The sequence below is a fragment of the Lycium ferocissimum genome, chromosome 2 (assembly GCF_029784015.1).
Source record: "Lycium ferocissimum isolate CSIRO_LF1 chromosome 2, AGI_CSIRO_Lferr_CH_V1, whole genome shotgun sequence".
NCBI lineage: Eukaryota > Viridiplantae > Streptophyta > Magnoliopsida > Solanales > Solanaceae > Lycium > Lycium ferocissimum.
This window is the reverse complement of record NC_081343.1, coordinates 44,469,953-44,542,041: the sequence shown is the minus strand read 5'-3', so window position 1 is coordinate 44,542,041 and position 72,089 is coordinate 44,469,953. Positions and strand designations below refer to the sequence as shown.

The 72,089-nt window shown below is 34.3% G+C and overlaps 3 protein-coding genes and 1 long non-coding RNA gene across 9 annotated transcripts; 1 reads left to right on the top strand and 3 right to left on the bottom strand.

The window, feature by feature from the left end:
• Positions 1-22,982: 22,982 nt before the first annotated feature.
• On the bottom strand, positions 22,983-24,979 carry LOC132048099 (uncharacterized). Its single transcript, XR_009412900.1, has 3 exons — positions 24,740-24,979; positions 23,826-24,655; positions 22,983-23,695 (listed from the first exon to the last, which is right to left on the bottom strand). It is a non-coding gene; the product is annotated as an uncharacterized LOC132048099 (long non-coding RNA).
• A 3,838-nt stretch (positions 24,980-28,817) lies between these two features.
• LOC132039418 (calcium permeable stress-gated cation channel 1-like) lies at positions 28,818-39,874 on the bottom strand. 3 transcript variants are annotated; one of them, XM_059429907.1, is made up of 13 exons: positions 39,483-39,873; positions 38,102-38,422; positions 36,668-36,814; positions 36,449-36,584; positions 35,468-35,569; positions 34,394-34,513; positions 34,160-34,240; positions 33,499-33,839; positions 32,567-32,812; positions 30,994-31,318; positions 29,545-29,778; positions 29,092-29,391; positions 28,818-29,059 (listed from the first exon to the last, which is right to left on the bottom strand). In XM_059429907.1, the coding sequence occupies exons 2-12, from the start codon at positions 38,413-38,415 to the stop codon at positions 29,134-29,136; spliced, it is 2,304 nt and encodes a 767-aa protein (XP_059285890.1). In that variant the 5' UTR covers positions 38,416-38,422; positions 39,483-39,873; the 3' UTR covers positions 28,818-29,059; positions 29,092-29,133. The 3 variants fall into 3 exon arrangements, with proteins under 3 accessions (XP_059285890.1, XP_059285895.1, XP_059285887.1); XM_059429912.1 differs by having other exon boundaries at positions 28,818-29,391; positions 39,456-39,874; XM_059429904.1 differs by having other exon boundaries at positions 28,818-29,391.
• A 13,175-nt stretch (positions 39,875-53,049) lies between these two features.
• On the bottom strand, positions 53,050-57,283 carry LOC132039411 (chitin elicitor receptor kinase 1-like). Its single transcript, XM_059429899.1, has 12 exons — positions 56,414-57,283; positions 56,047-56,086; positions 55,955-55,962; positions 55,680-55,844; positions 55,356-55,555; positions 55,068-55,157; positions 54,569-54,659; positions 54,322-54,473; positions 54,147-54,238; positions 53,920-54,058; positions 53,722-53,820; positions 53,050-53,372 (listed from the first exon to the last, which is right to left on the bottom strand). The coding sequence occupies exons 1-12, from the start codon at positions 57,039-57,041 to the stop codon at positions 53,238-53,240; spliced, it is 1,839 nt and encodes a 612-aa protein (XP_059285882.1). The 5' UTR covers positions 57,042-57,283; the 3' UTR covers positions 53,050-53,237.
• Positions 57,284-60,344: 3,061 nt separating this feature from the next.
• LOC132039392 (serine/threonine-protein phosphatase 5-like) lies at positions 60,345-65,364 on the top strand. 4 transcript variants are annotated; one of them, XR_009410377.1, is made up of 8 exons: positions 60,345-60,495; positions 60,576-60,632; positions 60,753-60,827; positions 61,135-61,304; positions 61,371-63,356; positions 63,497-63,593; positions 63,943-64,022; positions 65,257-65,364. XR_009410377.1 is itself a non-coding variant. In XM_059429880.1 (5 exons), the coding sequence occupies exons 2-5, from the start codon at positions 60,602-60,604 to the stop codon at positions 61,602-61,604; spliced, it is 456 nt and encodes a 151-aa protein (XP_059285863.1). In that variant the 5' UTR covers positions 60,348-60,495; positions 60,566-60,601; the 3' UTR covers positions 61,605-63,356. The 4 variants fall into 4 exon arrangements, 2 of the variants coding, with proteins under 2 accessions (XP_059285863.1, XP_059285870.1); XR_009410378.1 differs by lacking the exon at positions 60,576-60,632; XM_059429880.1 differs by lacking the exons at positions 63,497-63,593; positions 63,943-64,022; positions 65,257-65,364 and having other exon boundaries at positions 60,348-60,495; positions 60,566-60,632; positions 61,425-63,356.
• Positions 65,365-72,089: the final 6,725 nt, after the last annotated feature.

Below are 72,089 nucleotides of genomic sequence, written 5' to 3'. Positions count from 1 at the left end.
GAAAGCGGTGCTCAGCCTTTGCATAAACATCCAGAGGGCGGTGCTCAGCCCATGCAACATATAGTAAATAAAGCGGTGCCCCCATGCAAAGAGGCCTTTGCATAAACATCAAGAGGGCGGTGCTCAGCCCATGCAACATATAAAAGGCGGTGCTCAGCCTTTGCAGAAATATCAAGCGGGCGGTGCTCAGCCCATGCAACATATAAAAGGCGGTGCTCAGCCTTTTGCAGAAATTCCAAAGGGGCGGTGCTCAGCCCATGCAACATATAAAAGGCGGTGCTCGGCGTCATTCCATTCCATATGCAAATATATGGCGAATATGATAGATTTACATATCGTTTTCCTTGTTGATTTGAAGGATACGCGTTCAAATATCCGATTTCTTCCCTTCAAGCTCTTCATGGAGGTCAAGCTCGGATGCTGCACTTTTTTGAATCGGGTAGTGAATGGTTGAGCTTCGAGACATATCGGTGGCATTTGCGTGTTATGGTTAGCGGCGTGTGCCAATGGTATGTGTTGGGTTTTAGCTTTGGGTAAGTGGAGTAGTTGATTGAGCGGGATAGCTTGGCTAACTGAAGGTTGAGGAACATATGGAGTGGTGAAGGGTGGCGGATTGGTTTGTTGAAAGTTAACTTGTTGGGGGTTGGCTTGTTGCGGGTCATTTTTTTTGGTTTGTTGGTTGGTTTGTCGTAGAAGGCTTGGAATGGTTTGTTGTGGGGTAGCTTGGTGGAATGGCTTGTTGTAGACTGTTGTGAGATGGTTTGTTGCACGTTAGTTTTGTTGTGATTTGGTAGTATTTGGATGGACTGTGTTAAGTGGAGGGTTTGAGGAAAATGGTGGACGGGCGGGCGAGTCAACAGGTGAAAAAGATGGTGGAATTCGCATTTGTTCTTTGTTCGTGGTGAGGAGTATTGAGGGCGATGGATAGATTGGTAAGATTTCGCAGTCGCTCGATTTTAGTTTGCATATGGTATTTGTTGCATTAATTAGGCGATGAGTTCATCATTCCTTCCCTCCGAAGCTTCGGGTTCGTCTCTCGGAAGGGTGACAAGTCCCAAGCCATTCTGTTCGGATGCCCCTGAATCATTCATGTTGTCGGATGCTCGTGCTTTTGATCTTGTAAAGTACGGGTGATCCGCCAGTTCGCAGTCAACACGAATCAACCGTTGGGGGAAATAATCAAAATAAAAAGAAAACCTTAAAAATGAAGAAAACTGCGTTAGTATAGTGCGAATGACTGCTTAAAACAATGCAAACATTGAGCAACAACGTTGAAAGAAACACATATTGCATAGCAAACAAAGCACATATCGCATAACAAACAAAACACATACTGCATGGCAAACAAATCAAATAGTAAAAGGGAGATATAGCAAACACAACGCGACCTATTATGCACGGGACCTCCTTTGTGCCAGAGGTAGGCCTAACGTGGATTTGAAGGATAAAATATGCAATTAGATGTCATCCCAATGTGCTATTAATTGAAACCCCCAAAACATACAATGTTTAAAAATTTAAAAACCCCAATACAAAAGTAATTATTACAATTACTACTCGACTCTCATAAGCTAATTAAAATGAGGAAAGCCCTTCGTTACTCTTGAGCCCCTTATTTGCTTGGATTGAATGCCGATCTTTCGGCGATGCATGATATGGCCCGTAACTCCTCCCGTTTGATGTCTTCTTGACGTAAGTGTCTCTTGCTCGGCTAGTAGTGTATCTAATTCTTGCATGCTTTGCTCGTAATTAAATGCATCCTATAACCGACTCATGGGCACTGCGTATACAAGCGATTAGTTCTACCTAAATAGCACATGGTCCACATAACACGCATGTTTATCCTTCAAATCAATGCATATAACATGATAATCGTCGCTTGGGGTCATGGACCCACTCGGACATTTGGGCGAGTTTAACTAATGGACTTAATACACCTTGGGTATTAAGCCTCCTAGGCTTGTGCATGCTCTTAAAGAGGGTTTTGGTTTAGCTCTATCTTAGTTTTCTAAGATTTGGTTTCCTATGACACAAGGCTTCCCGAGTGGACAACTTGGGAGTGGAAAGTCCTACGCGATCGCACCGCCGATCGACTAAATCCACAAGATATCCAACTCTCCTAAAAAGGTGTTTTAGTAGTGCACGGCGCGCGAAACCGCTTTAAGTGTGTGAATATGTGTGAATTTCCGAGTGGAAGAAATATGAACGGAATGACAATTTAATAAAGCAAAAATACACATATTACATAGCAAAGGCAAATAAAGCACAAAACAATAATAAAACATTTAAAGAAAAGGCAACATAAAGAGAAACAAACAAAACATCCAAAGCAATATTAATTAACCTAAGTTATTATGGTTAGAACCTAAAATCCCAAATGAGTCGCTAAGTCGTTATACCCCATTTAAACGGGTTAAATTAGAGTACAACATATTGGAGATTCCTATTTTTTGCTTATTTTAAGAAGTCGCCACCTAATTGATTTTAAGGTGAATTAGGGCACCTATTTTATTAACTAAGGTAAAACTTAACTAAACCTCCGTTAATGGTCCGCTTAATCTTAATTCTAGGTAAGGGTTCTAGATTATCCTAAAGGGAAGGGGTTAGGCATCCTTTAGAATCCGTTAACTACGGTTATCCGGTCAAACTTAGGTTAATTAATTAAAGTTAAATAAGATGCTTAAATTTAAGAAAAATAACTTATAATATTACTAAAGTTTAAAGGAAAATATAGTAATGCTATTTTAGAATAAGACTTAAAAGTGTAAAAATGCTATTTTTCATCAAGACTTGGGGGATAATTTGCATAAAAGAGAGAGTTCAAATGCTATTTAAAGCAGCTATAAATATTGCTAAACTTTAATAAAAAGAAGCTTGCAAAAATGTAATGATTAGCCAATTTAAACTTGACATAAAATTATATTATGTGTAGAAAATCTAGACTTGATATAAAGAGATCAAAAGAAATAATGCAAATGAAACTTTAAAATCTATTGATTAGATGTGCTTTGTCTAATCTAAACTTCCTTTTTTATAAATAGAGTGCAAAGGGTGATGAATTTTGAAAGAAACAGCATTTATAAAATATATTTATATTATTATCTCCATATTAATGATGGTTCGAAATCTTTTAAGATAATCGATATGAATTATGATTCCCTATAGCTTAAATATATAACTAGGCCATTTTATAAATCAATCATTCTAAGAAATATAAATACTATAGGTATTATAAATAATCTTAATGTAATGCAAGAGAATGAGACTCGGGAATTAATTAGTAGTCTTCCTAACTACCCATTATTAAAACTAAACCCACTAATTTACTAAAATTCATTTAAGCTAAAGAAAACAAACAAAACAAAGAGTTAATTGCACAAAAATAAATGAAGAGCAGAAAATATAAATGGGTTCAGCCCATAAAAAAAAAAAAAGGCTATATGGGCTTTGGCCCGTAAAAATGGCTGTTGCCTCGTTGGGCTTCGGCCCAAGCGAATTTTCATTTTCTATTTTTTCTTTGTCAATGGATTTATTTTTTGGACACGAGAATATTATGTTGGGCTTTTAGCCCAACACCGAATGCGGGGAGGGACGAGTCCCTCGGACTCGTATGCGGTAATCATGCAAAAAAATGAAAGAAAAGGATTAGTATCTAATCAATGAAAGATCGAACATATAAAAATGTAAACTTAAGACAATTCACTAAATTATGTATATATATTGTATATTCAAGTATATCTCATGTATACACATCCATAGGGACATATAGAAGGTTAATATCGGAAAGCTTTCGCCCCGTCTTCCCGATGTTGCACAAGTTCCAAGGGATTTCAGGAATCCCAGGCATGACTAACACCGGGGAGGGTTTAAGCTTGATCCATAATGACCAATCTAACCTCCCCACCAATGTATTAACTAGAGAATACTCAAGATATACATATATATATAACCAGGATTCAGTATACTTGCAACATTTGAATTCATATAAATCCTAACCAAACATGTTGGCATATTCTTGCAGACACAAAACCAAATAAAGTATACTGACAACGTGCAAACATGTACAGATCTGAGGCAAGGCGAATTAGCAACATTAAGCACTTTGAGCATGTGAACAAAACAGGCATCAGTCATGGCATTGAATCATGCGAACAAGACTTTGGCATACTAACTAACATATTCTGTCAATAAAGAACTTCAAACACCATCATAAGACTCAACAAATAATTAATGTGGACTTCACATATACTAAACTAGGTTCAGCATGTCTTTAGTTCTTTCAGAAATACCATATGAGACTTATGACACTAAACTAACAATAAATCAGATGGTGCAAGCCTCGCAGTTGGAAAACAGAGCCATTAGGGCATAAAAAGTCTTGGTCTTTCTATAAAAATTAGATAAATGTCATTTTTTGTTTTAATGCAGATAGCTTCAAGTTTAGCAGGCATAAAGGTTCTATCCTAACGTCAGTTACATTCTTTGAAACAACTATGATTGGGAAACAAACTTAACATGTCCTGAGCAACCATTCTAGCACATCAAACACCATAGGTCATAAATAATTCTAGTCCTAAGCAGGCCAATATCAATCCCAAATCCAACAATGAACATATGCCGAGACTTCATAAGAATGGGTAAAAAACTTAAATAATAGCTCAATCAACACTTAAAGGGCCTTCGGGTTTAAGGCATTTTCACTTAAAATCATATAACCTCCAAATTAACACTTCAACAGCAACGCAATGCTATGTTGGTTATTCTGAACAATCAAGGCAGAACTTGACTCAATTCAAGTGTACATCAAGCTAAACCATTAATCTTTGATGGACTCCAAACACATGCTAAGGCAAGAATCATACTAAAAACTAACAGCTAAACACCGAATGGAACAGTAAACTTCATCATATAAGCATTTTAAGCATACCCTAATGACAATTAAACTAGACAACAGACTAAGCACATAAACACATAATATGCAAGAATAAAATTAAAAAAATGAAAGGAATGAAGTTCACTGACCTTCTTCGGGTGCAGCGAAGTGGGTATGGGTCTCCGATTCACAATCGAACACTCTCGAATCCGAGCTTGCGATGCTCGGATTCAAAGCAATACCAATGTAAACGAAAGCCGAAAAACTGATTTAGTGTTCTTAACTCGATATTCGGAACTATTGCGACTACCAAAACAAACTAATATTTTTAGGGAATTTTGGGTGACTGAAACTTATGCCTTATCTTTGCGGCTAAAAAAAAAGACTTGTTTCAATTTTTAGAAGAATTTCTTGACTAAAAAGAAGACTTCATGTTTTTAGGAGGGGTTTCTCCAAATCAAAAAAAAACCTCCCTCTTTCTGGCTCATAAGCAAACATTTATAGGAAGCCTCTAGGGTTTTCTCCGGTTTCAAAATTTTGGGCGGGGTTTTTGGTCAACAACGCCCCAACCCTGATACAAACGTTCGGATTCTGTCCCCCTTTCAGAAACTTGATCAGAAAAGAAAAGAAGTAGACAAAAACTCTTAAACCTTCGTACCCGAAAAGTAAAAAAAAAGGAACTGACAAGAGATTCGGGTTCATGAACAGACAAAAACCCATTAAGGCTTTCAGTTGCGAACAGAATAGGAAGAAGAAACAAACAAAATTTTAACCCCTTTTCATGGTTGAATCCGGACAGGGGGAGGGTACAGGGCATTAAATTCCTTCCGGAATTGGGCCACGCATGGTCTGGAAGAGACGAAAGGAGGCCTGCGGTTTGCCATTTTTGTTGAAGACGAGAGAGAAAGAGAGGGAGCGTGGGAGAGAGAAGGAGACGAAAGAGAGGAGAGAAGAGAGAGAAAGGGAGGGTGCGGCGGCTGATGAGTAAAGGAAAAAAAATGTGGTTCATTAGGTTTAGGGAATTAAAAGTGTGAGATGGGCCGGGTCGGGTCATTGGTTTAGTGGGTGTGGGCTGGGCGGATTAGAAATGGGCTGGGTATTAAAATGGGTTGGTTTTAATGATTTGGCTTTTAGCCCAAATGGTTTTAGGATTTAAAATGGACTGCATCAATATAAAATATGTAATTATTGATGCTTAGATAAAAAATGAAAATTATATTACGTCGCAATAGCCGTGCAATAATATTTTTAAAGTCAACAATAAATAAATGCTATTATTTGGTTGTACGAAAATACCTGCGATGCGTGTGCGTAATGCGGTAAAAATGATAAATGCGAATAATAATAATAATACCGCGATAATGATTATAATGCAAATTATGATAATAATAATAAAATAATAATAATAATAATAATAATAATAATAATAATAATCGTGGTAACAAAATAATAACAACTAGTGACGGCAACAAAATAATAAAACGCTGGCATTAATAGAAGCTAATAATTACAGTAAAAAATATAAATAATTATTTCTTAAATTGCTGAAAATACTAGAAATGTAAATAAGTATTTAGGGAAGGCGGGACAAAATTGGGTGTCAACAGGGACTAACATGTGTACATTTCAGAAGTTTAACATTAATACTACATCTTGTGTGTTTACATTTTAAATCCTCACGTTTCCGCAGTGTCTCAATTGTCCTTTAATTTCCTTCATTTGGTCTGCATTTTACTAGAAACGGAGTTTAAGAAATAAAGATAGACTATTGAATCTTGTGGTTCTAAATTAAAAATGTGTATAATATAGTAAAATATCCTTTGAATCTTTTAATTATAAACTTGACATGTAGGACATTTGAATTGTCAGCTTACTAAATATAAAAAGAGACGGACATAACCAAAATAAGATAAACTTTAACAACAACTGAGAAAAATAAGAGGAAAAAAATAAAATATGGAGGCTCACTAAGGAGAATCGCGGTATCCTTTGCAAAATATACAAACCATAAGGACTAATAGTCTGTTTGGCCAAGCTTATTTTCCCCTCAAAAATATTTATTTTTTCAATAAGTGCTTATTTTAAAAATAAAAATAAAAAGTGAGGTGTTTGGCCAAGCTTTCAAGAGAAATAAGTTTTTTTGGGAGTAGCAGAAGTAGTTTTTCAGAAGCTAAAAAAAAATAGTGTTTGCTCAAAAGCACTTTTTTGAAAAGTACTTTTGAGAAAAATACACATAGAAGCACTTTTTAAAAGCTTGGCCAAACACTAATTGTTGCTCAAAAGTACTTTTTAAATTAATTGGCCAAACACAAACTGCTTTTGGCCAAAAGTACTTTTTAAAATAAGTTATTTTTAGAAGCTTGACCAAACAGGCTATAACTAAAGTGAGTTATCAAATTAATTATGTCAGGCCCCGTGCATCGCACGGGCATAGTTTGCTAGTTTTTAATAAAAAGGAGTAAAAAATTCAACCTTTTTTTTTATAAAGTTTGTCCGGTACTAGATATGAGCTGATATCTGACGATGTACAATAATAGTAATTGCATCATATCTCCCTGATGTCCTTTGTGTGTGTAAATTTTTTTTTTTTTTTTTTTTTTTTGTGTTAAGAGTTACTACGACCTTGTTTCTCAATGTAAGGAAATATAAAATAGTAGCAATATTATCGATGAATTTATGTAATTCTAAGTCTTTTCTTTTCACCCATAATTTTGAATAGTTGAAGAGATAAAAAGAATTTATGTGAACATATATGACAGTAGTTGATAATGGTGGGCGATGACACCAACGATGAATGGATGAAATTGATGAACTATCATTTTGTAGAAATCTCTAAATAAACATCTTAATGATTTTCAAATTTTATTGCAAATCATTTAGGTCTGTTCAAACCCATTAAGTGGTTGAAACATAAAAAAACGTACTAATGATTAAGATTCAAATGTAAAAAACAAACAGACTTATAGCTTGTTTTGTCAAGCTTCTAAAATCAGTTTATTTTGAAAAGTGCTTTTCAAAAAAAGTACTTTTTGTGAGAAGCAGTCTATGTTTGGTTATGTCACACCCTAACCTTGGGGGTGTGGCCGGCACTCAGACACCGAAGTTGAAATGCAGCGGTCATTAAACCAATCGTGATATCATTCCAATTACGTAATATAAATCATAAGTTGACAAGGCCCAATAACATATATATGCATAACTGAGGCCGACAAGGCTAACAAAACACATCAACATTGATGCTCAAATATTCGATGATGCTTCAACTTTTTTCTCTCAAAAAGCCTCTAAGAGTACTTAAATGCAACAACTGGTCGGGACAGGGCCCCACTTTACCCAACACCATCTAAATATATGTATATACATGCATCCATCCTATTTGATGACTCTGACCAGCAACTCCGGAGAATGGAGTGCGAACATCCTCTTAGACCCGAACTGGGTACCCTGCAAGAGAAAGGTACACCAATCCGTCTACCTGTACCTGTGGGCATCATCACAACGTCCCCAAACAAAAGGACGTCAGTATGAATAAAGTACTGAGTATATAAGGCATGAATAACAACATAGTGAAAGTACGAAAGGAACATGAGATAGGAGTACATCTGATTGTCTTTTAAGGTGGATATCATGCATGCTTAGCTTTTAAAAAAAAACATTTTCCATACATATATAATATAAGTGTTAGTGTTGTGGAACGTGCACTAATTGATCATAATGTTAGTGCTGCGAAACGTGCAGCCCGATCCATATATCATACCATTCCGCGTCCGAGGCATCACCATAACCTGCCCATTGCAGCGATGTGCACAATAGGTGTCGTACCCGACCGACATCAAAAAAGCGTATTCGTAAAAATATTTGAAAAAAGAAGGGATATTGGGTAGCATTAAAGGCTTTTTTGCATCAAAAGAGAGATTTCAAGAAATGGCAGATCTATTCACTCTATCAATAACCGATCCGGATCTGGTGTATCATAAGGGATTTGCCTTTTCTATTGATTCCTGCGGATTGGATCAAAAACAATTCTTGAATGAGGCCAGGGATGAATCGAAAAAGAAATCTTTATTGGTTCTACCTCATACATATACACATATAGATATATGTATAGTACATACATATATATATAATATATATATATATATATATATATATATATATATATATATATATATATATATATATATATATATATATATATATATATATATATATATATATAGTTATATATGTATATATATACGTGCAAGACCGACCTCGAGAAGAGATATCATAACAAGAGTTGGAGTTATACACATTTCCTGAAGTCTCGAACCTTTACAACTGACTTCCTACAGGATTCGAACAATTCAAGATCAACTTTGAGCATATAGCCAATAAAAATCTTCATTCAGGCATTTTATCGGGCAATTTGTAGGCACGAGTTTGTAAGCTCTTTCGTAGTGTAGCTTCTTGTAAAATACTACCAAAAACCTACTTTTCTACTTCTCCTTACTACCATGATTCAATCCAAACCATCATAACTCCAAACAATACAACAAACCCAACACAAATAGCTCAATAAGTTAGCCATGTCCATAGAAGCTTCAAGTTTTAACCATAACTTATTCATATGGGATTTTCCCTCCAAATTTCTTAGATTAAATACTTGAATAATCATGAAGATATGATTAAGAGGATAAAACATACCTTAGATTCCCACAATCAATCCAAAATAGAAGTTGCTTCAAGATGACGTTTTCTTCCGAAAAGCGAATTTATGGAGAAATGAAGGTTTCGTGATTGCCACGGTTAAGATGGATTGATTAGCTCCTTGCTATGTTCATGGATCATGGAGGAATGTTTGAGAGGGTTTAGGAGGTGTCTTAGGGTTTGGTCTTGAGAGAAATGAGGTTGAAAATGATTTGGGGCTTTTTAATATATGTTGAGCTAGGCAGCCACTGACTTAGCACATTGTTCTCGTAGCAGTTTGCATTCCTGGACAGAAATGTGAATTTCTCTCTACTCCAACGTTGTATCGACGAATGGTAAAATACTGTGAAAACTAGACTCGTAGACTTTCAATTTGGTGGGTGGATCACCCAGTAAATCCAAGTAGATTGAGAGAAAAGCTCCGAGATATCTGACCCAAATTTCAGTGAAATTTACAAACTTAACTTGCGACGCCCTTTGTCAACTTTCATATAACAACTCGTTTGACTTCCAAACTTAACAAGAGACTATTATACGATTCAAATACTCCATATAATTACTTGCTTAGCATGTGAAGCACTCCTAATCTCACCTAAAAGTATAAGTTATTGTATTCCCAACTTGCCGACTTTTGATGAAACTCGTCCTTCTTTGATTCATTCACCCTTCAAACCTTCCGCCACTTACTAATATTATTTATAAACTCTTATAACCATTTATATTAATAGGCTCAATCCCTTTTAACCTCAAGATAATTTCTTTCGAACTTGCATCAACTAACACATGATGCGACTTTAGCGTGCGAAAATCCGGGGTGTAACAGGTCAATTAATCTCAAAAACACTTTTGAGTAGCAATTAGTGTTTGGCCAAACTTTTGAAAAGTACGTCTAAGTATATTTTCTCAAAAGTGTTTTTGGGAAAATGCTACTTTTTTTAACTTCTGAAAAACGGCTTCTGCGACTCCCCAGAAACACTTATTTTTCCCAAAAGCTTGACCAAACAGTTCATCTTTTGAAAGAGGAAAAAAAGCACTTTTGGCCTCCCTAAAGATTGGCCAAACAGGCTATTAATAACTGAGGTCCAAGTGATTAAAATTAAGACCTTCATTAAGTGCAACCAAATGAGATCTAGATGGGGAGGGAAAAAGGGAAAAATATAATGAAAAAGTAAACAAATTAATTGATTTGGGATGGGTATAATGTGGGAGGGTTAAAAAATAATGAAGAGAAGGGCTTTTGGGTACAAAAAGAATTTGGATCTAGTTATAACATGGGGCGGGTTAAAAACAAAGGTAATGGATTAAAATAGATGGAATGAATTGAATGATGTGGGAGTTTAATTAGATGACACACGACATATTTGGTATTTAAAAACCAAATAATTGACTTATAATATCCGGCGTGTGAACCTTTATTGATTAATGATATGAAAGGGCCAAAGGTATAATGGAAGGACAATCTTTATATTCAACTATTAACGAATGACATGGCTAGACCTTTTCTCATCATTCGAGCTTTTACCCCATTTTAAATACCACACACCAATGAGAACAAAAAAATTGATTCACCACATTGCCGCCCACCATTATCAACTATGTGTCACCACCTAGCAACAACAACCACCATCCTTAGCTACGATCACCATTACTGCTGATCACTATAGTTAACAATTGTCACAAGTCACCATTTAGAATCGTCATCAATCATCACTAACCATCATTACTATAACAACCACCAATCACCACTACTAGTCATTGTGTTATATATGGTCAATCACCGTCATTATTCACCATCACTGTTAGCTATCATTATCATCCACGACAACTGTCAACAGCCACCACCAACTACCACCATCAATCTCTACTGCTAACCATCAGCACCGCTAGCTGCTACTCATAACCCACCATTAGCCAATATCATCCCAATCGACATCAACAACCACAATTGTTAGCCATCATCATCATATAAGTTTTTGAAAAATGTTTTGTAGATATATATTGTATCAGAATAATTTAGTGTTTTATTAAATTTTATGTTTATCAAATTTTAAAAGACAATTTTTATACATTCAAGTGTTAAAAAAAATAAGACGTCTTAGTTATTTAATATTGAGATGTATATCTAAATTCAGATATCTAAATCTTAATACACATCTTAAATATTCAAATCTATATTCAGATTCAGACGTTTTAATTTTAACGAAAACAAATGAGGTCTTAGTCTCTTTCTTTTTATTGTTCAGGTTTTTATTCTTATTTTAATTTTTTTCTATTTTTATTCTCTTTATTCTTTTTCAACGTCACTTATTCTTCTCCTCGAGGGTCTTGCCAAAAAATTCCACTAGCGAAGAACCAAAGATATGGTTATTAGCGACTTTTCTTTGTCTTTACCCTTTTTTTGTTACAAAACTTTTTCCTATCGTCCTCAAAATCTTCATGGCTTTCTCTTTTCTCCTCTAAAACTTCTCTGCAAAATTCAAGAAAAACTTTGTTGATAGAAATTGTGAAGGAGAAGTAAAAGTGTGGTGGTAGTAATAGGATAGAAGCTGGTGATTGTCTGGATGTCATGGGTGGTAGAGGCGGGTCCAGAATTTTTTTTTTTTTTTTTTTTTTTTTAAGAAACCACTAAGTATCATTTAGTGGAGGGAATATTTATTAATTATTAATAATAAGTAGAAGTTCAACAGACCAAATAAAAAATAAAATACAAAAAACAAAACAAAGAAAACAAAGGACCCGGTTCATAGTTACCCAATCCAAATAAAAACACCAAAGAGATGTTGCAGCCGACAAATACTCCATTTTCACTACACAATTAGGAAAGTTCTTGAAAGTTGCCTTCACCAGAGCTAGGCCATCGCAAATCTCTCATGGTTCAAAATCTGGTGTTCTGGTATGGATTAGCGTCATCATCGCACCCTAATGCTCTCACCGGTCTTTGCAAACCCATAGCCAAGGAGTTTATTCTCAGATAAGCCAGATCTGTTCCTTCAGGTAAGAAATGCTTTCAATCTTCAATTTTCCTTCCTTGTAAGTGAAAGAATGAACGTTCTACCCTTGTCTTCTCGGACTGAACAATTTATGAGTTGAAGTGTTCTTGGAGAATGTAATATGTGAATCTGCTATGCTTATATGTTTGTTGAGCTGAAATTCATGCTTTAGCTAAGATGCGTGTAGTCCCAAGTTGCGATTGATGTTAACAATTGCTATTTAACTGTATAATTAACTAGGATGATGTTGTCCAAAATCTACCACTTAATCTCCTCCGTTTGACCCATAAATGGTTAATCTTCAGAGTATAAGGTAATAGATATGGGAAGTACAAAATATCCTAGTAAATTAAAGAGTTAAATACCTCCAGATGCATAACCAGTGTTCTACTCTAGCATTGAATGTACGTACTTGTGATTCTGCTTCTCTTCTATTGACTTAACTTCAACGGGATGAGCCAAGGCTAATACCACCATTAAAAGTTTTGTCAATATTTGAGTCGCAGAATCATATATGTACATCATTACTTGCTGTATTTTTTGCATTCCTGATCCGGAGATTAGGGACTTGCTATTTGTCTAGGTTGAGAATCCTCCTCCCTGCACTAGGCAACTCAGAAAATGAATTAAATCTTGATGTACCTGCAAAATCAAAAGCTAGGTTAGTTAAAAAGTCTGCCAAAGTGTTTCCTTCCCTATATATATGTTGTATTATCACATTAAATTCAGCCTTCATCCTCCTTATTCCCTCCACCTCTGCAATTATACACCATGGTATTTTCCAATCTCCATCAACCACTTTTTTCATCAATAAAGAATCTGTTTCTAATATCAATGGATGAAGCTCATGGTGCACACAGTATTTCAAACCTTCCATCATTGCTCTTGCCTCAGCCACAACATTAGAATTCTGCCCCAATTCCTTACACTCTGCATATTTCAAATCTCCATGCCAGTCCCTCACACAAAAACCATAAGAACTAGGACCAGGATTGCCCTTAGATGCTCCATCAGTGTTACATTTATACCATCTCTCAAAAGGAAGCCTCCAGTATACAGTCCTGGTGATCAAAATAGGAGTATACCCTTCTAGAAAAACAACCAGTTGAGGCCAAAGAAAAGGTATATTTTTGAGCCATGGGTACCTACTCCTTGTTAAGTAGTACAAGTTTCTATTGATCTCATGAATAACCCTATTGAAACTCACCTGTCCTCCATGTTTAATTGTATTTCTTCTCTTCCACAACTCCCAAGTAATCATAGCAGGCACAGCATATAGGATAGGTTTAAACTTCTCAGCACACTCTATCTTCCACCAAGTTCTGATAACTTGGTGTATCTGTATTAGATTCATTTGTATTCCAACCGCCTGTTTAAACACATTCCACACATCTGAAGCAAATTTACTTGTTAAGAACAAATGCTGCATAGTCTCCTATTGTGGTACAGTACAACAATAACATCTTGATACAATAGGTATCCTAATCCTCCTTAATGTATCATCAGTAGGTAAGATAGCTTTCCATAATCTCCATAGAAAGAAGGATATCTTAAAAGGCACCCCCCTAATCCACAACTGTTTGAAATCAGTTTTTTCATGTTCCCTTTGTCTGAGAATGTCCCATGCACTATTTACAGAAAAATTTCCTGTACTAGTAGGCATCCACCAAGGTCTATCCCAGTTTCCTTCCAGATCCCCTATATGAATTTCTGACTTGATGTGTTCCACTATGTCGGTTGGGAAAGATTGATTAAGCAGATGATCTTTCCAACATCCCCCATCAATAAGATCTGCCACATCCTCTAGATCTTCATTTAAGGGATATTCAATAGGAACTACATAGTGCAAAGCACCCAATTTGGTCCAATTTTCATACCAAACATTGGAAGTCCCTCCTTTGATTTCCCACCAAATTTCTTGCTCTATTTCTCCCCTTACTTGCAGCATTTTCTTCCATACTTGAGTTCCACCTTTCCATTGTACCAAAGTAGGTATTACTTTCTTACAATATTTGTTCCACATGTAATTTGCCCACACAGAGGAAGTGGTTCTGAATCTCCACCACAACTTAGCAAATAAAGCATTGGACAAATCAAACAGAGATTTAAACCCCAGACCACCCTCCACAGTTGGAAGACAAACATCCTTCCAAGAGACCCAATGTCTACTCCTCCCTTCTTCCTTACTACTCCAATAGAATCTGGCAAAAATCCTATGAAGCTCCTTAATTACACACTTAGGAGGTGCAATCACTGAAAGTAGATATATCGGCATACTTTGAAGAACACTATTAATCAGAACAGCTTTTCCTCCAAAGGACAGTATCTTCCCTTTCCAAGAATGTAATTTTCCTTTCAACTTCTTAAAAAGATCAGCATAGTATATCTTTTTCTTTCTAGAGTGACAGATGGGACATCCCAGATAAGTGAAAGGGAACAAACCCTTAGTAAAACTAGTTATACCCTCAACTGATTGAATCAAATCATTGCCCACCTTAGAGTACATGTAGAAAGAACTCTTAGATGCATTAATTAACTGCCCAGAAGTCTGTTCATATTTCTTGAGAACCTGCATGATTTTTCTTAGAGAATATGAATCAGCAGAAGCAAAAATAATTGTATCATCAGCATAAGCCAGATGATTCAATGGATTTGTCCACTTTGGCATCCCATACCCAACATACTTATCATCTTCAAATAAATTATTTAAAGCCCTTGATAATACCTCTGCTGAGAGTAGAAATAAAGCTGGAGATAGAGGGTCCCCTTGTTTCACACCTCTTGAAGAATGAAAAAATCCAGTAGCTTGCCCATTTAGTAACACAGAATACCAATTGTTCTCTATCAACCTTCTAATTAGATTAATAAGATGCTCAGCAAAACCCATCTTCCTTAACACATGCATTAGGTATTTCCATGATACTCTATCATAAGCCTTGGCCATATCCAGTTTTATAACAACATTTGCAGGCTTACCCCTTATTCTGATATCTGAGACTATCTCTTGAGTTAGTAAGATATTCTCAAATATACTCCTCCCTTTCACAAAGCCTGACTGATTTGAGGAAATTAGAGTAGGGAGAATACTTTCCAACCTGTCATGTAGAACCCTTGAAATCACCTTGTTGATGAAGTTAGATAAACTGATAGGCCTCATATCTGAGAAAGTATGTACTGTCTGTTTCTTAGGAATAAGAACCAGATTAGTATGGGTAATAGATTTAGGCAATTCTCTACCATCAAAAAAGGCTAAAACTACAGCATGAACATCATTTCCAACTATATCCCAACACTGCTGATAAAATAAGCCTGTAAACCCATCTGGACCACTAGCACTATCTCCACCCAATGCAAACACTGCCCTTTTGACTTCATTCTTGGAGGGATAAGAACAAAGGGCAATATTTTGTTCATGTGTAACCATGGATGGGACATGCTGAAGAAGCTCATAGTCCACTGTATCTCCTTCCTGAGTGAACTGTTTTGTGAAAAAATTCACTGCTTCCTCTGAGATTTGATCTATTGAATCCAACCATACACCATTGCAATCCTGAATTCTTTTTAGTTGTAACTTTTTCCTCTTGCCATTCACATGATTATGGAAAAAGTTAGTGTTTCTGTCTCCTTCAGTGAACCAGGAAAAACCAGCTTTCTGCCTCCAATATTGTTCTTCAATGTTTAGATACTTTTTCAACTCTGCTTGTGCCTTCTGAAGCACAATTCTGTTGATTATGCTAGGATCTTCTTCAAGTAGTTGTTCCTTCACCCTAACCACTTCCTCTCTGATAGATAATTGCTTGAAGATGTCCCCATAAGTGTCTCTACTCCATTTGGATAAAGCCCTCTTTAAATTCTTCAATCTCTGCTTGAAAGCCAAGAAAGGAGTCCCCACAAATTCTGTCTGCCAGTGCTGCTTCACCATATCCTGAAATGACTCATGTTGTGTCCAAAAATTCAAAAATCTAAAAGGTTTCTTAAGACTGACATCTTCTTCACCACATGATAATAACAGGGGGGAATGGTCTGACCCTGTTCTTGTCAAATGTTCCACTTCAATATGTGGAAGAATTTCCTGAAATAAGGAGTTTACCACAATTCTGTCCAATCTTTTAAAAATACAGTCCTCTGCTGCCCTACCATTCCACCATGTATATGGACTTCCTTTAAAACCCATGTCAAATAAATCACAAGAATTTACACAGTATGCAAAATCTTCACATTCAGCCAATGTGACAGGTAAGCCTCCCAATTTCTCCTCATCTGATAGAATAACATTAAAATCTCCCCCAACCATCCAAGGCAAATTCATAGAATTTGCTAATTGATACAGATTATCCCACAATACTAGCCTTTCTTCTTCATCACATTTAGCATAGACAAAAGTAGCAATAATGTCTTTCTCTATGTCTTGGTGATGGATCTTCAAAGTGATTTGTTGATCTTCATCCATTATTACTTCCCATTGGACTGTAGCATCCACAAAAACCCAAATCTTCCCATTCTTGTTAGAAATAGCAGCCTCCATGCCAAGTCTTCTTTTGTACTTTTGCAAGTGTCTACAATTCTGGAAAGGTTCCAATAGAGCAACTATGAAACACTTGTGTTGATTTTGTAAATTGATGAGTCTCTGAAATGCCTGTTGGGTATTAATAGACATAATATTCCAAATTAATGCCTTATTCATCATTTACACTTGGAGGAAGCTGTTCTCTTTGACACTCTCTTGGTTTGTGATATCTCCTGGACCTTGCGCTTTTAACCACTCTTAGCTAGAACCTTTGGTGACAACCCAGCTTATCTTGCTACTTTGTGAATGTTGTTGGCCTTGTCCTCCATTCCTTTATCCTCCTCTATTTGTTGAATCCCACCTGTAACTTCTTGAATCTATGCTTGAGATACTCTGTGTGCTACAATGTCTTGGAGATTAGCATTAGGGTTTGAGGCTTTGTGTTTAACGCTAGCGACTCGGCTTTGTATTTATATTTGCAGTGCACGATTCTTTCTCAAAGAAATCAATCGGCCGTTTGTGATCCAGTGGGGGATGAAGAGCTTTCTATCACCTTTTTAGTTAAGTCAAACCTCATATGCTCATTTACTTCATCATTTACTTGTGTATGTATTGCCTTTTCAGTGCATTGCTTGCTGGCAACTTCATCATTATTACAGGTATTATGAATGCCTTCTTTTTTATTGATATTTTGTAGATTAGTATCCATATTGCCAACATCACCTGTTCAATCAGCCTCTGAGTTACTATCATGAATCTCTATTTCATCATCTGGAGGTTTCTTTTGCAGTTGCAATGTGCTCAGTTGCCTTTACATTATTTATTTCTGCAGGCTGTACCTCTTTGCTTTCTGATTCTTTTGATGAAGATGCAAATGATGCTACATTATGTGGATTATTCACCCTATAGTGTTTGCTTCCAATTTTAGTCTCTATTGCCCGAGGTAAATCTCTAGTTCCTTTAGACTTGAAGAATCTTCTTATAAAATTGTTCCTTCAATTTGCTCTCTTTGAATCTGTACCTTCAGGCTCCTCTACCCTATCTCTCCATTTGGTTTGCTCTTCACCTGATTCTGAGATTGTTTCTATTTGAAGAACCTTGCCAAAAGCATTTTCAACCCATATTTTTGCACTTTCTATTCCTTTTCCTTGCCCTTGTTCCCCTTCCCTTTTGCTTTCATTAGTATTTGTAACATGTCCTTAATGGTTGGTGGTATGTCGAGCCTCTTCTTCTACTTCATCATTGTTTGTATCATGTTTTTCCTTATTCTCCTATGTGCCCTCATTAGACAAAGCATCAAACTTATTATGAGTTTGAATAATTTTTTCTATTTGTGATCCATTATTCTCATTGTCCTTCCCTTTCTTTCCTTCCTCAGCATTGGTTCTCTTGTCTTCCTTAGCATTCCAACTTTGTAAGTTACCAACCACTTTCCCACTTGCCAAGATTTTAATAGGCCTGTTATTGCGGGTCCAGAATTTCAAGGTTGCGGGTGCCACTATTTTATACATGCAAAAACCTACAACAGGCCACAAAGATTGAATAGGAAGGATGGATCGGGTCAGTTAATTTTCAATTGATTCGATTAGGTCTATTAGGTATTCTATTCATAAATAGACAAATAAGTTTCGTTTATTTTAGCTTTTTTTGCACTTGATTTAAATATTTAAATTTTAGTCAGCTGTAAGAAATTACAAAAAAAAAAAAAAAAATCATTAATTGAAAGAGCACATTCATTTAGATAGATTGATTAAAATGTAAATTTCTACATTTTTTTTTTTTGCTAGATTAATTTACCTTCAATATTTTTGAGTTAGTTTTTCTATCTTAATTATCAAATTTTATGACAATTATCTGCAAAACAAGAGCTTCACATTTTTAATCTATGAGCATCAACCAAAATGTCTAGTAAATAAACCATTTTGATCTCTCAAAAGTAAAAAATTTACTGCCAAATTATATTCCAATTTATATCTATATCACACCATCAAAAAGGGAGAAAAAGTATATATTAAATAACATAATTCAAATTACTTATCAAAGAAGTTTGCTTATGAAGTAAGATTGAATTGTAGAAACAAAATAATAATTGGTGTAAATAAATTAAAAAAGAAAAGATGATGATGAAGAAGGAGGAAAATGAGAGAAAAGACATGTTTTAACCCCTGAACTTGGCACGAAAACTCACTTTAGCAACTAAACTTAACTTCTATTTATTTACCCCCTTAACAACTTACGTTTCAATTGTTTTCCACCCCAAAAAAATAATACCACTCTCACAATGGGAGGTGTATTACACTCGCGCCACGTCACTGCCACGTCAATGCCACATCATTGCCACGTCGTTGCCACATCATTGCCATGTCAAAATTACCAACACATCATTTTTTGTTTTTCTTTTATTATTTTTTTTCTTTCTCTTTCTTCTTCTTTCTCCTCATCCTCACCCAACTTTTATCAACCACCATGCCGCCGCCGCCTCTCCGCCGCCGCCGACGTCGCCGCCGCAAAAATTGGACGAACTGCCCTTAAAAAAAAAATCATCACCATCATCTTTAACCCACATCCACACCCACCACCACCATCATCTCCCCACCAAATTTCATCAAATTCCTTAAAAGAAAAAAAATCACCACCACCATCTTTAACCCACATCCACAACCACCATTATTTCTAGCAAAACCATTTCTTCCACCACCATTATTAGTAAACCCATTTCTACCATAACTTTATTTTTGAAAGAAAATTAAAATACCCACATCCACAACCATCACCATTTCTAGCAAACCCATTTCTTCCACCACCATTATTAGCAAACCCATTTCTTCCGTAACTTTATTTTTGAAAGAAAATCAAAATCAAAATCAAAATCAAAAAATGGTGAAACATATTCTACTCACAAGCCTAAAAGATAACTAAAACATAATCGGAAGGAGAAGCACAACGGATGGCGGCTAATATTCCTCTTGTTGGAATTAGCTAATGATGTGCTTAATTCTAAAGTCAAAGCGAGTTCATGAAATTTTTTATAATTTCCATTCAATGAATTATTATCTTTTATGTACTTCTAAGTAAGCTTGGAATAACAACTTCACTAAAGAAATTGCACGGACGCCCTTCACTAAAGAAAAAAATTTCGTGGTGGTGGTGGTGGTGGAGGTGTGTGGTGGTGGGGAAGAGGACCGGGGGGGGGGGGGGGGTTTAGAAAAAGAGAAAAAGCAGGCATTTGGGGGGGGGGGGGGGGGGGGGGCGTGGAGTGGGAAGAAAAACAAATTGGGGCGGGGGCGGGGGGGGGGGGCGGCGGGGCTGTGGAGTGGGAAGAAGATGTTGGGTGGAGTTGTGGAGTGGGAGGGGGATTGTGAAGAAGATGGTGATGATTTTTATTTTTATTTTATTTTTTAATTGTATAATGTTATATATATTTTTATATATATATATATATATATATATATATATATATATATATATATATATATATATGAGCGGGCTCACTTTTTTTATTTTTCACTCTCTTAATTATTATTTTTTTAATTTTTTTTGCCACGTCAACATTTGGGGTGGAAAACAATTGAAACGTAAGTTGTTAAAGGGGGTAAATAAATAGGAGTTAAGTTTAGTTGCTAAAGTGAGTTTTTGTGCCAAGTTCAGGGGTTAAAACATGTCTTTTCCCTATTTTTTTTTTTTTAGCAGTAGTGGAGAAAGAAAAGAGGAAAATAAAAGGAAGAAAAAGGAGAAAAGCGAGGAGGAGACAAATCAATTGTCTTTAGAATTAGTTACCAAAAAATGCTTATACGCAGGATCGAACTCGGATGCTCAGTGAAAGAATCTCTGCGGCCTACATTAACCAGTGCCACCAAAGCGGCTTTGTGCATAGGTAGTGCCATTTAATGTATTCATAGGTTTTCTTACAAATATTTACATATACACACAAAAAATTTGTCGAAGTGTGCGGGTGGCGTGGCACTCCTATCTCATAAGGTAGATCCTCCCCTGATGGGTGGTGATGGAAAGATGGAGGTTATTATCAATGGCAGAAGTTGCCGCTGGTGATAGAAAAAAGAGAGAAGAAAGGAATTTAGGTCTGGTCATGATGTGAGGCGAGTTAAAAATAAACAGAATGAGTTAAAATAGATGGAATGGATTAAATGATGAGGGAGTTTAATTGGATGACAAGCGGCATATTTGATATTTAAAAATCAAGAAATTGGCTCGTAATACAGAGTGTGAGACCCATTAGTGGTTAATGACACAAAAGGGCCAAAGGTGTGACAACAACAATGTTTTTATGCCTTACTATTAACGAGTGGTATGAATAGGTTATTTTCATAGTTCGTTGACATATTTAAGTTTTTTCTCTTCAAACTATCTTTTAACAGAAAATATTTATCTTAATTTTTTTAAGTGACAGTTAATTTTCATGTTACATTTTATTTTTATTGAGTTTGAAAGTCAATAATGTATGAAATAATAGAAGATGTAGGTTACAAGGAGGTGGTAGATAGTTTGTCCATAATTTAAAGTATCACATGTTAGTAATAAGTTATTCATATTAATTGATTTTCGTGATAAATGATTGGATCCTGTAAATTAGAAATGTTTCCTTTTTTTTTTTTTTGCTAAAGAAACAGATTACTTAACCTATTTTCATATCGCTGTCTTCACTCGGACATTCATTTCAAATGCATATCTCGTTTTTGCACGACGTCTCTCCCAGGCAGAGGCGGATCTAGGATTTAAATTTTAGGGGTTGAACATCTTAAATTTTTAGCACTAAACCATTATGTTTCTAAGGTTATGGGTTCATATCTATCATTTATTGTAATTTTAGTAAGCTTTTACACACAAATTTATACCCCGGATTAAAAGTTTGGGGTTCAATTGAACCTAAGTTATAGTGTTCCATCCGCCTCTGCTCCCAGGGTTAACATTCCCTCATATGAGATTTGTAGGAAAAAGGATCAAGTTGGTCCTTACGAACAGCTTAGTGCACTATCTTCCTTCAACCCTTTGAATGAAATGTGATTTATTAACGCAGAATTTGGTTCGTGTAGACCTTTTTAGGAAATTAGCAACTATATACAGTCAAACCTCTCTATAATTGGCATTCGTTGTAACAACATTTCACTATAACGGTCTAATTTTCTTGAGAACCAATTTTTCATGCTATAATTTACTTCTCAGCATTCTACCTATAACAAGGTGACATTCATTATAGCAGTACACTCTTTATAAAATTGCCTCTTTATAATAGCCTTACTTAATATTGTGTAATGATATTTTGTAAGAAATATATTATCTATAAAAATAAAATATTAAAATATTTATGGTAATCATCATTAATGTCATGCACATAGTAAATTTCAAGTATGAATATATCAAAATCTTCAACTATACTATTACGCTCTCAGATAGCCTCCAAGGGAAAGCTATTAAATTCCCTTCTGCTGAAAGTTTGGACAAAAATCTTCGTCGGTTCAAGCGTTATATTATCACTAAGAGACTGAAATTTACGAAACAACCTATGATTGTAGAATTCTTACGTTAAACTTGAAATATTTAAATTTTCAATTCATTTTGAATGCACAGGTTCTTTAGATTTTAATTCTTTATCGGTATGGTACAACTAGTTATGGATTTCTTTGTAATTTATTAGTCTTCTCAATTTTTAATTAATGAAATTTGTAAATCAATTGAGATTTTAAAATTAACAACTATTTTGGTTTCATTTATAACATAAAAGGTACAAAAAAATAATTTGTTTGCGTACTTTTGTTTATAACAGCTAAATGAGATCTAAACATCAAATGTCAGTATACATACATAATAACACCTCATTATAATAGCCATAAATTTTTAGGACAAATGCTGCCATCATAGAGAGGTTTGACAGTAATCACTTTTCGAACTGTGTGTGTGTCACCCTAATGTTATATAATAAAATACAAGGTAACTATTTAAGTGCGTCTGTAGCTGCAATTACTACAATGCAATTTTGGAAAATAAATTCAATAATCTGTCCTAACTTTTAGGGGAAATTTCAGGAACATACAATTGGCTGACTTACATTGCAAAAATATAGCCCATAACTTATATTGTAAAGCTTTGGCTAAAAACAATAGGTTTAAATTAAACCCCGTTAGAGAAAAAATCAAGCTTCTTGTCCTCTCCTTGAAGAAGAAGAAGAAGAAGTCCACACAAGAACATTGTATCAATCTTGTATAATAGTGTATAAGAGATGTTTATACTCTACACCCATATACGCTGCCACGTTGGTATACAATATAATACAAAAGCTGACTTCGTCTTCTTTGTTGAATTCAAGCACCAAGTTCATCCAAAATACCTCAAATGCTACATCAAATCACACCCTAAAATTCAGATTTAGGCTCCTCAATACATACCCGGTCTTTTGCAACAATACCCACTCAAAATGGAGCTTATTTGCAGAAACCCGATTTTCAAACTTTGAAACATCGAGCTACAACAATGGCCGTTCTATGGAGTTTCTGCTTGCTGTTCACTTTCTCAGCCTTAAATCAATGGATAGCCATGTTTTTTCAGCTTCAAACAACATTCTCCTACAGATTATATTCAACAATTCGAATTGAATGCGAGTAAGGGACAATGGAGATATACCTGGACAAAAAACAAACAAAAATATTAATACTATAACCACGACGAAAAAATGAGGCAAAAGATGATAGTAGATGAACAAAAAAGAAAAACATAAAATCAAATGAGAAGGTAATGGACAATGGAGATATACCTGTTGAAGTTGAAATCAGACAAGAAGAAAAAACAAAGGAATTGTAATGTGAGCGATGAAAATGTTGAAGTCTTACGTGGGTTAACGGATGCAAAGTAATTTTAACTTTACATAGACAGTAGGCCATTTTAAGAAAGAACCTCAAATATAGGCCCAACTTGGTTGTAACTGGGCCCAAATTGATATATAGGGTAATCAAAGGGAAATTTCATGAACATACAATTGGCTGACTTACATTACAAAAATATAGCCCATAACTTACATTGCAAAGATTTGTCCAAAAACAATAAGTTTAAATTAAACCCCGTTAGAGAGAAAATCTAGCTTCTTCTTGTCCTCTCCTTGAACATTGACAACACCATAGAAGTAGTAGTAGTAGTAGTGAGAAATCCACCAAATACATGTCAACATTGTATCAATATTGTATAATAGTGTATAAGAGGTGTTTATACACCCATATACGCTAGTATACAATATTATACAAAAGCTGATTTCGTCTTCTTTGTTGAATCCAAGCACCAAATTCATCCAAAATGCCTAAAATGCTACATCAAATAACACCCTAAAATTCAGATGTAGGCTCCTCAATACGTATTCGATCTTTTGCAACAATACTCACTCAAAACGGAGCTTATTTGCAGAAACCCGACTTTCAAATTTTGAAACATCGAGCTTCAACAATGGCCGTTCTATGGAGTTTCTGCTTCCAGTTCATATTCCCAGCCTTAAATCAATAGACAGCCACGTTTTTCAGCTTCAAACAACATTCTCCTACATATTCTATTCAACAAATTCAAATTGAATGCGGGTGAGGGACAATGGAGATATACCTAGGCGAAAAAAGAAAAAAAATCAAACAAAATAATACTATAACCACTGCGAAAAAATGAGGGAAGAGATGATAGTAGATATACCTAAACGAAAAATGAAAACATAAAACCAAATGGGGAGGTACTGGACAATGGAGATATACCTGTTGAAGTTGAAATTAGAGAAGAAGAAAGAATAAAGGAATTGTACTGTGAGCAATGAAAACGTTGAAGTTTTAATTTGGGTTAACGGCTGCAAAGTAATTTTAACTCTACATAGACAGTAGGCCATTTTAAGAAAGAACCTCAAAATATGAGCCCAATTTGGTTGTAATTGGGCCCAAAATGATATACAATGTAATCAAGTCTAACTTTTATCTTATATACAAATAACATTTAATTATTCTTATTAATTAATAATAGATTATTGATCATTAAACCCAAGTCTTGGTTAATCCAATAATTAGTATTTTATTTGCTGCATGTGTCCCATTATCCATCCACCTATCAACACATTGCAACAAACTAACAATGGAAATTTCATCTTCTGAGGAAACGCCATAGTCCTAACTTTTATCTTATTATAAAATTTTCTTTTCACTTGTCTGTTTTATCAAATCAATTTTTTTTTTCTCCGGATACTACGCTTATCATTTGATAACTACATCAAATACTAGTAGTCAAATTTAAATTTTGAAAGCATAATAATAAGGTTAATTTAGTCAAATGAACCCGATAATAATTTCTTAAGGGGAGTGTCAAATGACACCGCATAATCTCTTCATCCTTAATTCGAGTCCTCAAAATGTTAACTGGAAATGGTTTCTCCTTAAGGAACCTTATGCGGCGTCCAAATTAATCGGAACCTTTAAGGTGTGAAAGCATGGGAAGCAAACATGATTAAATACCCTGATAGTTTGTCACGCCCCAAATCTGGGGAGCGAGACCGGCACCTGGTGCCTTACTTGACCCCTAGCGTACCATCAGTAACTCATGCTCTAGACATACATACAACAATCTGAGCCAACAAGGCCGACTGCAAATAAAACATAACATCTCAGGCTGACAAGGCCGAACTCTAGAATCTGTAAATGATGAGCCTCTCTCCAAATGGGATCATCTCAATATATATACATATCTGAACGGGCCGATAAGGCCACTATGTATATCTGTAAACAGCAAAAGCCAAAACAAGATACAGACAAGGGCCGAGAAGGCCACTATTTTGATATACTGAATGTACAGGATACAAGCCTCTAAGAAGATCAAATTGTACTGTGGTCGAAACAGGGCGCCGACCTACCCATTATCTCCATATACACAAAGCAATACTAACTATAGACCTGGTAACTTCGGATGAAGTGGAGCTTACCAATCAAGTTGATACTCTGCATTATCTACTGGGGAGGTCTCTCTGTCGTCTATATCGTGTGCATCAAATGCAATGCCCCTGTAAAAGGAAGCCATTTAATAATATACCGAGTATGTAAGGCAACTGAATAACTAAAACTGATATATGAAATCAACTAAGAATCAACGATACTCTGGAATTACACTTACCTGCTCTAACCCATCTCTTATATAATATAACAACATAGCTATCTCTGTATGGCCTTATGAGGCTGTGTATATCTCTGTGTAATAATAGTATATCTCTCTAACTCATAGGTTGGGCATATATAATATATATCTCCGGCTCATAGGCTGGGCATATATATATATCTCTCTGACTCATAGGCCGGGCATATATATGGTGTATCTCTCCGACTCATAGGCCGAGCATATCTCTCCGACTCATAGGTCGGGCATATCTTTCCAACTCATAGGCCGGGCATATATATAGTAAATATCTCCGACTCATAGGCCGGGCATATCTCTGTAGCTCATAGGCCGGACACATCTCTCTAGCTCATAGGCCGGGCAGATGTAATATATAATAGTAGTACTGTATATCTGTCTCTATGTATATGTATAATCTCTCTATCCCTTCTACTGATGCTAAACCAGTAAGAACTGGATATGAATTCTGATAAGGACCGATCTAATACAACTGACACATGATAACGATAACAAAAGGCTCTATAAACAACTCTTCTTTTATATAAACTATTAATATGAGAACTCTATGTTATACTCTTTCCTTGTACGTTTAATGGACTCTTTCTTAGTAGCATTCATGCCAATGATAGGAAGGGAATAGCCTTTGCATGCCTTGCGAAATAATCTGCCCAACAACCACGATAAGCTCAACTCGCTGTACCTTAATCTACAACAATAAAAACGATGCTATCATCACACTAAAAATAATACTACTATAGTAATTCGAACGATAAACTTATTTTATAACAAAATACACAGCATCTCCCCTGTTTATTCCACATTCCTCAAGTTCATAAGAGTCACAACAACAACCCAAACAACCAGCAACTCTATAATAAGCTTGCAACTCAAAACAATGATACAACGAGTGGCAAGCTCGGTTTATGACTAATAAAACTATAATTTCAAACCCTTTCTTCTTTCAAATACATGTCAACAACAATATACTAAGGTTATACCATTAATTTCCAGTCATAAAATACCACAAGAACAACCTTAAAACAGTTCAACAAGCAACAGCAACACAACTACAATTTCCAACTTTTATCTCACGGGTTCTCAATCATACAAGCTAGCTATGACTTCTACAAGCTCAAATACATAAAGGAGGAGTGCAATCTTACCTTATTACACTTAGAACAACTCTCCACATGAGCTTGAACAAGTCCAAAATCAGCAAACACAAGAAGAATAAGAAACTCAGTAGCACCACGGGATTTTCGGCTTTTGATTTGAGTTGTTTACCTTTGATTTTGCTCTTGGGTGATATGAAACATTTTGGAGAGAATTCTGGGATGCATAGGATCTGAAATGAGTGAGAAATGACGAAAGGATCAAGTCCCACCGCTTTATACACTTTTAGAAAGTTCCACCACCTAAAGTGGGTCCCAAAGGGGCTGCATGCGCAGTCTCGCTAAAATGTGAATATCTCTCTACTCCGATATGGTATCGACGAATGGTATAACGCGTTGGAAACTAGACTCATAGACCTTCAATATGGTGCGTGGATCACTCCATTTCTCCAAGCATATTGGGAGAAAAGCTCAGTGACATCTGACCCAAATTTTCGGTAAACTTATGAACGTAACTTGTGACAACTTTTGCCGACTTTTGTTTTACAACTCGCTTGACTTCAAAACATAACATATGACTATTAATCATTTCAAACACCATAAAAAATGACCTCCTTAGCATATTAAGCACTCCTTGTTTTTACCGCGAAAGTACGGGTTATAACATCTTCGATTCGTTCAAACTCCAACCCTCACGATTCTTTCTTAACATTTGTTTTAACATATCGTTATCTTTGTAAAGGCCCTTAACCTCTCCGGCTCATATTGATTCACTTACGGCACATTCTAACATGAAAGTACGGGGTGTAATATAGTCCTAGCCGCAAACGATGAGTGTTCGCCCTTGTTCTACGCGGGTTTGTCAATGCTTGAACCGATTGATCTGAGTGAGCTACGAGGTTAGTCTTTTAGGATCCACTTGCTTCAAAGTGCCCATTAATCATTTGTTAATTTCAGGAATGAATACCGAATCTCGAGTGAGATTTCAAAAGCAATATATTGGTCAGGTAAATGAATGGCCGCTATGGGTTCATCTACCTGGGTTACGACTCCATTGGTTTCACATATTTAATTGTGATGAAGACATGGAGGAAGAAAATTTGGTGAGTGCTTGAATGCGACCTAAATTCAAACACAATCATAAACGTTAGAGCATTTTTTAACCTATTCCGTTCTTTAATAGATGTTCAAGTGGCTTTTAAAACTGAAGACAATGAAGAACAGAAGACATAAAATAGTCTTTTCTTTTAGATTATTTTATACTCACATATTTATTTAAGGAGGATATTTGTCTCCTTTATTTTATGTTTAGTGAAGTTAGGTTAATCCCCTACTTCACTTTTGTTTCACAAAATTGTAACACATTAAAAAGAACTTGGTTTTAGTGTCGCGTATTTTATTTTATCTCTGACGCAAATCTTGTTTATTTTGATTGAATCATTGACGGTTACAATGATTTCACATACATAGATAGTTCAAATGAAATAAACAGACCAAACAAGAAATCCGACTTTCTTCTTAACAGAGATCGATAAATACCTTTCCTACAAAGCTTGTCTACAAGATATATCCTCGAATCCACAACCATCAACTGCTAAAAATCTCAACATCCTTAAAGTGAGCAAAACTTCTAATGCTATTACAACTATAGAAACATGAGTTCTTTACAGTGTTTTGTATTTTCAGCGAACTGGTGCAGCCAGCTCATATATGCCGTGTTAAAGTGCTCTCTGTACCATTGCTAATGTTGAAGCTCCATGATCGAACTCTCTTCCATGATCGAACTCTCATGCACAAAGGAGGTGAAATATTCCCATACTAAGCTCTTTAATGTTCATGACCAACTGCATCAGGAAGCGACGGAGACGAGCCAGCACTGATTTTGCTGGGTACTGGTGTATTCATTCTTGATTGGCGTTTGGTGGGGACAAGCACGCTATCATTCTCCAGTTTCATCATGAAGTCCTCATCTTCATCCTCATCTTCGTCTTTGAAAATAGGATGCACATAAGAATTTTGAAGGTAGCCCTTCAGATTAAGGTTCGGTTCCCTTGCTTGTTCCAGAGTATCTCTCCTCCTTGCTTCCTGTAATCAAGAAGAAGATAGCAACAGTGTAGAGAAATAGAAGCCTTTGGAGAAAAACAAAATGGGAAACACTGCCAATGTTTTAAAAAAACTGAGCTAAAACTACTACTATAACAGCGAAAATTCTTATTTGCAAGATGTGCTTCTACACACCTGTATCGGATATCTGGTGAAAGCCGGCTCATAACGACCTTTGCAGTATAAGTGAAATGAGATGGTCAGCACTGGAAGGGCAATCAGGAAAGGTGCTGACTGAGCAGCATGTTTTGTACTTAGCAAGCCCAGTAGAGATAACTGAGAGAAGCACAGAGCGAAAATTATACGTCCATGAACATCTGGCCAGAATGCTGCTGCACTTTCGTACTCCTGATTATATACATTAATAATCTGCAAAGTCTCATGAAAAGAATCCATCAGAAAAAAGCTAATTGTAACATGCAAACATATGTCCAGATAGTAGTGTATGCAAATAGCAGACTGAAAATAAGATTTACTAGGAGATGTGAAATCGGTCATGGAAAAGTTTTATCAAGCATCAGAGAATTCATCTACAATCCGATATATTAAATCTCCTCCTTTTTCATTCAGAACAATTGCCAATACAAGTTAAGTACACAAACAATGTACACAAACAATCCATAGAAGTATTAAATGAATAGAAGACACTACCATAATAATAGAGCTGCTGTGTAGACTTGTTAATTACATTATTCACAATGAACAACTAAAGGGTCATTATATGTTATACTCCCTCCGTTTCAATTTATGTGAACCCATTTGTGACTGGGCACGGAGTTTAAGAAAGAAGAGAAGACTTTTAAACTTGTGGTGTCAAATGAGTCAACATATATTTTGTGTGGCTATAAATCATTGCATAAAGGGGTCATTCTTTTTGGCACAGACTAATAAGGAAATAGGTTCACATAAATTGAAACAGAGGGAGTATCAAGGATAGTTGTACAGCTCAATCCTACATGCATCTCCAGCAGTACAAGTTTCCATATTTCCTTCGTCTGAATAAATTATGGGAAAGACTAACCAGTTAACAAATATCCCAGTTATTAATATAGTGTTGCATGTGGAAAGACTAACCATATCCCAGTTATTAATATAGTGTTGCATGTTCATATAAAACGCAATATGGGAAAGACTAACCAGTTAACAAACATCCCAGTTATTAATATAGTGTTGCATGTGTCCAAGATACAACATTAAAACGGCTTTCATATGAACACAACATATCAAGAATCCCATGAAATTAGATATCTGATCCAACATCAAAGCTAAGGTAATCCCTAGCATCTCACTTAAGTAGGTGTAGGGCATACAAAACTACTTCAAAGGACATCAATTTCGTCTTGACGCAATATTCGTTACAAGTAAAATAAAGTGTCTCATCTTTTTTTTGAAACTGGTAAATTAAAATAAAGTGTCTTTATCATATATACTTGTTATGAGTAGACTCTCAAGTGCACATGAAGTTCTTGCAATATCAGCAAGTTTGTAGTACTTATAAACAATATGATGTAATAAAGCACCACATGTTCTAAAAACTAAAGGAAGTGGAAGATATAAAAATAAAAAGAAAAAGAGAAGACGAACCTGATGACGATATACTACATATGCCAGGCCAAAGAAGACCAATATGAACGGAAGCAGAAATGGTGTGACCACAGCATAGACAAGCCCCAATAAGAAATATAATTGTATCTGTGGTTCTCCTGTGTTGAAACCAACGCTTCCAGGATCCATTGCCTCTTCTCTATCTTTTTCAGTTTTTACCAAGAAAAAATTCTTCAAGTGGTAAAATATTAGTGGCTTCAGTCTTAGGATCTCTCCAGCAATACCAGCCCACCCATCCACCATTATATAGGTTATGAAGAAGGATGCTTTCATAGGGACTGCAACACCAATTGTTTTAGGGATTCTGCAGAAAATGTAGGAAATTTTATCGCAAAATGCTCTTAGGTAATAGGATATGGACTATCAAAGAATGGAAAGCTTTTATTATCACCTAATAGAAACATAATATAATACTCTGCAATACGAATGTACTAGCAGAATCAGCACATAAAGAACCAACCATCTATTGGCTGGACTCAATAAGACAACTCCTAGTCAAGCTGACAAGACAAGACATTATGTAACATGCTACAATTAAGTCTCTCTAAGATATAGGGAACTTAGCTATCCTCTCAAGTGCGAAGAAAACCTTCTAGAAACTAAAGGGACTTGTCAAACACATACCAGTATTCAACACTCATACTTAAGTCCCATGTAACATACTTCTGGAGCTAGAAATTTAGATTGATTACAGGCATGGCATGCTGAACAGGAACAATCTCGTAATTAGAGTGGGTTTTAGGATAGTAAAAGAGCATAAATACATGATGGCATGCATGATCTACATGAGCGTTTTCACAAATAGGATGAGGCCACTTGTCACGAGGAAGCCTAGCCTATATGAATTGTTTCCTTCTCTTTTTCTTCTAGTAGGGGTCACATATCTATTGTTTTCTTTTAACACCCAACTTCACCAGGACTACAAAACTGGTCCCCCACATAAACATTTCTCCAAGTCCCTAGAGAACTGAGCTTCCCAGACACTGATATGCCTCTGGTAGAGGAACCACGTCCTTCCAAAGTGGCCATCAGTTCTGATCCCCTGCGCTATAAAACTAGGTCTTTTGTTTGTGTACTCTAATTTGATTCAGTGGAGTGGACATTCTGGAAAGCTACATTTGACCTAGGAGATTGCCAAGTTTAGGATCAATACGAGAATGACTGTGCCCGGTCGTTTCTCTATAGTTATAGACATCTCTCAGGGTATGTGAAAACAAGGTCTCAGTGGCATCAGGCTTAACTCCATGTGTCTGTCCAAAGACGTTGCTTTACTATTCTGAATAACTGATTAGAGCAGAAATGAAAGACTATATCTCTATGTGGACATTGCTATACCTGCATCAGATAGAACAATGTCCAGGTAGAGACACATCGTTATACCTGCATCAGATAGAACAATGACCACGTAGAGACACACTCTTTACGTGGCCATTGTTCTACCTTCAACAGAAGCAGACTCTAACTGCATTCCAAACTTTCCCCATTGATTCACAAGTTAAAGAAATAAAGGCTGAGGCAAATCTAGTAACATATTTTCATTAAAACAACGTACTGGTTTGGTGATTGGTTGAGAAAGGAATTTAGTTGTTCAAATGCAGCTCCTGCAATTATGTTCCCGAGGAACACATTCACAATAGTGAAGATGTAGAATTTAGATGCAGATTTCCTCTCTAGAGCTGATATGCTTAGCCATCCCTCAAATTTGGACATTATCATCAATATAGTAGGCAGAAATATGAGAAAGATCTTCAAAGCAATCCCAGGTAGAAAACCTTGGATGAATGACTTGATGAAAGGTCTGCATGATAGATCAGCAGAATTATTAGCGAAAGAGTAACCACAAAATATAAAAATCAAATGAGCTACATTTGAGATAAGCTGGTGCACAACTTCTACGATCAATGATTGGCACAAATACCAACTCAGACGACAGCCCATTTCTTAGTGCAAAGACCAATAGGATAAAGCAAGAAAAGAACTCGGAAGAACCATTAGCAGAGTTAATACAGCATATAAAGTAGTGTTTCATTGCTGAGTATGACTTGTCATGTCAATTCAGCATCACGAAGAAATAAAAAAATTCATGGAATACCCAACAATTGTTATTCCAGTTTTGTAGTTCTGCCAATAATCATAGATAGCATTACCAAGGAAATAGCTAATAGCATTTTTAGGTTGCATTCTTTTGTCAAGCATCTCTTTGCGAGTGATGACATAACGATAAAAGCGATTATCTCAGGGAATGACATGACACAAATCATACAAAGCTAAACTAACTGTGCACTATTCACACAATTATCAAACAAGTTCCAGTAAGTACTCACAAATATTAAACCACTAGATTTTGTTTTTGAAATTGTTGTCACGAAGAGACTTTTGAAATAGATGAACTAGGTATATCACCATCAAGGATCATGAGTACAACAAATACTAAAAACGAGAGATGGTGCTGACTTCAGAACAAATATATAATGTGGTACTCACACGTCAATGATAACTTTTAGAAATGGTGCTCTCTTTGTAATCCCCTCAATGCTGGCAAGGGTTTGGACAAATGCAATTGGGATCATGAAGAAGAATGTCAGAAAAAAGAAGATAACAGCAATTATGAGCTTCCTAATTGTCAAGGAAACATAGGGGATCGCCAGGTTTTTCCAAAATATATCACGCGGCTCTGGAGCCCATTCTGTTAACCACAAGGTTGGATTTCTGGATTGCTGTGTTTGTGCACAAACAGCGGCACCCCACCGGCTTTTGAAGGAGACAAACGCTGCAGGCATGATACACTTTGGGTCTTTTCGTACCCTTTGTTTCTCTTCAGCTATCTACAATTTAAGTCAGAACCAAGGCATTAGTAGAATTAGAGCTGATTTAGAGCAAGGTCAGGTAAATGGTTGATGAAAAGGTAAGTTATGTCCAATAGGATATCTTTTTCTAGTAAATAGGAGAATCTTTTTTTCTAGTGGAGATTCTTTCTATTCCCAATATAAATAAAGAGACACCTATCAGTGTTCAGTACTGGTGAAAGTAATTCATTCAGTATTATCCATGACACACTCTACCTCTGATCTAACAAGGATAGGTCAATAACATGCCGATTGAAAATCTTTCAACTTATTTAGGGAGATGCAAGTGTGGTATTTACCTCTTTTGACAATCTTTCAATTTCAGCAGTCTGATGGTCAATTGCATCGACTTTTTCTCCAAAGCAGCCAAGGAAACCAGTCTGCAAATTTGGAAAAAGAATGCACTGAAACAACTTATCCCTTTTAAGGTAGACAAAACTTTTGTCAAAAAGGTACTAATTGAGCCTCAGAACATATTTTATAATATTAAAAGTTAGAAATAACAATCTGTAGAATTAGGGACACATCCATACCTTCATCATAGGCCGTTTTGATTGATCCCTGGAGTACTTAAGCTGGTAATAGTCGAGCCAATTTTGCTTACTCTTCTTCTCCTTCACCAATTTTGCTAGTTTGTTGGCATCATACACGCCCTATAGTAGAATCCAACTATGTGAATAAAGATGAAATAGTATATCAACATAAAACATAAAGCATACATTAAAAATATGCATATAATAAGAAAATTTTAATCCATCCTATTGAAATATTCAACATGCCAGTGACTTCTCTCACATAGGGATACTAAATTTTAAGACCATCATATCAGCACGAACTGACCATAATTATTCTACAAGGGAGAATAGGCAGATAACTGCCTTGTAAAGAAGCATTAGGGATGAGAAGGATAATAACGAACAAAGTTACAGAATTTTGTTCATTGAATTTTCAGTTACAAAAATAGATCATAGCTTTTAAGATGACAAAACTTTCAGAAGGTTTCACACATAAAAATCCTTAGTGGATGATTCAAACTTCTATTCCTTGCCTATAAGTTATATTCAGATCTTTACGTTCTACCATGTTATTTTGTATATATCAAAGATCATTTTACGTTCTGGTTGTCACAAATGGCACAGAGATCTTTGCGTTCTATTCCTTGCCTATAAGTTATATTCAGATCTTTGCGTTCTACCATGTTATTTTGTCACATCATAACTTATTAAAAACCTCTATTTCAGGTCCTAATGCCTCTGGTTGTCACAAATAGCATACAGAGCAAAATTTCTTCAATAGCACCCATAGCACAACCTCTTCTTCCCCTGCAGAACTAGTTTATGCTAGGACATAAGTCCTTAATCTCTTCCCTTCCTACTGCAGTAATAAGTAACAACTATGAAAATTTTCACATTTGGGTGAATGGGTGTGCTCAATGTAAGAGAATTCTCCAACTAGCCCAAAGCTCTGGGGGCTTCAACAAGGAGCATATTTTCAACAATGAAAAATATATCACTTTCTCAAATGTTTAAACACCAAAACAGTATGAGATACTTGTCTTTTTTATCAGTAGAATAGCATGAGATACTTGTATTCCAGCAGGTTCAAACCTGTTGCATGAGATAATGATCTTGATGGTTAACCAGGAAAAAGTGCTCCACACATTCACTAACTGATTCATCGGCATCAGGCGGAACATTCCTAACAAGGACCTGTAACAATCAAATTTTAGCGCACGAAGTAATGTAGATAAAAGTTGCAGTCATTGTTCAAGATAGTAGGCACAAAGAATCCAAATGACAACAGCAAATAAGGTCTACTCATTCTACGTACACTTGGTCAATTGTTTACCCATAATGAGAATGTAGATATGTTCCTCAACGAAAGTTCTCAGGAGGACCATTTATGTGTCAAAATCTAAGAATACTACTATGATTAGCTATCTCAAAAAAAAAAAAAAAAAAAAAAAAAAATAGGTATACACAAGTAATCAATGCAAATACACATTTTCTATATGCAAAGCAAAACTTGAAAAACCCATGCAAATACACTTACTCTATACTCCCTTCTAACAAATTACCCCAACGTCATCAACTCTCTTAATATGAATTGACTAACATATGAACAAAATGCATCACAAAGCCGCATAATTAACACCATCAAGGGGAAGGAATGCAAATTATGAGATCCTCAACTATTGAGCTGCCTTTCTACTGCTTAATCAAATGGCTCATATACATAAAGGAGTAATTGTTATGAATATCATTGCAAAAAATGCACCGACATGTTTCGCTCCACCTGATAATTCAATGAGGTAAAAGTAAACTTTTGTCTTCTGTAAACTGCTTTCAGAAAGCTCAGAAGATAATTTCAAAAATAAACAAGAAAGCTGAAACTTTGATTACTCTCTTAAGTTTGAACAGTTAAGGAGAAATACCATGTCAGCATCAATCTATGTATATTAACTTTCTGAAAACATTATCCATTGGTAGACAACATATGCTTCAATGATTATACACTCCTTCCCAGAGATTAAATTTTTTAACACTGAAGAATTTAGATGTTCAATTTCAAAAATTAAGGTGACATACTGTATATTGGTCAGGGCGACGTTTTTCAGAAGCGACAAACTGCAGCCTCATGGCTGCAACATTTTCATACTCAGTTTTTAGGACATAGCAGGTCCAAAATGTGAAGGCATAGGCCATAACAATATGCGTCCAAAACCTGCGAAAATCCAGGTCAAGATGAATTACAACCATGGAGTTTAAAAGGTATTGCCATTTTACTGGTTGACAACATCTCCAAACCTGAGTGACCCAAGTGGAACATTTGAAACGGAAAGCTTATCAATGTCGCTATAAGTAAAGTCGGATTTTGTCAGAGTGCTATTTGTCCAATTTACAGGTACCAGGATAGCCCATGCAAGCAATGTTATAGGAACAAAGATTTTCAGCCTGCAGAAATCAAGAAGCAGCAGTAATCATCATAGACCGCCCAGTTTCTCACAATAGACACAAAGGCAATACACTTTAGCAGGAAAACAAAGTCGCTATCATGCTGATTCTTTTTCCTGTTTCTGTAGCAACCTCAAATGGGACTGAGGCATACTTGACTGATTGAATGTTACACCTAAATCCCCTTTTCTTATAGGGTTCTTTAAAGATAACGATAAAGATCCTATTTTAAAAACGTGACTCACCTATTTATCTTGATTTTATAGTATAAACCAACAGTCTGATAAAAAAGAGGGAAAAGGGTCAAAAATGTCCCTCTACTTGGCGAAAAGGGCTAAAAATATCCTCTGTTACAAATTTGGGTCAAAAATACCCCTCCCGTCATTAAAGTTTTCATATATACCCCCTCTTACCGAAATTCCCAAAATAACCCGATTTCATTTTTAAACCCGACCTAATTACATAAAGAACTCATCTGCGACCAACTTATTCCCGAGTCCTATATCTGGAGCCACTGGGCACAGGAGTGGGTAACCCATATGGGTTTTTTATTTAGTTGGGTCGGGTTTAAATGGAGCGGGTTTAAAAATGAAATCGGGTTATTTTGGGAATTTCCGTTAAGAGGGGTATATTTGAAAACTTTAATGAGGGGAGGGTATTTTTTATCCAAATTTGTAATGGAGGATATTTTTAGCCCTTTTCCTAAAGTAGAGGGGTATTTTTGACCCTTTTCCCTAAAAAAGATGAGATAATCCAGTATGTTCGGTTTTTTTTTTTTTTTTTAACAGTTAACATTTCTATTAGCATGTTCTGATTTTTTCCTGCTGTTATCTCCATGTTTGGTCTTGTTACAACAACAAATATGTGGTTTTTCGTTTTATGATTACTGTTTGAAGTGAATCCTATTACTGATACAATCAAATGAGAAGTCACATATCCTTAATAGAAATACAGCCAGTCACCTTTTTTTTTTAAACAAAAAAAGTTTGCAGCCACATTAACTTAAAATAAAAAGATAAACAATGACTAATCCTTCAAATATCAGTTCGTTTCATAGAGTCAATTCTGTTATTTCCATATGGATGCACCATGCATCATCCTTATCTGAAATGAATCCTTTTAACATGACAAAGCGAAATAAAAAGCTAATAACACAATATTGTAACATGTTAATCAATATGGTTGACCAAAGAAAAATACCGGAAGATTGACAGTGTGGTTACTATAGCAATCGCACAGATATTCTTTATGACTCCAAAAGTGGTATCAACAATTAAAAAGACATACCCTAGCAAGTATATCCGCAAATAAACAGCAGAGTCCAACCCCGCATGGTCAATAAGCTCAGGTTCAGGCATTTTCAGTGCATCCGGTATCCAGTTCAGAAACCTTATATATGCCCTCCAATCAACATTAACAAATTTCGTGACTAACGCCCCAGAGTGGGTGGGACTGTGCCTCAACCCCTTAAGATACCATTTGGGGAAATAAACTCTGTCATTGAATGGTTGAAGCCGCAGAATTGCAAATGCCACAAGAAAGATTAAAGCAGATATAATATTTATCGCTGCTGAAAGGCCTATATCTCCAAGTGTCGCCATCTAGTACCTGTAAAGAGAAGGTCAATATCTTGCTTGGATCAGCATGTTAAAATACATGGAAAAATACACTTCCGGGCCTTATTAAGCCCCACAAGAGAGAATAATCAGATTAAATATAAGCTGTGCAAGTTTTAACATCTCAAACTGGGAACCTCACACTATGAAACACAATCGCTGAGGGTTCTGCTTGTATACACAGTAACACCAAACAAATTTTATAGGATCAACATTTATGGACAAAGATAAATACTTCCTTTCCACTTTTTGTTACAATATGAACTTCTATAACAATACTCAGATGCTGTATACCAACTTACTGTTTTAAAGGACAATCAGAGTACATATAAGATGCTGCAAGTTTTAACATATCAAACAGGGAACCTCACACAATGAAACACAATTGCTGAAGGTTCTGCTTGTCTACACATTAACACCAAACAAATTTATAGTATCAACATCAATGGACAAAGATAAATACTTCCTCTCCACTTTTTGTTATAATATGAACTCTTTTAACATAATTCAGATGCTGTTTACCAACTTACTGTTTTATAGGAAGTTTCAGTTGGATTACTTTGACTTCAAAATTACCAGCATGCTCGAGAAGACGAGCTTCTCAAGGATGCAGTCAATTGCGAAGCAAACAATAGACTATACATGCATATATACATCAGGGCCAAAAAATACCATATAGTAATTGATAAGACAATTTAAGGGAAAATACAACTGATCATCTCTATTTCTTTAACTCATAAAATCATGGTAAAAAGGCAATTTAAAGAACACGAATAAGAAAATCAGCTCACTAAAAAAAAAAAAAGGTCTTTTTAACAGTCAGAATTCACAAAAGATCAACAAAATTCAGAGCTTAGCAAACACATGAAAGCTCATACAACATTCAGAAAACTACTTATTTCTTCATTGGAATTAAACAAGATTTTAAGCAAAAGTAAAACCCCAAATAAGCACTTAGATTCATCAACTAAAACCCCTTTCAAGCACAAAAACATAAAAAGCAAAACAGAAAAAGAAGATCATACTATTGTAAAGTGAGTTGTTTCAATTACCAAAACCAGCAAGAAAGAGAAGCAAAGTAACAATTTCCCAATCTGAAGAGGTAAAATCACTTCAAAGCTCCATCAAAGCAAAGAGTAGTCCCTTTTTCTCCTACTTTAACTAAACTCCAAGCCAAATAAACCAAAACCAACCACAATTATGTAATGTACTTCTTTTTCTTCCACTATCTTGGGTAATAAGTGAATATAATTACCATACTAGGAAAATTATGCAAGAAAAGGAAAGGGCAAGTAGCCAATATATATAATGAAGATTTTTTTCTTGTACTGTTTTGGATAATAAAGTAAACAAGATCAATATGCAAGAAAAATGAAGCTTTTTTTTTGCCAAGAAGTCTAAACTGTTCTAACACGGAGATGCTTTTAAGGGATGTGATGTTAACGTTTTTATTTTCAGTGGAAACCAAATCGATCATTTTCAATTGTATATATGGAGTAAGTAAAAATAAATATTTAATACTAGAATTAATTATTTTATATTTATTGAGAAGTTTTCTTACTTAATCTGTCGGCAAAATGACCACGTGGGTAGTATAACGGCTACTTGCCTGGACAACTGTATGTCTTATATTCAGTTGAGCCCCTAATGTTTTGAAAATTACATAAAATGACTTCTTCTATTGTATGGTAGAAAAATGTATCACACGCCTCTCATGTAGACTTTTAAATATTCCACTATATATTTGTATTTTGTGTAACAAGTTAAATGCTGCGTTGTAATTTTACATTTGATGGACAGATTTAACTATTTTGTAGAAATTACCTTTGTTTAAAAAATAATAAAGGGATTTCGAGGCTGATCGTTAAATATTTTAATTTCTTTTGGTCTCAAGCCGCTATCAATATTAATCATTTAAAGTAAATTTACATAACTATAAATTTGATCAAGAGTTCTACAAGTTTTAATATGTTAAAGTTGAAAAAAATTAAGAAAATATATGAAAAAATTGCGATTAAAGTAAAGGCTAGCTATTTAACTTTTGAAATAGTAATTAATCATAAAAAGTGTTTATAAAGTGTAAGAAGAGAGAGCATATATTTTCTCTAAGTTTATATTATTTTTAACATCAATATAGGGATATATTTAGTATTTTTATTATTATTACTAAGTTTATTTAAAAAAACAATAGCAAAGATATTATTTATCCCATGCTATTAGATCTCTTAACTTTGATACTAGAAATAAGATATTTGATCTTGTTAGGTCCTCCTTTTTCTTCTGTTTGTCCTTAACCTCCTCCCACTTTCCCTTTCTTGCAGCGGTAAAAGTTGTTTTTCATTAATTATTTACCTTCATTCTTTTTTGTTTTTTATATTTTTCTTCATCCTTGGAAGTTGGAAGTCTAATTATTATTATTTAAAACGCGAATATAATGGCAGTGCTAGATGCATGATCTAACTGAATAAGAGAGTGCATTTTTTCTAGTCTGTTTATTTGCAGATTACGATATTTTTTAATATAAAACTTGAAATAAGAGCTTATGCGTGTGTTTTATGGCAATGTAGAGGATGCTTATGTGATTTTTTTTTTTTTTTTTGGCGGGTCAACTGTCAAGCATACGTGATATGTTAAACCTCAAAAAAGTACGATGTATTTAACCCTAAAAAAATCACATAATGAGCCTCCGTTCTTTGTACGTGGTCAAACTTCAAGATTGGATATTTACCTGAAAACAGCAAAGTTTTCTTTCTTTTTTTTTTTTTTGGTGTACTTGATATGCTTCCCATAAACTACATTATTTAATTATGTACACCAAATTAACTTTTTCCCTAGTAGCTCAACCGTGTTAAAATGGACTAATTAATTACCAAATAAAAACTTGACTAACCATTATCCAGTACCGCTACCAGTCAAGTATTCAGCACTAAAACGTCTAATGAATCAATGGTATGGAAAACTATTTGGAATTCAAAGAGCTTCCGATAAATATTGGCAACTTGGCAGAAGTTGGTGGGATTATCTCACATTATAATTTGTTTTGTAGTAAACAAAATAATGATAAGGCAGAGACGAGATTTTTGCAGTCTTCTTGGGCGTGCCGACATGTCACACCGTTTCTATTACTTAAATTAATAATAATACAGCCGTTTATGTTGGTTAGCATATTTTTTTTTTCTTAGAGCCTGTTTGGATTGGCTTATAAGTTGCTTATAATTTGTTTTATTTTTTTTTGAGTGTTTGGGTATTTAAAAAAATTTTGTCTTAAAAAATCGAAAAAATTAATTGAGCGTTTGATTTATCTAAGCGAGCTTTTTATAAGCGAAAATAACTTATAAGCCAAAAAAAATAAGTTGGCCCTACCCAATTTATTTTGTTTTGGACTTATAATTTCTTTTTTAGCCCCATCCAAACAGGCTCTTACTCAATAATCATCCAAAACACATGAAAATAGTTTCATTATTTCGAGTTTAAAATATATATTTAGGACTCACTAAAGAAAAAAAATTCATAGGAACTTTTGCATTTCCAAAACTCAAATACTAATCTCATCCATCTCAATATATACTCTTTTTAGGACCAGGTTAAGGTTGTAAGAATATCAAATTTTAAGATCTCAAAAAAAAAAAAATCAAGTTTCAAGTCCCTTAAGCAAGAGAAAAAGTCGGATGAGATCACGTTAATTTTTTTAATTATTATTTTACTATCTCCATCCCAAAAAATTGAAACTTTTAGCTTAACGAGAGTCAAACTTCTTAATTTTGATTGTGTGTTTGAACATATTTTTTTAAAATAAAATTTACATATTTAAAAACTAAGTAAAAAGTATTATAAGGCACCATAATTAATAATTTAAAATATTTAAAAGACATATAAAAAATACGATCAAAGAACAACTTATTTGATTCTTGAAAAGTAAAAGATGTTAATTTTTTTGGGACGGAGGAAGTATTTTTACATTTACATTTTAATAAGAGACTGTTCCACCGTTTCCGTAACTAAAAGTGGATTGATGAGATTGATTGACAAATAAAATATATTAAACAATTGCAGTTGCAGATATACTATGCTTTGGATTCTAGTTGGTGAACGGTGTGGCAGTTGGTGTTTTGACAACTATGTAATTTATTATTTTTTTATACAAAAAAGATAAATAAAGCGACAGACAGAACCATGGCTCTCTCGCGTAAATTCAGTGTTGTATACCCCGTGGTTAGTCATAAAAGAAGATGCCAACAATGAAAAGTTGAAATTATTCTACCTTTTTCTCTAAAAAAAAATATTCCACTACTTAGACGCGGTAATATGACGGCTTCTTAAATTAACTGGTTGTTCCCATTATTAAATAATAAAACTAACAAATTTAAGAATCTATTTTGCATTTTTTTAATCGTAAGTTTAAGAATCACGTTTGTAATCTAAATATGACTTTTTAAGTTTAAAAAAATGTGTGACAACATAAATTTTACGAGTATATTAAGATTAAGTGGTTAAATATTGACTATTGAGGATTCACATAGTAGATCTGGATTTTCATTTGGGTTTTTTGCTCTAGTAAGTAATTTTCTTTAGAAAATAGTCGAAACAAATGAAAGTAAGAGAAGATAAATTTTTGAAAGATTCAAAATTTGTATATGAGTCCTTGAGTTGCTCCATGTGTGTTTTTCTGAGTGAGGCCATGTGTATTTTCTCTTTTGATATTGTTGCCACTAATTAATTAAAAGGGGCAATATTCTATAAAATAATTAAGTCAGTTGCCCCAAAATTTGTTGACATTCAATTTAGAGCAAATGTAATGAGAAATTAGGCATAACATCATTGACCTCAATCGAATCTTAGTTCTTCATTAGCCTCGTGTCCAAGACATGTCATTGATTGAATTTAGAATTTTGTTTTTGTTCTCCTTTTCCTTTTCCTTTTTTTTTTGGTTTATTATATTGGCCTCTTTATAACGGTATCGCGTATAACGATATCTTTTTTATAATAACTAAGTTTTTTCGTAACCGATTTTTTATATTATATTTTACTTCTCTATAATAATATTTTACCTATAACAATAACAACCAACTTTATAACAGCACGCTCTTTATAAAATTCCCCGCATATAACAACTATCTTCTTTCTTTGGTAATATAATAATGAACTATCTTTATAAAAATAGAAAATCTATTATTACCAATAATAGGTGCAGAAAATTTGACCAAAATTAAAAGTTGATACGGTACTACTTTAATATACAATTACAGAATATTACATATTAATACATATTTATAATATAAAAATAACATTATCTTCTATTTTTTATTATAAATAATTTTCAAAAAGGAAACAATGTGAATAAGAAGTATGAATCATATTCTTTAGAGCAAGCAGATAGACATATCTTTGATTCCTTCTAATCTTTTTAAAACGGAATCTACGACACAAGCTACCATTATAAATTTCTTCCATCAATTTTGAAAGAATTTAATATTCAAGTAGATTAAAATGCGTGACTTAGAGCTTAAAACTTTATACATTCAGTTATCAGTTTATTGAAATTTTATTAACTTTCTTTAATATTTAGGTAGTGAAGTATGCATATCTTTGAGATTTAAAATTTAAATAATTTTGTTATTTTTTAATAACATTAAAAATTATATTTTATGCATCTTTGTTACCTATAACAGCCAACAATTATTTAAATGACAAATGTCGTTATAGGTGTATAATAGTTATTCTCTATAACGGTCAAAAAATTTCAAACCCAACAATGTTGTTATAGATAGGTTCGACTGTATATAATAACTGTGGTCCTTCTAAAATAAGGATAATAACTGATTAATATTGCTTTAAGTTAAAGACAGACATTCTTGCGGCTAATGAATATTCAACGGGAAATTGGGGATTAAGCAACAAGCATGCATGGTCAGCAAAATCATTATGGTCTTCACCATCATGTTTCCACTGATTTCTTCAATTTAATTATAACTTTATTGCAATTTGTAAAAAAAACAAACAGAGAAAAAGGAAATACAGTGTCAAATATTGGACAACTCCAACTTAATCCTTCTGTATTGCCTTCCCTTTTCTCATTAAAAATGGAATTAATAAATCTTTTCCAATTAATTTTTTTTTTTTAAAAATTCTTGAAGAGACAACTTGAAGGAGAAGGCAGGTGGAACTTTTAACTACTTTAAGCATCCACAAAAGTAGTATTCCCCTCGTAGATCTCCTACTTTTTCCATCCTTTGTTTTCATTCACATTACTTTACACTCTACTATTAATAGGAGGGAATGAGAGGGGCTTCCCGTTGATGGGAAGTGACCATCTCACCCTTCTGCTTGTGTCAGCTAAGTTTAACACATGGAGCAGCTTTATTGGTTGAAATGGTGGTTTACTGTAGCTCCCTCTAGACATTTAGACTGAATTGACTTTTTTGCCCCAACTGCATAAACTTGATGGTTCCCACGAATGCTAAAGTGTAGAAGTATTAAAGAGGTAGGACATTTTCGTAATGCTTATTTTACATAGGTTCAGTTATTTCTTACTGTACTCACTTTGTTACATATTTTATTTTGGGATAATTACGGGACGTAACTAACTATTACTCTCTAATTATATTTAATAGTTATAGTTTCAATTAATCATATTCCATAGCTAATAGTTATATCTTAATGACACTTAATAATTAGTAAAGTAAAATAAAGTTAAAAAGAAAATAAACCCACTAACGTACTGTATTCCAATTCTCTACATTTTCAAACCCCTTTCCTCTGTGATTTTCTCCATTTTGATTCCACAGGATCATCTACTGATTTTGTTACCCTAAATAATAGTTGTGCACAAATTGGTAAGTTTTTTTAGCTGTCTTTTATGTGTATTTTGTTGAATATCTTCTTCCATTTTTTTTTATTTTAACAAAAAATGTTTATGACATTGTTAGGGTTTTGAACAAGCTTCGATTTCGTTTTAATGGTGAAGTTGTAAGCCACCGTCGACTCCTACTGTCTTTGTCGATGGCGGCAGTGGCTTCCTCTTTCCCGTCGCCATCTCTCTCTCTTTTTTCGATGGCGGAGTTGTTGGTGATGATGATGATGAAGGATAACAACGGCAGTTGTTGGTGACGGCGGTATTTTTATAGATCTGGTGGCGTCGGTGTCAAATCTAGACGGAAATAGGCAGATCTTGCCGGAAGTTATTGTATTCACTTTTTTGAGCTTTTTTTGTTAAATTTTTCGATTGTATTCATTTTTTTTAGGGTGTATTTGTTAGCATAAGGATTGTTGTTGTTGTAGTGAAATTTTTGACAGATCTGGCTGGAAATCGTCGGTAGATCTGGCCGGAACTAGTGGTTGGTGTTGTTATATTCATGAATAAGACGATTGTATTCACTTTTTTGAGCTTTTTTTTGTTAATATTTTAGATTGTATTCATTTTTTTAGGGTGTATTTGTTAATTTTGGAGTATCTATGTTTTTATGTATTCAGTTTTACTCGTTGTATTCATGAATACAACGAGCCCGTTTATGAATACAGATAGTCATTTCATGAATACAGTGAAAAAAGAAAAAGAAAAAAAAAACCGTCTTATTCATGAATACAGCGGGAAAAAAATGTAAACAGCAAAAAAAAATAAAAAATGAATACAACGAAAAAAAAAAAAAACTCCATGTAAATATTGAAAAATAAAAAAACGATTTTACAACAAAAAAATTATTGTCATTTATGTAAAAATATCTGAAAATGGCCTTTGGGTTCCGTCATTTAAAATGGTGGGCCACTGGATTTTCAATTTGACACACATGATGTAATTTCAATATATGTCATATATATTTATATGTAAAGTTTTATATTCCCTTTTATATACAAAACATGCTTTATATTTAAAAAAAAAAAAAAATTAAATTATTTTTTATTTTTTAAAAATCATTTTTTTTAAAAATATTTTTTATTTTTTTTAAAAAAATATTTTTTTTTAAATTTATTTTTATTTTTTAAAAAAATTAATATTTTTTTTTTGGCCTTATGTATGAAAGTTGTTGAAATGGTTCCTTAAAAAAGTCAAAATTTATGTATGAAAAATGGTGGGCCACTGGATTTTCAATTTGACACATATGACACAACACCTGTTAGGTTTTCAAATGCTTCTATAAGAACAACAAGAAATTTCTCATTGAAAATATTTACTTACTTTTTTAATTAGAAATATGAGTAATTTTTTATGAGCAAAAAAAAAAAAAAAAAATTAATATTTAAAAAATATATATAAAAATTATTTTTTAAAAAAATATATAAAAAAATATTTTTTTATAAAAAATATATATAGCTGGAAAAAAAAAAATAAAAAAAGAAAAATATATGAAAATCCTTGTTTTTGTAATATATTGTTTTGTAAATAAGGATCACGTTAAGTAAATATTTTACTAACATGTATATATACGTAGTTTTACTAAATTTTTGAATTAGGAGCCTTCTTTAAATTTTTTAATTCGAACTATGGGTATGAAAAAAAAAATCATATAACCATCACAACCAACTATAACTATTTAGTTATCATCTCACGACCATCATCATTGTCCGTTGACCAGCTATTTTTAAAGTCCATCATAATATAATTTTTTTACTGATAACATAAAATGCAATAACACTAAATTAAATTTACATTGCGATCATTTATAGATATTTTAATTCTAATTGCTCGAACCAAACTTCACGGGAGAAAAAAGAAACTTTACAATAATTGGGTCCGGGCTCAGCCCCAGCTTATTCCAACTAGTATTGAATACGATAAATTGGTTCTTATATCTATGTTTTATTCGTCACATGTTTTGAAAGTGACCAATGCATGATTTTCGCATTCTATGAATCTCAAAATTTTGTTACGTTACAAATTACAAAAAAGACAGAGCAAGTAGAATTTGTTTTTCTATCAAAATATTTTATAAACATAAACTTCAAAAATTGTCGACAAATTAGGAGATATTAACTCTCAGAAGAGTAGAGTGACCAACAAGGGATGGGGCTCGGGTTAGAGTTCTGGGTATGGAAAAATTCCTGGTATGGAGTAGGGGTGTACATGGATCGGGTTGGTTAGGGTTTTTCAAATACCAAACCAAACCAATTGTGTCGGGTTTTTAAATCTATAAACCAAACCAAACCAACAAAAGTCGAGTTTTTCAACCTCAAATTTTCTTGGGTCTTCTGATTTTTTCGAGGTTTTTTTCCAGAAAAGTCTTCGTACAAAATATATAAGTTTTACTTCAAATATTTCTTTAGTCCTAGTAAGATACAACTATATATTAAGGTGTTTCTTAGGAAAATAACATAAAATGTGAGATGAGTGATGACACTGTAATAAAATATTCAACAAAAAAATTATGAAACTGGATTAAATAAATATTGCTAGTCATAAGCCATAATGAAGATGATAATAATCTAAAAATACTAACTCATGCTAAAATAAGTACGGCTAATAAGGACTAGGATAAATAGCACTTTTAGTCCCTGTGTTTTACGTTATTCCTGTTTTAGACCTTGTGATATGTAACTAAGCACATCTAACCTCCAATTAAGTAATGTGTGTGATTTCAGTCCTTACACTGACAGAACCCAAAAAAATCAACAGACGTTTAAATATTAACGAGGGCAATTATGTAATTACATTAATTTCAATATGGACCCCAAACTTTTATACCTTCTTCCTCCTTCAAACGGCTCAATCTCTGCAAAAATGTTGGAAAAAGTAAAGAGAACCCCCCCCCCCCACCCCACCCAATAAAACAGGCAAAATGATTCAGAAAAGAGAAACTTTCTTTTGCTTCATTCTTTCCTTTGTTTTTCCCCTTTACTGTAGTGATGTTGTGTTAGTCATTGCTCATATTTCTCTTCTATCTTCCCTCTTCATTTGCCATCTATTTTTCTCATTTTTTCCCTCTTTTGTGAAAATTTCATAATCAAGCTGACGCCTTTATTTCTCTCTTTTTCTCTTACTCATCTTTTTATGTTTTGGTTTTGTTTTCATCTCTGTTAATTGCACTGACGCTTCAGCAGGGATTCAAAAAAGTTCTTTTGAATTTAGCTAGTGTGTTTGGGATTTTTGATGATGAATTTGAGGTTCATATTTGCATGATCCATATTTAGGGTTTGGAATTTCGTTATTTGGTACATTGGGTTGTTGGAGGTTGTGTGTGTGGTGGGGGGGGGGGGGCCGGGGGGGTGGGGAAGGGGTTAAGGCATCATTTTTCCTTTTGCTTTCTGGGTTCAATTAGATTGAGAGCCCGTTTGGATTGGCTTATAAAAGCTTTATAAGTTGTTTTGAACTTTTTTTTGGTGTTTGAATTGGGCTGACAAGTATCTTTGTCTTAAAATAAGCTCAAAAAAATAATTGGGGTAATTTGATTTTTTTTATTAAATTTTTTTTTAAGTTGAAAAAGGCCCATAAGCAAAAAAAAATTGACCAACTTATTTTTTTTTAATTATAAGTTATTTAACATTAGGATGCTTAAAATAAGCCCATCCAATCAGGCTCTGAATCCTATTTTAAGTGCACAGGTTAACCCGTTTAAAGGAGGAAGAAATATAAAAGTTGGGGTCCACATTAAAATTAATAGTGTAATTATGGAATTGCCCTCTTTAATATTTAACATCCGCTGATTTACTTGTTTTCTGTTAGTGTAAGGACTAAAAGCACACACATTATATAATTGAAGGTTAGATGTGCTTAGTTACATATCACAAGGACTAAAACAGGAATAATGTAATAACACAGGGACTACAAGTGTTATTTGCTCTAAGTATTAATTACATGACAAAGAAAAAAATAAAATTAAGTTATGTCTTTTAACCATCTAAACCAATGTAAAACTAAAGAATAGTTACCTAATATTGTTGTCATTGCTAGTGTTAGAATTGAATTTCTTTTGTTAGCATTAGTATTTATTTAGTTGGTTTTGATTTCAGACTTTATTTGAGTTACTACATTTATGGGTTATAAAACTTATTGGCAATTCTAAGTCTAAGCTTGAAATAATATGCTAAAAGACCGAAAACTATAAAAAGTTTTAAGAAATATTTATAAATTACATTACAAATAAATATTTTTATGTTTAAAATGTTTTTAAAAAGTGTATATATGTAATGTCGGGTTGTCCATCTATGACTTTTTTAGTTAAAACCAAAACCAAATCAATTATGTAATTTTTTTCAATACTAAATTAAGTAAGCCAAACAATTAGTTAAATTTTTTTTCTCTCGATTTGGTGTCGTTTGATTTCTTTGTACACCTCTAATAGGAGATCGCACTTCCCTCATAAAATCATGACACGAGCAAATCTTAATATAATCAGATTTTAATGCAGGTATCTGATGCCAGGTGAAAAAAAAAAAAAAAAAAGAGTAGAGTGAAAGTAGTTTGAATTGGAGTGACAGATCTTTTAATTCGTTGGATGGGGTTGTTGGTTTGACAATTATGATTTTTTTTTTTTTTTTAATCTCAAAAGGCCCACAGGGAATAGAGACATAAAAGTGGGGCAGGATGGTGAATGGACAAAGGTCAGGTCCCATGCTGCGCAAAGACAAAATAAATGGTCATTTCATAGATATGTAGGGAAAAGCAACAAATATTGTATAGTTTTAATTGGCCTTGCAGATTTCCTTTCAGATATTTTTTTTTTAAATTGTTTTTTATTACATAGGATAGGGAAAGGAGATTACAATGTAGGGATTCGACCCTATATTAGACTAGAGTCGGATAATTTTATCGAAAAGATAATTTGATCCCTACTCCTTTTAGATATTTGTAAAGAATAATGTCAAAATTTTCAGTCGTAGATCAAAGTATGAGTATGTATACATCTTGACTTGTTGCTCAATCGTCTACATCTTTACTTGTTGCTCAATCGTCTCTTGATATAGTACAATCTAAAATTCATATCCATGTCAAGTAATTAGGAAATTGTTTTTAGTTTACCTACTTCTCTAGATTTCTACTATTATATCATCTGCCTCTCTATCTTCTTTTTTTTCCTCTCGATTTTATTTTTGCGGTTGAGGAAGTTTAGGCAGCTAGGGATAACAAGGAAATAAAAACACCCAGTTATTTAAAAGTTGTCATTTTAATTTCATAGGAATAGTGTAATTTATCTTTTTGGCAGTTTATGTTCAGCATGTCAGAAATGTCCATCTATGATCTAACCATGAGCTATATTTTGTGAATTATTGGATATATACACAACAAATAACACATCTTAGTAAAGTCGTATTTAGCTGATTTGCAAGATAACTATAAGTATCTCCTATTCTTCAGATGACCAGATCATGAGTTCGGACCATAAAACTAACCATATATATTCTTGTCTAGTAAACTGCCTACATCATATCCCAATGAGTTGTGGAAGTTTTATCGGTTTGCCCTTTTCAGGACAATTATTTAATAAATGACCCTATTATTTTTCTTGCAATTAATGAACCGTGTAGACCATATATAGTCTAAAAATCTTTTTAGAGCAAATTGAAATCTTATTAGAAAATATTAGAGTACAGTTTAATAAAATTTAAGTGTTGGATGTTGGATAATAATATAATATTTTATCTGTAAGGTTGAGCAATATATATAGTATATATTAGGCTCGAGTCTAATTTTATCCGAAAAGATAATTTGAAAGGGCTATAGTTGCAAAACTTTTAAAAATAAAGATAAAATTTAAATAGTGACCTAAGAAAGAGATATTTGCATGAATCAACTGGTGATTGATCCTTCTTCTGACTTTACATGAACACAAAATATTTCGGGCACCAAGCTGTCCTTCTAGTAGTCTTATTTAAGTTCAGTTCACTTTCCAATTACTGAGGACACTGATGATGATGATAATAATAATAATAATAATAATAATAAGGCCAAATACATATATAGCCCCTTAAACTGGATGCTATTTTCTACTTTGACACCTTAATTGAAGCTTGTTTCTATTAGACACTTGAACTATACTCAAATTGTGCCTATTAAATGCATACAACTTACGTGGTACAGTGCGTGTACCACACTTATTCTTGGAGCGTGAAAAGTTTTAAAAAATCATTTTTTTCGATCTCCTTCCTCCCTCACTCTCTCCACCTTCCATCAATGAGCTTGTTTGGATGGACTTATAAATTGGTCAAATCGGTTTATAAGACATTTTTAATTTATTTGAGTGTTTGGTAAAAATATAAAACAGCTTAAATTAAGTTAAAAAATACTTAAAATAAGCCAATACCAAGAAGTTGCTCAACCCCAACATATTTTTTTTGACTAAAAAGCCATTTTGATTTGACTAGCAACTTTAACCTTTTATTCCTTATATTTTTTATTAATTTCAATACTACTCTTACTTCTAAAATTTTTTTAAGCACTTTTACCCAAACACGCAACTTCTTAGTTATAAAATAACTTTGAACACTTATGCTTAAAAGTCACTTTTTTGCGGCTAATCCAAACGGGCTCAATATCGCAACTTTCTATATTGCACAGTTGGTCACGTAGAGAGAAGAGATGAAAATCAACAACTATTATTGGAATTAACCGGAGAAAATGACCGGAAGATCGGCGACCCTTGTCCAACCACCATCTGGATCATCCTTCCTTCCACTCTAAAATACATATCTGACCTTCCAATTTTCTTGCACCATCAAGTTCCACCAAATAGAGTTTCAATCAAACTGTTTCACTTCATTCTTTCACCTCCCTCCATCACTGCCTCGCCAACACCACCATTCCTCTCACCTTCCACTCATTTTCCACCATTGTTCACAGATTAGAAGAACAAAATTTCTAAAATCATATTTCTACATAATATTCAAGTGTCCTTTTATTTAAGTATATGACGATAAAATCATGTCTTTAAAAGCTAAGGCAATGGGATTTACTTAGGGTGTATAAGCTATTGCTCTTTGGTTGATAGGGAAAGATGCTGGCACATCTTTATGTTTTTGTTAAAGATCAAAAGAGATGCTATGTCCTCTTTGTTTATCCTTTAATCTCAAGTCTCAACAAATATTTCTAGGGGGTTTCCCACAATTTTTCTCTGTTTTCCGTAGCTTGATCGTATTTTTTGTACAAAGAAAAATATTTTGTTTCACAGCAAGAAGATTGAGAATTCTCTGAGAAATAGTGACGAGGCTATGATAGGGTGAGAACAATTTATTTATTTATTTTTCTTAAAAGCCACATGGCATTTTTTCATTTGTTATATTTGCCATGTCTACGCATGTGAACTTCACGCATTATATTGTTCGTACGGGTTAGTCATGGGGAGTTTAACTTAGAGTGCCTGACAGGAATAAGCTTAAGTTAAAGTGTCTAAATGAAAAATGACGTCAAATTTGAGGGGTTATGTATTTAGCCTAATAATAATAATAATAGAAAAAATATTAAATCTGAAAACATCCTGTTTACACTGTTTGTTTGTCATCTTTCCGTTATAAACGTGGGCTACTTTGACAGACGGAGCACTTATGTCCTTGTCTTTGTTCATAAAATGACATGTAATAGAGGAGCAAAATATCCAAACCCCACCCCCCTTCCCCCTCAAAACCCACCAAAACAAAAAAAAAACCCAGTGGAAAAGCACCCCCACCCCCCCCCCCCCCCCAAAAAAAAAAAAAAAAAAAAACAAAGCACTAAATACCAATTTTAAAATATTGCAAAAGTTCTATATGTGTCATAAGGTTGATGTAAACAAATGTACAAGTGTTACTCCTGTAAGCTTCTGGCTCTGATTTCCTTATCAAGAGTAGCCCAATAAACTCCAATTTGGAATTTGTTACCTTCCTGGCATGAGATGGGCAAGGCCCTAGTTTTCATAAAAACCAGCAATGTTCCAATCTGCACTTGAGGATGATATTGTCATTAAAGCCACTACTATTGACCTCATACTTGGCCTCAATTGTGGTTTTTCATTTGTGCAGGCTTTGGCAAGAAGAGCCACCTGCCAAGTGAAACAACCTAATTACTTTCATTATCGCAGAAAAAAAGAAGACAAATTAAGCTATATAGTCGTTCACCCAACCGCTTAACTAAATATAACTGACAGATGTATAATATATGTATGATATGTGTATAATCAGTGTATATTGATGCATACCGGTTATGAAAAATAAACAATAAATCCAACCTGCTATTTGTGTAAAGATCCAAAAAATAAAAATAAAAGAAACACACTTTCCCCTTAGTGTTAATCAGTCAATTCAATGAGTACACGTCAATCTCAAACTAATTAAAGCCGGCTATATGAATCCCGTAATATTAATGCACTTGTAAAAATATTCTTTTATTACCTTCCAGACTGAATCCAGGGGATAATCATCACCAAGTTTTGGATCTATCAATTTACATATCCCTTCTCTAGGATCAACCTCATCAAGCACACCCTCAAACTGCAAAAAATATCCCAATTTACAGTTAAAGTTTTAGCCTTTTTTTGTGGTTTAGATATGAGAATTAAATTGGTGAGTGAAGAAATGATCCAAAGGTACCATTGTAACAAGCCCCTTTGATTCAGTAGCAGTTTCACCAGTACTTATAATAGCTTGTTTAGCAGATATTAATTCATAAAGCACCACCCCAAATGCATATACATCTACTTTGGGAGAAACATCACCAAACAGACCATACCTGCACATAATGCAAGTAGAAACTAATAATTTGATCTTGTTCAGAGATATCTAATAAGTACTAATACCATAGAAAAATAGATTCTTACTCTGGGGCCATGTAACCAAAAGTACCAACGACGCCAGTGTTCAATGAACCACCTTCAGCTTCTATCAGTTTTGTAAGTCCAAAGTCAGCAACCTGCAAGGCAAAACATTACACCTTCAAATGAGTTAATACACATGGTTTTTGGCTTCATAGTTCTAGTATTGGAACTCCCATACCTTTGCACGGAAGTTTTTGTTGATCAAAATGTTGGCTGATTTAATATCGCGATGGATGTAAACAGGAACAGTGTGTTCATGGATGTACTCCAGGCCTCTAGCTGCATCCAGAGCAATTTGCACCCTTGTAGACCATGGCAATGGTGTCTTACCTGGAAATGAAAAATACAAGATGGATATGGAACTATGAGACATTTGAAATTTGGTTGACATGAAGTTTTCATGCAATGAGAAGGACTGAACTTACTTAAACGCAGGTGTTGGCTTAGGTTTCCATTTTCAACGTATTCGTATACTAAGAACAAAGATCCTTCAATGCAATATCCTATCAAACGTACCTGCAACGGTTTCAACATGTGAAATATTACCTCATATTCTCTAATGATCTATGAGGCTAATGGATTCTTTATCCGCTAAATCTCAAGTATGGCAGAGCTAAATTAATCACCAATCCTGACTTTCCCAATGAGAAGTATCTCATTATCAAGCAAGTCGCTCAGAGAACTGAATGAATTGGCATACTGAGTAATGCAAATTCTGAAAAGGAAGTTTATCATATGAAAAAAGAAAATGTTCACTCAAATTTTTCAAAATTGCATTATGGAGAAGTTAAAAGATTGATGAAATTTGTAATCTTCACCATCCGTGGTGACATCTTTTACCATAGTAACTCAGGATAGGCGCCAAAGAGGACTATAATAATCAAGGTATTGTAGATAATATATCAGTATGAGTAATGAATTTACCAAGTTCAAGTGATGAACATTGGTCAAAACCTTCAATTCAGCAAGGAACTCTTTTGTTGCTTGCATATCCATTTTCTTGATAGCAGCTTTCTGTATATTATTGAGACAAAGGAGATTAGCAGCATGAATATACAAAAACCCAAACAAAGAAATGCCTGCTGAGTCAAGACAATTATGTGAATGGTGCAATGTGTGACATATTAAAGCAGCTAGAACTAAGTTGATGATCATCAATTGAGTATCCAAATAATTGCTAATCATTTCTATCTAACAAGAATAACAACGAACCTCGCCTCTTAACTCTCCATAGTAAACAGATGCAAAACCACCTTGGCCAATCTTGTAGGCTGTGCTGAAGTTGTCACTGGCATTAGCAAGTTCATCATATGAAAATTCCACAGATTTATCCACGGTGATCCTTGGGGCCTCTGGAGAAGCATCCTTATTAAGAGGACCCCCTTCTGAAGAATTCTCAAAATTTCCATGACCTGAGTCATTTAAGGAAATTTCAAGGTCTGTAGCTAGTTATAAACTTATTCAAAGGATGAACTACACATTGCTTTCATGGAAAAGTTTAAGTATGCACCAGTAGATTAAAAACAATAAAATTACCAGGAACATGCTTATTGCTACTATGTTTGTAAGGTTCCAAGTGAAGAAACGATTTATCCTCCGTTTTTCTGCCTCTGTAAAAGGTAAGATACAGGCAAACCGCTAAAAGGGCTACAACAGAAACTGCTGCAACCGATATGCCAGCTATTGCTCCACCAGAGATTCCTGGCAAAAAATTAGTTTTAGTAGATTACAATCACATTCAAAGTTATTTTTGATACCTTAGACTTGATAAGTTGAAAAAGATGCCACTGGAGCACTAAAATAGGGCCAACCTTTTGAGCTGTGAAAAGCAAGAAACAATAATTAGCTACCAATATTATAGCATTCAAGAAATAATCAAGAACTCATTGAGGTTGGAGAATACTTTGGAGAAGTCCTTAATGGTGGATAAGTTCCATTTTGATCTGCAACATATTACGTATCAAAAATAGAGATTTAGGATAAAAACTAGTACAATATCAGCCAACACTCAGAATTTAACAGATATTAAAGTGACAATCCCAAGTGTTGCACTAAATTTGTCATACATAGTCAAATCATCTGAAGACTCACTACGACTGTTTGTAAATATAGTACGCAAAATTGTTCCTTCCCGTTATAATATACAACCAGCATGGTTCCCTTTTAATGCTTCTGCACATCTTACTGTAAAAACTCTTCCGAATCCGACTAATTGTACTTAAAATATCCAAAGAATATGAGTATAGAAGCCTTGGTAAAGAGATTAATACCTTTTCCAGGAATGAAAACCAAACCACTGCCTCTGCTGAAATTTGCTTCAGGATTATAATCCTCCAACAACTTCTGTGGTAGATTAAATTCATTGGCTACTGTGACCAAATTCTCGTCAGGCCGAAGAGGATAAGTTATAAATAGTCCATAGTCTTTTGATACACGACTTTTCCCACAAGAGCAGTTCACAATAACATTTACAATAGAATTTACAGGAACATTGTTAGGATCATAACTGTTTAACTCCTGCAACTTTTCAACTGTTATAAGGTTCGAATAATAAAGCCGGGCAATTCTTGGATAAGTAGTACTAGCCTTGATCTTCACACCAAACTGATGGCCCATGAATTTCCCATCAACACAGCCACATGAGAAGGGAACATTAACTCTGCTTTGGTATCGAATAATATCTGGATTGGTTATCTGAGGATTATAACTAACAATATTCTTGATGGTGGTTGAAAAAGAATTAGATATGAAAGTGAGGTTCGTACCATTCCATACATAAAATGAAGCTAATGCATCACAATCATCACTGCACTGAGATTTAGCCCCCACCCACAAAATGTTTAGTACTACTAAAATGCGTAAAACTAACTCAAACCTTCTATTTTCTTGAAAAATCATCTGACTTTCAACACTGTACTAGCTGTAAAATGGCTTGAGATTGTTGAACTCTTTTAGAATCTTGATGAAAGTTACTGGTGGGAAAATGCTGGTGAGAATGGCTAAGATGCCAATGTATTTATTAAAGTTTTGTTAGTACTTTTTTTGTTCCAAAGGTTGTCTTAGTTGACAGCTTCAGTTGTGACATTTTAACATTTTTCAACAGGGCCTAGTCCAATAGAAAAAGGAATTAACTTTGAATTTGCATTACTTTAAGTGGGAGACAAGAATTTTACAGCCTAAGGTTTGGCATGGGATTTCGTGGAAAAGCACAAAGAAAATTTTAACAATCTGTTTTTTGGTTTCATTAGTTGACCCTAAGTCAACGCATCACCATTATTGATTTATTTGTCTTTTATATGCACTTGGCTTTTAGTAGTCGACGTCGGAACATGCCAAATCTTTTGGCCCTGCCATCTCCTCTCCAGATTTGACTCCTTTCCATTACATTTCTCTCTATCTCCTTAAGTAAATAATTGGATGAATGACATTTATCCTATTTATTTATTAAAGGTCTAGATTAAGTTAACGCAAAAGGGCCAAATATACCCCTGTACTATTGAAAAAGGGCCAAACATACCCTTCATGTATTTTGGATCCAAATATATCCCTGCTGTTATACTATTGGCTTAAATATACCCTTTATCCTTTAAATTTGTCCACCTTAGACATCTTATCCTATATGGTAGTAGCAGTTGATGAGGTGGATACCACGTGGTATTATCACCTCATCACCCCTAACTCATTTTACTCCTTTCTTCCACCACTAAAATTTTCACCCTCTTCACCACCATTGCCGCCATATAGTTACAGCTCTAAAAAAAAAAAAAAAGAAAAAAAACCGGTGACTACTGACCAACTTGAATCAACAGAGAGATTTTCCGTCAAAAAATCTGGTCCGAGTTCATTTGTCCTAAGTTCCAATTAAGGTGTTTAGTTTGGATATCTACTTTGAAGAAAATGTTCACTTTAATGAAAGGCCATTATCTTCAGAGAAAAAAAAAAAAAAACATTAAAAAGGGAAGAGAACGTCTCAATTCCAAAGGCCAAAATGGAAGACAAAGCACAATTGCATATGACAAACTTCAGATATAAGGTTCAATAAGTTTGCTTGGTTTCTTCTCTATGCTCCATAGATGAATTTTGTAGAGTTGTAACTATATGGCGGTAATGGTAGGGTAGTGGAGTGGGTGGAAATTTTAGTGGTGGAAGAGGAGAGGAGTAAAATGGGTTAGGGATGATGCCAAGAATCTTTTTCGCATCATAATTTAACATGCTTGTTATAGGATAGGATGTCTTTAAGCTTTTGGACAAATTTAACGAATGAAGGGTATATTTGAAGCCGATTTCAAAGTATATTTGCAACTCAAAATATAACGAAGGGTATATTTGGCCCTTTTCTAATAATATAGGGATATATTTGGCCATTTTCCGTTAAGTTAATTTGATAAGTATCTTAACCATAGTTAAGAGGATAGATTTAGGGAAAACACTTAGATCTCCAAAAAATTTAGTACCAATTAAGATCATAATTTTATTTTACATCCAAGTATTAAAATTGTTGAACATCATAAAACCTCACACACCGCCCCCCTAAAACTGAAGCTTTTAAAGGAAAAAAATTGAATCTCATTCTCATTAGGGATTCTTATTATTAATCAATTCTGCCGTTCAGCATTAGCAAATCTTCATTTTCAATTTGAAAAAAAGTATTCATTGAAGTTATATTTGTTTGTTTTTATGAACTTATCTACCTTTAGACACAAACCTTAAACTTCCAAGTCAAAATCCATCAGATTTAGGCATTATAATATTCAAATGAGCAAAATAATTACAATGATTTAGCCCGATATGGAGGCGCTTTACTGTTTTGCCCTAAGAAATGACAGATTTTTATCATCTTCGCTAGAAATGTTTTTGTAATTGTTGGACATGTTTGTAATGCTCAGAAAAGAGAAAAGATAAAGAACTAAACAAAAGAAAAATCCTATTGCTAATGACGCTATAACATAAACATAGGGAAAAAATGTCCTATGAATTTCAGTTTTTTTTTTTTTACTGGGAGGGTGGGGTTGTGAAGAATTACTGATGTAGTAATGTTGATGTTCAACAAAAAATTTGATAATTGGGGATCACTGATGCGTAGTTGCTGCTGGAGGTAATTAAATATGGAATTATTAATGATGTTTATGGGTACCAAAGTTTGTGGAAATATAGGTTTTCTTACTAAAAATTAAGTGTTTTCCCAAAGTTTATTCTTTTGACTATGGTTAAGATGCTTATCAAATCAATTTAATCTAGACCTTTAATAAATAAATATGACAAGTGTCACTCATCCAATTATGTACTTGAGGAAATAGAAAGAAGGTGTAATGGAGAGGAGCCAAATCCGTCATCTCCCTATCCTTTCTTTTTTGTGTTTAAGTAATTTTGGTCGCATTTAAGTTATATTATTGACAATGTGAAGATTTTTTACACTATTAGCACAACACAGTTTGACCACTTATACTAGTATACTAGTGTACTTGCCCGCGCGGTCATAAAAAGAATTAAAATAAAGTTGAATACTAATGTCATTACTTTTATAAACGAAAATTAATTTTTAGTAATCAAGCATATTTTTTAAATTTCTTAAAAGAGAACCTATAAAAAAATTAGATTAAATACGAAACAACTCATTTAAGAAATTAGTAAATGTGAACTTGAAAAAGTAGAATATTAAAAATAAAGTTAATGAAAAAGAAAGAAATGGTAATGTTAAAATCTCGGGACGTAAATTTGAGATTTGACCTCCTTTTTCTTTTTCCTCTAAAGCCATTACTATGATTTCTCGACGCTTATTCATAAGATTCATATTTTTTCATCTTTTTTTATAAATAAAAATAAAAGACTAAAAGAAGGAAATAAAAAAAAATTTGGAAAAAGAAAAAATATCAATTAAATGAAACCCTATCATTGATATTGATGGGATCAAATCCCCTACTATCTAGTACAGTCAAATCTCTCTATAACAATATCGTTGGGTCCGAAATTTTTCAGTTATTATAGAGAATGGCTGTTATACATCTATAACAGCATTGACATTTAAATAATACTTGGCTGTTATAGGCAAAAAAGAGGCATAAAATCTAATTCTCATTTTTAATTATCAAATGCTAAGCTTAATCACACTTTGTACAACGAAGGAAAATCGTTTCATAATGAAAATTTCTACTATTATAGAAGCACGGGTTCGAGGCAGGATCGTCGTCATCATTCCAAGGGCATTTCGGTCATTTCACTTTAAATCTAGAAGACTCACTTTACCATATCTCTAACAGTTGCCGACTTCCAAACAAACCCATCTCTCAGTTTGCCCGCTTCCAGAAAATACTCGGAGTTTTTTTCACCCCTTCAACTGGTTTTGCAAGTTCAGGTATATGTTCCTGTTAAGTTTTTGTCGAAATCTTCTATTTCTTCTTCTGATCTTTTTTTACATTTTCAAGTTCTCTTCAGATTTCTCATTTTCTTGGTTGAATTTCATGGCTATTGAAGGAAAGATAAAGCTTTTAGGTGAGACAGATTATTGTTGTAATAGCATTTGCTTTAGAATTCTTTTCGAATTTCACAAATGTTAGTTCAAATTATGTTAATACCCAATCTAATTGCTTTTTTTTGTTGTTGTTGTTTCAGACGATGAAAAAAGTAACTTTTTGGTTCTCATCTCCTGTGTTTCGTCCATTTCCATCTTTGGACCTATTAGTGGAGGTATAATAATTTAGTGCTTGAACTAATTTTGTGCAAGGTTGTATTTCACACATAGGATGGCATGTCTGCAACTCATTAGTAAATTAAAAGCTATCATCAGCTATAGGCCAGCACCTAATGTCAACTTTTAACCCATCAAAAAATATTTTTTCTCTGAAGTAGTTAGTTGCTTGATTAGGGCTTTTTGCACTTTGTTAATTGTTACTCAGAGTGGTAAACTTGAGAACTTTTTGCAGTTTATTTCACTGTGCGGCATTTATGCATATTCCTAAATAGTAAGTCTATTTCCGATTTCAATGTGTTTCAGGGCATAAGTATTCACAAGCTATTGGTCTGTACACACAAGTGATTAAGTTAAACAGTGAGAATGTGGTGTACTGGGCTAATCGTGTGTTTGCTCACATCAAATTGAAGGAATATTGCAGCGTAATAGAGGACGGAGCTAAAGCTATTGAAATTGTCCCCAGATATTCAAAGGTTTGTTTCAAATTGTCAAAATATTGGAAAAGAATTGTGCTTACTTTTTTATTGTTTTCGATGTAGGTTGATACGGGTGCTGTGTGCTTAATCTCTGATGGGTTGTGATCGGGGTTGCAGGGTTATTATAGGCGAGAGGCTGCATATTTGGCAATGGGAAGTTCAAAGACGCATTCAAGAATTTTCAACAGGTTGGTATTGTTTTTTGAACATCTTAAGTTGTATCAGTTGCATATTGCTGGTGATAATCAAATTGTTCTTATTTTTTATTTTAAAGCTTTACTACATAATATATCTTGAGAAGAACATTGCTTATGTAACTAGCTACCATATTTAGAAGAGAAGATAATGCCATACCAGTGACATTGTTCGTGCAATATGTTATTTGTGACCTTTAAGATTCCTTGTCAATTCTATGCTCCAGCAACTTCCATATGTACTAGATAAGTTATCTGGAAATACTAATAACATTTTGACATCAAATTTAAGTTCAATGACATTTAGTTGTAGCAGATTAAGGTAGAAGATGACCAATCCCACCCTTGAACATCTGAAGAATTTTTTAGGCAGAATTGGCATAATTATTATTCTTTTCTGTTTTCATTTGCAGAAAGAAGTCATATGGTTGATTCTGGTTAGTTGTCAGAGCAGGTCATATTTGTGGAACTTTTAGTTGCATTAGTTGGAAATCAGTAAACTTGAATGAAAAACTTTTTGTTGTCCTTGACTCAACCTACAAGCTCCTAAGTCACATAGAATATTAAGAAAGTGAACTTGCATTTGTTTCTAATTTTTCTACTATTATAGAAACATGAGTTTCAGAGTAGATCGTCGTCGACATGCCTGCTTCATTAAGCAGAGGGCAATTTTGACATTTTACCTTCTAGGTGTTGTAGCATTAACATACGTGTTCAACCTACTCTCATTCCACGACACAACATCGCTCTAGAAACATCCTTCCTTTCATCTTTTTTTTACACTTGAAAAAACAATTTCTTAGTTTCATCCGAACCTTTAAAGAGAAATCATCAGCTCTATTCAATTTCTACCTGGGTGGGTTCTCTTCAAACTCAATTGTATAGTGTTGTAGTCGTGCTCTCTTTGACATACTCTGAGACTCTGTCTTTACAAGGTAATTGCATAGTTCGGTCTGTTCTCTTAGTTGTTCTTTATATTTGTCACCTAATTGTGATTGTATCTTCTTGGTCTTGTAATTTTGATCTAGGGTTCTAAATTGGAGAAGTCAGTATGTTGTTACTAAGCAGAGAAGCCTAATTATCAGATTCCATGGATGTGAATATGCAAAAATGTCTTAGAATTCTGATATTCCAACTTAAAGTATGTGAATCTTTCAATTTCTTTGCAAAATCTTCTTTTTTTTTATTCTTTAATTATGTGTCTATGATGCTCTTTTATTTAGCTTTTAGAGAGGTTTATTTTTGTTGGGTATATGATCTGAATTTTTGGGGTTAGATAGTATCAGCTTGGATTTCTTCCCCGAACACAATTAAGGAATTTTCGCAATGATTTTAGAAATCGAAATTCTCGCCAGATTTTGTCCTTTTTTGTTAGTGTTCATGGAAACACTCATTTTTTTCTTAACCCTCTCGAATACAAGGATTTTCCTGGCACCATCGTTTCTTTCTCCCTATTACTTACAAAGTTGATCCTCCTCCAATATTTGGGAAATCTCATTTTGTTGTGACGCTTTCAATAGGTAAATTAACATCGTCTTCATTGGACCAACCATATATTCACCCATGGACACGATGTTACAACTAATTGGATCTAGAATTTAGCCGACGCTCATGTTTGTTCAATTGATGCTAACATCCATCAGTTGGCGACCACTGATAACTTTTTATATTTTTCCATTTAGTTAATTACAGTAACAAATTTAGGTAGGTCTCTTCCATTGTTGGCTCTCACTGTGCTTTCATAATGTCTAAACTATACAAAATCTGGCCCCTTGGGAACTTTGGCTTTGACGTCGACCATTTAAAAATATGGTGCTTGTGATACAGAGGCGCTGCCTGCAGCTGTTATTAGAAGGTGCAATTTACCAAGCATGTCATCTCTTTAAACCATGAAATAGAACTCTACCCCGTATTCTAAAGCAGAGTTTAACCTTATCGTGTCATCGGATTATTGCGACCTCTCAATTAATGAACACGATATTGTCTGCCTTGAAGGGGAATGTCCAGAGGATGCATTAATGCATTCCGGGATGAAAATTGTGATTGAAGATTGCCCTTTGCAGCAGACATCCTTCTCATATGGTCTAATCAGGTTAGTTGTTGAATTAAATTATGCTTTGAGCTCTTTGGAAATTACTTCATTAAATTTGTATATATAATTTAGAAGATATTCCAAGATAGGTTCAATCCACTAATTATTTAGTTTGCTATAAACGTATACTAAGCTACCTTGATTGCGTGCAAGATGTTAATAGTCCAAAGCATAGCTCTTTGCTTAGCAAAATATCCAAAATATCGGTGTATAAGTTTTCCTCTGATATTATGCTTGTTTTTATTAGTAGGCTTTTGTACGTTATATTCGTTAGTTCATTTACAGTTGGGGATAATAATGCAGAAGATACCATAAATCTCAAGCTAATTGTATCATCATTGGACTGCAGGTGACTCAAAAAAAGCTTATAGATTGGTCCTTCGGAACATATGAGTGATGTTAGCAACTCGAATCAGTAGCCTGCAGAAGGTACTTTTCTGCCTGTTTAATTGAGCTTTCAATGTAATTTGTCCTTGAAATACTAAGGCTATTGGGGTTTGTTAATTTTAATTTTGGTGCAGATGATAAAAGTAACAAGAAACACATAGTTTTCTACCGCTAAATTGCTACCATTTTATTTGTATATGCATCGGGTCATGTGTGTTTCCAGAAGTATTTTATGGTGGATGATTCAAGAATTTGTTTGCATTTTGTTAAATGATTATTCTGAGTTTGAGAGTTAATTTGATTATATTTTGAAATTAAATCATATTACATTAAGGAATCCCTGATCATATAATGTGGAGAGAAATTTAGATAGGTAGATGAAAAGACTAAATAGAGATTTGAGGTGGCTTTCCATTAAAACCATAACAGACACGTAAATTTTATTTGAGCTCCTGTAGACACGTAAGCTATATCTAAGCATTGCAAAAGGTCAAACTTGCCATTGGATTTGACTTAAAAGCCAGGAAGCAGCCATGTCGAGAATGAGATGTTTGGGTGATTTTCGGTCGATAGCAGTCAATGTGATTGTGAATGGAATATGGAAATTGAAGAATTAAGATAAAGGTATGATTGATCTCGAATCGGAGCAGTAAGTATATCTTCTGAAAGGAAAGGATTTGGATTCGAAGCAATGAGATTACTTGAGTCAGGTATAAATTATGGTGACGTTATCTTGCATCATTTGGAAGGATTGTAGTTATTAAGTTTGCTTGAGCTCTTTATCTTTATATGTCATCTAAGCTTATTGTAGTTGTAGCCCCATTGCATTTGAATGCAATAGCTATATATTTGAATTCTTAAAACCAGATGAAGAAGGGGGTGTTCTCTTTTTTTTTGTTTTGTTGTTGAAATACATGGGTATTCTCTTCTTTTTTATTTGTTGCACATCATATTTTCTGTCAGCCATGAATTAGTATATCTTCTAAAGGGAATTATACTATATTTCCATCGCTTTTTTATCACCTCTTTTACTTCAATGAAGCGACTTTAACTTGACCAGCATTTTTTTTGTTGCGGAGCCTCCCAAATAATGTTGAAAAGAAGGAAATGGATTTTTAGCAAACTAAAAGGTGCAGATTCATGTTGCACTCTTGCAGGCACTATTAATTATAATATATTTTTTCAGCTTGAGCTTTGTGTTATTATTTCATTTTACGTATCTGGGTGCATATTAATTAACATATCACATTCTAAGAAATTATTTTGCTCTCTTCAGGAAAGCCTCTGAAGACCAGATGTGTAGATAAAGCCAAAGAAACACTAATTGGTTACTTTCCTTCTGCATCAGAGAGAAGCTTTGAGGAATACTATATGAATACATATGATAATTAAGGGCCCACTCTTCTATGATAAAAAAAAATGAAGGGCCCACTCTTCTATAATAGTAGAAAAAATAAGGTGGGGCCCACGTAACGAATTAGGAGACAATTTCAATAGCTTTAGCTCCGTCCTCTATTACGCTGCAATATTCCTTCAATTTGATGTGAGCAAACACACGATTAGCCCAGTACACCACATTCTCACTTGTTTAACTTAATCACTTGTGTGTACAGACCAATAGCTTGTGAATACTTATGCCCGAAACACATTGAAATCGGAAATAGACTTACTATTTAGGAATATGCATAAATGCCGCACAGTGAAATAAACGCAAAAAGTTCTCAAGTTTACCACTCTGAGTAACAATTAACAAAGTGCAAAAAGCCCTAATCAAGCAACTAACTACTTCAGAGAAAAAATATTTTTTGAGCGTTGAGTTTCTCGACCCTTTGACTTAGGATTAGTCAGTTCTATTTCTCGATGGGGCGGGGAAGGGATATAACTCAGCGGTAGAGTGTCACCTTGACGTGGTGGAAGTCATCGGTTCGAGCCGATTATCCCTAAGCCCAATGTGAGTTTTTCTAGTTGGATTTGCTCCCCCGCCGTCGTTCAATGAGAATGGATAAGAGGCTCGTGGGATTGACGTGAGGGGGCAGGGATGGCTAAAAATATTTTTTGATGGATTAAAAGTTGACATTAGGTGCTGGCCTATAGCTGATGATAGCTTTTAATTTACTAATGAGTTGCGTACATGCCATCCTATGTGTGAAATACAACCTTGCACAAAATTAGTTCAAGCACTAAATTATTATACCTCCACTAATAGGTCCAAAGATGGAAATGGACGAAACACAGGAGATGAGAACCAAAAAGTTACTTTTTTCATCGTCTGAAACAACAACAACAACAACAACAAAAAAAGCAATTAGATTGGGTATTAACATAATTTGAACTAACATTTGTGAAATTCGAAAAGAATTCTAAAGCAAATGCTATTACAACAATAATCTGTCTCACCTAAAAGCTTTATCTTTCCTTCAATAGCCATGAAATTCAACCAATAAAATGAGAAATCTGAAGAGAACTTGAAAATGTAAAAAAAGATCAGAAGAAGAAATAGAAGATTCCGACAAAAACTTAACGAAGAACATATACCGAACTTGCAAAACCAAGTTGAAGGGTGAAAAAAACTCCGAGTATTTTTCGGAAGCGGGCAACCGAGAGATGGGTTTGTTTGGAAGTCGGCAATCGTTAGAGATATGGTAAAGTGAGTCTTCTAGATTTAAAGTGAAATGACCGAAATGCCCTTGGAATGATGACGACGATCCTGCCTCGAACCCGTGCTTCTAAAATAGTAGAAATAACGATAAAGATCTTATTTTAAAAACGTGACTCACCTATTTATCTTGATTGATTTTATAGTATAAACCAACAGTCTGATAAAAAAGAGGGGAAAAGGTCAAAAATGCCTCTCTACTTTAGGAAAAGGGCTAAAAACATCTTTTAATGAGGTGAGGGGTATTTTTGATCCAAATTTGTAATGAAGGATATTTTTAGCCCTTTTCTCAAAGTAGAGGGGTATTTTTGACCCTTTCCCCTACAAAAGATGAGATAATCCAGTATGTTCAATTTTTTTTTTTTTTTTGAACAGTTAACATTTCTATTAGTACTAGCAAACTATGCCCGTGCATCGCTCGGGCCGAACATGATTAATTTGGTTACTCACTTTAGTTAGTTTTTATGGTTTGTACATTTTGCAAAGGATACCGTGATTCTCCTTAGTGAGTATCCATATTTTGTCTTATTTTGGTTATGTCCGCCTTATTTTATATTTAGTAAGTTGACAAGTCAAATATCCTATATATCAAGTTTATAATCACAAGATTCAAAGAATATTTTTATTATATTATACACATTTTTAATTTAGAACCACGAGATTCAAAAGTCTATCTTTATTTCTTAAACTCCGTGTCTAGTCAAACTTAGATACTTAAATTGAGACAGAGGGACTATATGCCAAATAAAGGAAATGAAAAGACAATTGAGACATTGCGGACAAGTGGGGACTTAAAAAGTAAACACATAAGAGGTAGAATTAATGTTAAACTTCTGAAATGTACACATGTTAGTCGCTGCTTAGAGTACAATTTTATATGCTTTCTATAATAGAGTAATAAAATGAAGTATAGAAGTAAAGAAATATGATAACATAAAAGTAAAATATACGTTTACAGAGAATAGGTGACAAACTAAGTAGTAGTACTTGTTAAATGAAGTGGACCCACAACTGGAAAAAAAGGAAAGAAATCAAATACAATTGAAATAAATCCAAATTTTGTATACAACTCAGACAACTTTTTGTGCAATTTGTCAATGTTGTGTTCGTCCTCCCTTGCCACTTATATATAATACTACCAGAGAATTGCAAAGAAGGATAAAATAAGCAATAAAATGAAAAATTAAATATCAAAGCAAAGAGGAGCAATGAAAAAATTAAGAGGAGAAATGATTAAGCGAAGAAGCAATCCACAAATGAAACTCCTTAGTGAGTCTCCACATTTTGTTTCTTTTCCTCTTATTTTTTCTATTAATTTCTCAATTGTTGTTAAAATTTATCTTATTTTGGTTCTGTCCGCTTCTTTTTATATTTAGTAAGTTGACAATTCAAATATCGTACATGTCAAGTTTATAATCACAAGATTCAAAGGATATTTTATTATATTATACACATTTTTAATTTAGAACCACAAGATTCAAAAGTCTATTTTTATTGTCTAGTCAAACTTAGACACTTAAATTGAGACAGAGGGAGTATATGGCAAATGAAGGAAATAAAAGGACAATTGAGACACTACGGATACGTGGGGACCTAAAAAGTAAACACATCAGAGGTAGAATTAATGTTAAACTTCTGAGATGTACACATGTTAGTCCCTGCTTAGAGTACAATTTTATGTGTTTTCTATAATAGAGTAATAAAATTAAGGTAAAAGTGGAATATACGTATACAGATAAGTATTTGCTGAAGAAAGCCCCTAGAAATCAAGGGAAGAGGTGAAGGAAACATGATTTGTGAGTGTGTACAGGTGTTGTGCTTAAATAAAAATACAGTACACGTGTGTATAAAGAGGCATAACAAATTCAATGACCAATGAGATTGGTCCAAGTTTATAGTACAATTGACATTGCTCCTAGTACAATAATTGCCTCTTTCACGTTTATATATAATAGAAAATTGAAGTGCATACGTGTATACATGATAAGAGAATAAATATTCAGTACTATGACATTTGTCCACGTAGGATAAAAAAGTTGTTTAGTAATGTGGTCAAGTAATATGGGGCGGAGGAAGTACTTCATTTAGGGATAAGGCACCGTTATCCCCCTGAACTATACCCGAATTTGCTACGACACACCTTATCTTTTCCAGGATCCTATTACCCCACAAACTTATTTAAAACGGAATAATTACCCCTAAACGCCGATGCCCACTCTCATATGGGAGAGTGACATACACTCTCCTTGCCACATATGTATTTATTTGTTTTCTTCTTATTTTTTTAATTTTTTTTATTTACGTGTCAATTTTTTTTTAAATAAAAATAAAAACTGAATTTTCATTAAAAAAAAAAAAAATGAGTTTTAAAACCCGTCTTTTTTTTTAATTTGAAAAATTTGATTTTTTTAAACCCATTAAAAAAAAAAAAAACTAAAAACATGGATTAAAAAACTGAATTTTCTTTTAAAAAAAGGATTTTTAAAACCCTTTTAAAAAAAAATTGAAAATTTGATTTTTTTTTAAAACTCGTTTTTTAAAAAAAAAAAAAACCGAAAAATGATTTTTTTTTTTAAATATGGAAAAATGGATTTGTTAAAAATATGGAAAACTTGATTATTTTTTTAAAAAGTCTTAAAAAATCTTGATTTTCATGATTTTATTTTCTTAGGACACTTTTATTTTTCAAATAAAATCCGGAAAAGTGTTTTTCTTGCCAAAATGTGAAAAAAAATGAATTTTTATAAAATTTTGAAAAAATTAATTATTTTCTTAACATGTGGAAAACCCGTTTTTTAAAACTAAATGTGGAAGACTAGATTTATTTTCAAATTTTTAAGAAAATGCAGATTTTTAAGGGAAAAAAATTAAGTTTTCCCTTTTTTATGTTTCTCACTCAAAGAGAGAGTGAAAACACACTCTCTTTGCCACATCGGCATTTGAGGGGTAATTATTCCGTTTTAAATAAGTTTAGGGGGGTAATAGGGCCCAGGGAAAGGTAAGGTGTGTCGTAGCAAATTCGGGTATAGTTCAGGGGGGTAATGGTGCCTTATCCCTTTATTAATTCTTAATGAACTTGAAAAGTCAAAGGTCAAAAGTCAACAAGTATAAGTGCACGGAGAAAATAAATGTGTTGGAGAATTAAAATTAAAGTGCATGCGTGTATAAATGAGAAGAGATAAATATTCAATATTATAACATATGTCCACGTGGGATAAAAAAGTAGTTGGTTAAACTGTACAATTTATATAGCTTGTGGTACAAATTTGTATTGCTATGATAGTCCTCTCTTCACACGCGCGCGCGCGCGATATATATATATATATATATATATATATATATATATATATACAACAACAACAAGTCCAGTATAATCCCACCATGTGGGGTCTGGGGAGGGTAGAGTGTACGCAGACCTAACCCCCACCTTGAAAGGTAGGCGGTCAAGTTTCCGAAAGACCTCGGCTCAAGAGAGGAAAACAATACAAAAGGTCGGATAGGCCAAGCATATCGAAAAAAATATGAAAACAAGGAATAACAAAGGCGAGAAAGTCATGGTAGAACGTGTCGGAAAGAAAGGAGCATTAACTACTATAGATAAATAAGATAATCAAAGTACAACGGCCCAACAAATATAAGTAGTAATCAAATACAGAAATCCAATGGCAATAAACAAATGAGCAAAACTACAACTACTATGGTGAAAGGATAAGCCACCTAGCCTTCTATCCTAATCTGAGTCCTCCACAACCTCCTATCTAAGGTCATGTCCTCGGCCGAAACCGTGTCATATCTTGTCCTAATCACCTCTCCCAATACTTCTTCGGCCTCCCTTTACCTCTCACCGAAACCGTCCATAGCCAACCTCTCACACCTCCGATCGGGAGCATCTCGTGTCTCTCTCTTCACATGCCCAAACCATCTCGCCCTCGCTTCCCGTATCTTGTCCTCCACCGATGCCACTCCCACCTTGTCTAGGATATCTTCATTCCTAATTCTATCCCTCCTAGTGTGCCACACATCCACGCGCAGCATTCGCATTTCCGCGACTTTCATCTTACGAACGTGAAATTTTTTGACTGGTCAACACTCCACCCCGTACAATAAAGTCGGTCTAACCATCATTTTGTAGAACTTACCTTTAAGTTTTGGTGGAACTTTTTTGTCACACAGCACTCCGGAGGCGAGCCTCCATTTCATCCACCCTGCACCAATACGATGTGAAACATCGTTGTCGATATCCCCATCTCCCTGTATAATAGACCCAAGATACTTGAAACTTCCTTTCTTTTGAATGGCTCCGGGTACCAAGCCTCACTTACTCATCGCCCTCACTTGTACGCCACCGAACACCGCACTCCAAGTATTCTGTCTTGATCCTACTCAATTTAAATCCTTTAGACTCCAACGTCTGTCTCCAGCCCTCCAGCTCAGCTTATCGTTAACTCCGTTGCGAGTCTCGTCAATCGTAGACTATGTCATTCGCGAACAATATACACCAAGGCACCTCACTTTGTATTTGTCGCGTCAATTCATCCATCACCAAGGCGAATAAACCAAGCAAGAGTCGATCCCCGACGCAACCCCATCGAACAAGTGGAAGTGCTCGAGTCTCCTCCTACCGTCCTTACCCCCGGTCTTAGCTCCATCATACATGTCCTTTATCGCTCTAATGTATACCACAGTACACCTTTAGCCTCCAAGCATCTCCATTAACCTCTCTTGGCACTTTGTTGTAGGCCTTTCTCAGTCAATGAATACCGTGCGCAAGTCCCTCTTCCGCTCCCTATACTACTCCACCAATCTCCTTACAATATGAATGGCTTCTATAGTCGAGCGCCCCGACATGAATCCAAACTGGTTCTCTGAAATAGACACACCTTTCATCACCCTCATTTCCACCACCCTTTCCCATACTTTCATAGTGTGACTTAGCAGCTTGATACCTCTATAGTTGTTGCAGCTTTGAATGTCTCCCTTGTTCTTGTACAAGGGAATCATTGTACTCCACCTCCATTCTTCTGGCATCTTCGCTGTCTTGAAAATGACATTAAACAACCTAGTCAGCCACTCCAAGCCTACCCTGCCTGCATTTTTCCAAAATTCCCCAGGAATCTCGTCAGGTCCGGTGGCTCTTCCCCTGTGCATCCTACGAACAGCTCCCTTAGCCTCCTCAACCTTTATACTCCTACATTATCCAAAGTCGCGATGCCTATCAGAGTGCTCCAAGTCTCCCAACACAATGTCTCTGTCCCCTCCTTCGTTCAAGATTTCATGAAAGTATGACTGCCATCTCTGTCTAATGCGGGTTTCCTGTACCAACACTTGGCCATCCTCGTCCTTGATGCACTTCACTTGATCCAAGTTGCGTGTCTTCCTCTCTATTACCTTGGAGAGCTTAAATAGCTTCTTATCCCTACCTCTGTCCTCTAGTTCTGCATAAAGGCGTTTAA

What these genes read in the sequence shown, in the direction of transcription:
- LOC132039418 (XM_059429912.1), bottom strand. Translation starts at nt 38,415, where the DNA reads ATGGCGACACTTGGAGATATAGGCCTTTCAGCAGCGATAAATATTATA. An exon ending in GTCGCCCTGACCAATATACA is followed by an intron (nt 35,570 to 36,448) that starts GTATGTCACCTT and finishes TGATTGTTACAG; the next exon opens with GTCCTTGTTAGGAATGTTCC. An exon ending in CTAAAAGTTATCATTGACGT is followed by an intron (nt 32,813 to 33,498) that starts GTGAGTACCACA and finishes TCTATCATGCAG; the next exon opens with ACCTTTCATCAAGTCATTCA.
- LOC132039411 (XM_059429899.1), bottom strand. Translation starts at nt 57,041, where the DNA reads ATGATTTTTCAAGAAAATAGAAGGTTTGAGTTAGTTTTACGCATTTTA. An exon ending in ATGGAGAGTTAAGAGGCGAG is followed by an intron (nt 55,158 to 55,355) that starts GTTCGTTGTTAT and finishes AATAATATACAG; the next exon opens with AAAGCTGCTATCAAGAAAAT. An exon ending in AAGCCAACACCTGCGTTTAA is followed by an intron (nt 54,474 to 54,568) that starts GTAAGTTCAGTC and finishes TTTCATTTCCAG; the next exon opens with GTAAGACACCATTGCCATGG.
- LOC132039392 (XM_059429880.1), top strand. Translation starts at nt 60,602, where the DNA reads ATGGCTATTGAAGGAAAGATAAAGCTTTTAG. An exon ending in AGGAAAGATAAAGCTTTTAG is followed by an intron (nt 60,633 to 60,752) that starts GTGAGACAGATT and finishes TTGTTGTTTCAG; the next exon opens with ACGATGAAAAAAGTAACTTT. An exon ending in CTTTGGACCTATTAGTGGAG is followed by an intron (nt 60,828 to 61,134) that starts GTATAATAATTT and finishes AATGTGTTTCAG; the next exon opens with GGCATAAGTATTCACAAGCT.